The 51,908-nt window shown below is 37.7% G+C and overlaps 3 protein-coding genes and 1 long non-coding RNA gene across 6 annotated transcripts; 2 read left to right on the top strand and 2 right to left on the bottom strand.

The window, feature by feature from the left end:
• Positions 1–10,723: 10,723 nt before the first annotated feature.
• LOC141541284 (uncharacterized) lies at positions 10,724–12,840 on the bottom strand. The gene is made up of 3 exons (XR_012481728.1): positions 12,485–12,840; positions 11,992–12,067; positions 10,724–11,441 (listed from the first exon to the last, which is right to left on the bottom strand). It is a non-coding gene; the product is annotated as an uncharacterized LOC141541284 (long non-coding RNA).
• Positions 12,841–19,456: 6,616 nt separating this feature from the next.
• On the top strand, positions 19,457–22,628 carry POLR1H (RNA polymerase I subunit H). Its single transcript, XM_074264886.1, has 6 exons — positions 19,457–19,574; positions 19,720–19,864; positions 20,042–20,145; positions 20,894–21,003; positions 21,424–21,486; positions 21,979–22,628. Exons 2-5 carry the CDS (start codon positions 19,729–19,731, stop codon positions 21,446–21,448), a joined length of 375 nt encoding a protein of 124 aa, XP_074120987.1. The 5' UTR covers positions 19,457–19,574; positions 19,720–19,728; the 3' UTR covers positions 21,449–21,486; positions 21,979–22,628.
• A 2,986-nt stretch (positions 22,629–25,614) lies between these two features.
• Positions 25,615–28,646, top strand: PPP1R11 (protein phosphatase 1 regulatory inhibitor subunit 11). Of its 2 annotated transcripts, none has more exons than XM_074264885.1 (3): positions 25,615–25,888; positions 26,619–26,727; positions 27,328–28,646. In XM_074264885.1, the coding sequence occupies exons 1-3, from the start codon at positions 25,820–25,822 to the stop codon at positions 27,528–27,530; spliced, it is 381 nt and encodes a 126-aa protein (XP_074120986.1). In that variant the 5' UTR covers positions 25,615–25,819; the 3' UTR covers positions 27,531–28,646. The 2 variants fall into 2 exon arrangements, with proteins under 2 accessions (XP_074120986.1, XP_074120985.1); XM_074264884.1 differs by having other exon boundaries at positions 25,686–25,903.
• Positions 27,156–34,134, bottom strand: RNF39 (ring finger protein 39). 2 transcript variants are annotated; one of them, XM_074264883.1, is made up of 4 exons: positions 33,293–34,134; positions 31,311–31,333; positions 30,918–31,009; positions 27,156–29,942 (listed from the first exon to the last, which is right to left on the bottom strand). In XM_074264883.1, the coding sequence occupies exons 1-4, from the start codon at positions 33,692–33,694 to the stop codon at positions 29,368–29,370; spliced, it is 1,092 nt and encodes a 363-aa protein (XP_074120984.1). In that variant the 5' UTR covers positions 33,695–34,134; the 3' UTR covers positions 27,156–29,367. The 2 variants fall into 2 exon arrangements, with proteins under 2 accessions (XP_074120984.1, XP_074120983.1); XM_074264882.1 differs by having other exon boundaries at positions 30,918–31,024; positions 33,293–33,825.
• Positions 34,135–51,908: the final 17,774 nt, after the last annotated feature.

Here is a 51,908-nt window from a genome sequence, read left to right as displayed (position 1 = left end):
ACTCCATATCCCTTATCAGCCTGTGAAGTAGTTCCAGAAGATGTGATCTTTGACCGTTTGTCCTAAATGAATTTGGATTTTAAACTGCTTGAGAGGGGAATGATGATACCAAGCTTCTAGGAGAAATATAAGGCCTCCGGACCAATCTGTCAAGGATCCTAAAGTCTCCTGGCCTTAGGAATACTACAGTATAGTACCATAAACATTGCTGACTGCCAGATAACAATCTGTTGATCAGTGGTAATATGGTTTCTGAGAAAATGATGAGGTGCTTACCAAACTACTACTTCAACCCCACCTCTAAATCATAAAATTCAATATTGAGGGCCATACGAGACTGTTGTTGTCCTGCTTTCTAGAGCCTACTATACTTTCTAGAGGCTCTATGCTGGGGTGATTAAAATATACCAACTTAATGGAGGAGTAATGAGGCAAGACTCCCGAGTATGGTGAAAATATAGCATCCATTTATTCCAAGTTTTTACCCCCCTTATATATCCTCATACCCTTATATAACCAAAGCAACACTGTGCATGCACTAGGTATATACTGTGAAAGTAGGACCACATAAACAACTTGCTATTGTATGTAGATTACCACCTAGTATCACTCTGTTTCAATCACAACACAGGTTGTCACCACCCCCTGACTTCTCAGGAAGCAGAGTCCTTAGGGGAAATGGGGAGCCAAACCAGACATTATTAGCGGGTTCCCTCTGGGCTGAAAAGTTTTATACCTTACCCAGTGTTTTCCCACCGACTGTGACCCTCTACACTTCTCAGTTCTACCTCTAAGTGATAAAATTAAGAATATAATGACATGAAGAATTCTTCTTGCTCCTAGTTCTTTGCTAAATCCTTTTGAAATTTAGTCCACTTCAATTGGTATTACAATTAAGATAAACTTTGTCCCCTTTGACTAGGAGAGAGGGTCAAACCCGCAAGTTCTTTTGAGACACCTCGAAACACTGGTCTGCAATCAGCTTTTGGGAGCTCCTTTTGAACCTTAATGAGGCTCTATATTGGGTGACTACTAAAATGTATGGAATCATTAACTGCTCTGGCTATGAAGGAGATACTCATCTGCTTTTATCAATTTTAGGTTCAGCTCTGTAGTAATAAGATACCTAAAGTGCTATTCTTATTCTTTCTTTAAATGCTTAACTGATTTTTTTTTAATGATCGATGAACATCACTGTCTCTTCCCAATAATTATCCTCCACCTCACTCTTGAATAGATGCTTCCCTTTACACCAGAGGTTTTTAACTTGCTTTGTAGCATATACCTCTTTAGTGGTCAGTGAAGCCTTTGCAGAATGTTTACTGCCTACATTCATGACTGAAAAGATTGCTACATTTCAGCTAGAAGTTAGCGAAAATGAAGGTTCATCAACAGTAGGCTGGTCATGAAACAAAGAAAAATAAAAATAGCATTCAATCCTCTTCTTTCTACTGTGGCAGTGATTGATGGTAGTGGGAAAATAAACAGAAGATGCTAAAAAAAAACACACAGTGTGCAGGTGATGTGTTGGAAATTCAGCACACCAAATGATGAGATTGAAGAGAGCAATTAGCACCAAATATTGGACATTGGCACCAACAATGAAGTGAAGAATTCACAATGGCCATTCTCTTTGCCAAAAAGGACCTTTATTTAGAAGAGGTTACAGCCAAAATGAAGAAAAACAAAGAAATAAAATAGGCACCAGGAGAGGTAAACATGCAATAGATTTGAGACCTATAACAATTAACAATAGAAAAAACAAATTCCCTATTGGAACTCACAATTAACCAAGAGAAAGGAAATACTTCATGAAGTGGGAATATGCTATGAATTGGCAGACTAAATTCACAGAGGAGTTTACCACCTTAAAAGAGTATGTTACCTATAAAAAGAAGACAGACCATGAGGCATGGTGGGGGCTGAAAAGAAAGGCACCATTGAGGAATGGGGGAGGGGTGAGAAGAATGACACCAAAGCAGAATGTCATAGTGGGCTAACCTAAAAGGATTCAGCAAAGATGGTGTGGGCCACAGACAGATTTATAGGGAAAACAATATAGGGGTTTGACATGACTTGACTTTCTGATTAGCTACAGTAAAGTGAAGATTACCCATAACCTCCATAGGAGATGAGACTCTAAAGCTTAGCTGATCCTCATCTGTTATCCTTCCCTGCTTGCTGCTCAAGAAGTAATTTTATCAGTACTTCAGACTTTCTTTGACAACTCCATCTAGTATTGCAGATAAATGGAAGAAAGTAACTTCCTGATCATTAAAATGGGGGTGGTCTGGTAAGATTAGCTTAAAGAACCCAAACCATTCTACTAGAATTCCTTTCTTTCTTTGAGGATTAGCTCAGGCACAACCTGTTCTGAGAAGTCTTCCCATTAACCTCCTCCTTAAAGCAAACTTGTTGCTATTGAGCTATATGACTCTCCATATTTCCATGTGGTGTGGTCTTGGCAAAGACACTGGAGTGGTTTGCCATTATCTTCTTCAGCTCATTTTACAGATGAGGAACTGAGGCAAACTGTGTTAAGAGACTGTCATTCTTCAAATAGTCATGCTGTGACTGTCTTTTTTTCATAAACAATTCTTAGATTGTTTCTCCTGGATCTATTTTTCAAGTCAGTTGTTTTTCCAATGAGGTATTTTATATTTTCTTCTATTTTTTCTTTTCTTTCTTTTTTTTTTTTTTTTTTTTTTTTTTGGTTTTGTTTGACTGATTCTTGATGTCTCGTTGAGTCACTTTCATTTGTTCAATTCCAATTTTTAGTGAATTATTTTCTTCAATTAGTTTTTTTTATTCCCTTTTGCATTTGGCCAATTGAACTTTTAAATGAGTTGTTTTGTTCATTAGATTCTTTTTTTCCATTTCATCAATTCTACTTTTTTGGGAGTTGTTCTATTTCCATTTCACTAATTCTGTCTGTTTTCTTTTTCCATTTTGCCAAATCTATTTTTAAGGAGTGATTTTTTTAAGACAGTTTCTCTTCCTTTCCCAAAGTTCTCATTTTCTTTCCCCACTTTTCCTCTACCTCTCTTTTAAGATACTCTTTGAATTCATCCAAGATAGCCTTTTGAGATGGAGAGCAACTCATCAGCCTTTGAAGCTTCATCTAGATTTTGCCATTAGTGTCCTCAGAATTTGAGGTCTGTTTTTCCCTGTCTCTATAATAGCTACCCATGATCAAGGGTTTTTGTTTTGCATTTTTGCTCATTTTTAAAAGTTGAGGTCTGCTCTTAGGGCAAAGGGTAGATTGTCCCAAGCTTCCTCTTCAGGCAACAGTGGCTTCATGCTTCCCAGGGACAGTGCTGCCAACTTCCTTCCTGTTTTGGGTGGATGAAAAACAAAAAAATTGAAGAAAATGTAAAATACTTCACTGAAAAAACAACTGACCTGAAAAATAGATCCAGGAGAGACAATCTAAGAATTATTGGACTACCTGGAAACCATGATGAAAAAAAGAGCCTAGACATCATTTTTCAGGAAATCATCAAGGAAAACTGCCCTGATGTCCTAAAAACCAGAGGATAAAACAGTCATTGAAAGAATTCACCGATAACCTCCTGAAAGAAACCCCAAAAGGAAAATTCCAAGGAACATCATAGCTAAATTTCAGAATTATCAAATCAAGGAGAAAATATTGCAAGCAGCCAGAAACTTCAGCTGAAAGTTTAAAAAATCATAATAATTCAAATTCCTCAAGAAGAAGTTTAAGTGCAAGAAGAGACAGCAAAACCACACGAAGGAATCTCAACCTTGCTCTCTCAGACTGTAAGTCAACCATAAATTAAATAAGAAAGAATTTAAGGAAGTAAATAAATAGAATTCTAGAAAAGTTAGGTATTGCTAGACCTTTGGAGAAAACTGAATGGAGACAAAAAGGATTATGCTTTTTTTCTCAGCAGTACATGAAGCCTAAATAAAAACAGAACATGTATTAGGTCATAAATATCTCAAAATCAAATGCAAAGGGGCAAAAATAAATGCATTTTTTCAGATCATGATGCAATAAAAATTACATGCAATAAAAGCCCAGGCGAAAATTAACCAAAAATGAATTGGAAACTAAATAATTTGATCCTAAAGAATGAATGGGTGAAACAACAAATCATAGACACAATCAATAATTTCATCCAAGAAAATAACAATAATGAGACAACATAGCAAAATTTATGGAATACAGTCAAAGCAGTAGGGGAAATTTTATATCTCTAAATGCTTACTTGCATAAAATAGAGAAAAAGAAGAAGAATGAATTGGGGATGCAACCAAAAAAGCTAGAAAAAGAAATTTTAAATGCCCAATTAAATACCAAATTTGAAATTCTGAAAATAAAAGGAGAGAATAATAAAAATTGAAAGTAAGAAAATATTGAATTAATAAACAAAACTAAAGAGTTGGTTTTATTTTTTAAAAAAACCATAAAACTTTAATTAAATTGATTAGAAAAAGGAAAGAAGAAACTCAAATTGTTAGTATCAAAAATGAAGAGAACTCCACCAATGAAAAGGAAATTAGAGCAATAATTAAAAATTATTTTGCCAAACTATATGTCAAAAAATATTTACAAAAATATAGATTGTCCAATTTATAGAAGAGGAAATAAATTACGTAAACAGTCCCATTTCAGAAAAAGAAATTGAACAAGTTATTAATCAACTCCCTAAGAAAAAATCACTGGGGCTAGATGGATTTACATGTGAATTCTACCAAACATTTAAAGAAAAATTAATTCCAGTACTGTGCAAACTATTTGGAAAAATAGGTAAAGGAGTCCTACCCCAAATTCCTCTTATGACACAGATATGGTGCTGATACCTAAGCCAGGTAGGGTCAAAATGGAGAAAGAAAATTATAGACCAAATTCCCCAATGAATACTGATGCAAAAATTTTAAATAAAATATTTAGCAAAGAGATTACAGCAAATTATCCCCAGAATAATACACTGTGACCAAGTAGAATTTATACCAGAAACCAGGGCTGGTTCAAGATTAGGACAATTATTGACACAATTGGCTATATTAATAACCAAATTAACAAAAATTATGTGATTATCTCAATAAATGCCAAAAAAGCATTTGATAAAATCCAACACCCATTCCTATCAAAAACACTAGAGAGAATAGGAATAAATGCGAGTTTTCCTTAAAATAATTGGTAGCATCTATTTAAAACCATCAGCAAACATTGTATGTAATGGGGAACATTCCCGGTAAGATCAGGGGTAAAACAAATTGCCCACTATTCACCATTACAATTCAATATTGTATTAGAAATGTTAGCTTTGACAATAAGAGAAGAAAAAGAGATTAAAGGAATTAGAATAGGTAATGAAAAAAACAAATTATCATTCTTTGCAGATGATATGATGGTATATACTTAATAAGTATACACTTAGAGAATCCTATAGAATTAACTGAAAAACTACTAGAAACAATTCACAACTCTATCAAAGTTGTAGGATATAAAATAAATCCTCATAAATCATCAGCATTTTAATATATTATCAACAAAGTCCAACAGCAAGAGATACAAAGAGAAATTCCATTTAAGATACCAGTAGATAATAGAAAATATTTGGGAATCAACCTGAACTATATGACCACAATTACAAAACACTTTCCACACAAATAAAGTCATATCTAATCTCTTGGAAAAATATCAAGTGCTCATGGGTAAACTGAGCTAATATATTAAAAATGGCAATACCACCTCAATTAATGTACTTATTCAATGCCAATCAAATTCCCAAGAAATTATCCTAGAGAAAATAACAAAGTGCTGAAGAATTTCAAGGGAATTATAAAAAAAAATCTAAATGAAGGTGGTCTAGCTGTACCAGACCTAAAAAATTGACTACTGTCAATCAGTGGAATAGGTTAGGTTCACAATGTCTATATATGTCTATAAAGTCTATATATAGTCTATATAGTCAATGACTATAGTAATCTAGTGTTTTACAAAGCCAAAAGATCCCAGCTTTTGGGATAAGAACTCACTATTTGACAAAAACTACTAGGAAAATTGGAAATTAGTAACACCCTATATCCAAGATAAGATCATAATGGACTCACAATTTAGACTGGTATTATAAGTGGTATTATAAGAAATTCGAAGAACAAAAAATAGTCTACCTCTCAGATTTGTTGGGAAGGAAGGAATTTGTGGGCAAAGAAAAACTGAAGTACATTACTGAATGCAAAAATAGATAAGTTTTGATTATATTAAATTTAAAAGCTTTTGTATCAACAAAACCAATGCAGACAAGATTAAAAGGGAAGCAATAAACCTGGGGGGGAATTTTGCATTCAAGGGTTCTGATAAAGGGTTCATTTCTAAAATATACAATTGACTCAAATTTATAAGAATTCAACCTATTCTCCCATTGGTAATGGTGAAAGGATATGAACAGATAATTTTCAGATGAAGAGATTAAAACCATTTTTACTCATATGAAAAAGTGCTCAAAATCACTATTGATCTGAGAAATGCACATTAAGACAATTGTGAGGTACATCTCTCAGATTGGCTAAGGATGACAAGAAAAGTAATGACCAATGCTTGAGGAGATATTGAAAACTGGGACACATACATTGTTGGTGAAATTGTGAACTGATTCAACCATTCTGAAGAGTAATTTGGAAGTATGTCCAAAGGACTATCAAACTGTACACATTCTTTGATTCAGTTGTGTCTGCACTGGGCCTGTATCCCAAAAGGATTATAAAGGAAGGAAAGGGACCTACATGTGCAAAAATGTTTGTGGCAGCCCTTTTTCTAGTGGCAAGAAACCATCAGTTAGAGAATGGCTAAATAAGTTATGGTATATGAATGTTAAGGGATATTATTGTTCTATAAGAAATTATCTCAGCAGGATAATTTCAGAGACCTAAAGAGACTTACATGAACTGATGCTAAGTGAAGTGAGCATAACTAGGAGATCATTATACACAGCAACAGCAAGATTATACAATGATCAATTCTGATGGATTCTATTCAACAATGCAATGATTCAGGCCAATTCCAATGGTCTTGTGATGAAGAGAGCCATTTGCAGTCCAGAGAGAGGACTGTGGGGAGTGAGTGTGGATCACAACATAGTATTTACACTATTTTTTTTTTGTTGTTTGCTTGATTTTTGTTTTCTTTCTCATTTTTTCCTTTTTGATCTGATTTTTCTTCTGGAGCATGATAATTGTGGAAATGTGTATAGAAGAATTACACATGTTTACCATATATATATATATATATATATATATATATATATATATATATATATATATATATATATATGTACATATATGTATATATATGTGTGTATATATATATATGTGTATATATATATGTGTGTATATATATATATATATATATATATATATGAGTGGAGGGAAAGGAGGGGGAAAAATTGGAATACAAGGTTTTGCAATGGTGAATATTGAAAATTATCCATGCATATGTTTTGAAAATTTTAAAAGAAAAAAGTGGGAAGGAGGAAGGGGAAGCAAAAGGTGGGAGAAGATGGGAAGGTCCATGAGTGGGAGGAAGTTAAGTAACAGCAAGGGTTAGCAAGGATAAGAAAAAAGAGATAGACACAAACACTGCAAGGATCAGGAGTAAAATCTATTAGAAAAAAAAAGTAGGATTAGTCAATCTTAAATCAAAGTCAAATCTTAAAGATTCAGTCAAGAGAGAAGTCTACATTATGTCAGTGATACTAATATTGTTTTAGATAAATGTTTACAGATGGGTAAATGCATGTGTGTATATATATATATATATATATTTGTATATGTATATGTATGTATGTATAGATATATTTATATGTATGTATAGGTATATGTATATGTGTGTGTAAATGTATCTGTGCTTAACTGTGCCTGCTTAGGGGAGGTTGGGGGCATAAAAGGCGTGGAAAAAAATAAAGTTTAAAAACTATGCAGCAGAGAACAAAAGCACAACCTACAAGGAAGCAAAGAAAAGATGGACACTCATGAGTATAATTTCTTCTATTAATATATATGCTTTCTTGAAATGGAATTTTATTATCATATATTTTGAATCCTCCCTGATATTCTGCTGGGTACATGACAATGTTCTGTTTTGTTTTATTTTGTATTTTTCTGGGTTTTTTTTACTTATTTTATATTTAGTATAATAAACAAAATTTTTTAAAATTAAAAAAGATATATACAGGTTAATCTGGTATTTTTTAAATAATAACTTTTTATTTTCAAAATATATGCAAAGAAGGGCAACTAGATGATGCAGTGGATAGAGCACTACCCAGAAGTCAGGAAGACCTGCGTTCAAATCTGGTCTCAGACACTTAATACTTCCTAGCTGTGTGACCTTAGGCAAGTCACTTAACCCCAATTGCCTCAGAAATAAGAAAAAAAAATCACTCAAAATATAGCAAAGATAATTTTTAACATTCACCCTTGCAAAATCTTGTGTTCCAAATTTTTCTCCCTCCTTTCCCTCCACACCCCCCTATCCCCTATACAGCAAGAAATCCAAATATATGTTAAACATATGTAATTCTTCTATCCATATTCCTATATTTATCATGCTGCATAAGAAAAATCAGATCAAAAAGGGGAAAAATTAGAAAAAAAATAAAAGTAAGTACACAACAAAAGAAGGTGCAAATACTATGTTGAGATCCACATGCAAATCCCACAGTCCTCTTTCTAGATGCCTATGGCTCTCTCCATCACAAGTCTATTAGAATTGGCCTGAATCATCTCATTGTTGGTATCTTAAATGAACTAAATAACCAAATTAAAACATATGAAAACCAAAGGAGATAAAGCAAGAAACCTAGTTTTTAAAATGACCATTAAAAAGGCTAAATTATTATTAAATTAATTTGTTTTAAGAGAGAACAGCAAAATTACTAGTCATAGTCAATAAGCATTTATTATGTACCCACAGGCACTGTGCAAACCCTGTGGATACAATGAAATGCTTATAAGACAGTCCCTGCCCGTAAGGGTTACACAAGGAAAATTAAAAATGATATCTAAGGAAAAGGAAATAAAATTATTGATAATTTATGTAAAAGTACAACAAATTAGCAGATTATTCACTGTTTCCAGGAAGTCACTATATAAACTATTTTATTTAATATGGTAACCTTGCCATACTAGACTCTTTATTTGGTAAATAACATGTTTTAGGAGAAGAATTTTTGGTATCAAATATTGTACATATGTTCCAATGATGGAATTATGGAATGACCTTAGCTGACAAGCTAAATCCTAAAAATTATTTAGGACCCAAAAAGAGTTTGTTAGTTACAAGGAAAAAGATACCATGAGGCATGGTGGGGAGATGAAAGACATCATGAGACACTTGGAGGTCAGGGGGGAGAGGAAAGACATCACAAGGCAGAAATCCATGTCAGACTGACTCAAAAGGGATTTAGCAAAGATAGCATAAGTTGTAGACAGATTTATAGGAAAAATTTAATCGCAAAGATTTGATATAACCTGGGATTTCTGGCTGGACACAGCAAGGTAGACACAAGCAACCTCCTCAGAAGTTAGAACTATAAGATTAAACTGATCCCCAACAGTGCCCTTCCATGATTGCCTCAGGGAATAATTTTATAGTTTTCCTAATTATCCTGCCTCAGTTTCCCTGAATTGTTTTGTCTCAGTCTTAAATTATTCTGCCTCAATCCCCCTGGTTGCAACCCCCCTTCTCTGCTCATTAGAACTGAAATAATTAGGGCTGTGGAGATCTGACATTCCAGAAGATAAGGCTCCAGAATGTCGTATCTCAGCTACCTAATTGGCATTGTCTAAATCTAAGTTTCAGACTTCCTGGCTCTAGTTGGACACCTCCTAAGTCCTCCCAATTTGTTAGAATTTATGGTCCTATATCCCCAACCTGTCAGACCCAGATTGATGGTCCCTGTCTGGAGATTCCTGCTCACCAGAGTTTGTACTCTAACCCCCCTGCGTTTATCTATCTACCTGAGCTTAGAGATAGATAGATAGATAGATAGATAGATAGATAGATAGATAGATAGATAGATAGATAGATAATTGAGATCATTCACTGTTGGATGCTTGAGACATCAGCCCTGGAGGGCAACATGCCCCAGCACAATCTCTCTCTGAAATAAAATGTTAAAAACTCTCTGATCTCTATTTTTCCTCAGTTTCTCCAGCATTACACCTCAGGACCTCATCATAACTATAGAACAATTTTCAAATAACAATAAAAATAGATTTGATGAGGTGAGGGGGAGAGATCCCCTCTGGTGCAAGTGCAGTTCCTATGTGAAAGAATTCTCAAACTCGAAATCTGTGTGGCAAAAGAAGATTTTTATTGTTCACTAAGAAGGAAGCTTTCTTAGCAGTCAAAACTCCTGATTAAGAATTTGGCAGAGATGAATTAGCAAAATCATGACTATATGAGATAAGTCTTAGCCTAGGGCTGGGAGCTGTCTGGGCTAATCAGTAGAGGACTATCAGACAGAGATCTCCAATTGAATGAAATCACTTAACTGGGAATTTGCAGGCTTTTCCCAGCATCTGGGAACTCCCCCAAAAGGGTACAGTTTCTGGGCCCCCCAAAGATCTCAGTTTATGTCAGATTCATCTATGAAAGAGATTATAACCTGTGTCACAAAAATAATAAAATTTTAATAATGCTTCATTTTTTCTAAGTGACTCCTCAAAAGTGAAGGAACAGTCAAAAATGTTCTATGAATTTGTTTAATTTTTCTCACATCCTTTTTCTCTGATGATTCTTCCATAAGGATATCCACTTCAATTGGACTTGAATCTTGAGGCTGGAGAAGTGGATAAGCAGTGCTCCATTCAAATATTTTATGGTTCTTCTTCTTCATATGCTTTTGAAATGGTGGAGGATGACTTGGGATTCTTACAGAAAGTCTTTCCTTGGTCCTTTCCTCATTGAATTCTCTACCTCTAATCATTCGTTCTAGATGTTCTTTCATTTGCTGCTTCTGATCCCACTCTCTTATATGCTTTCTCAAGGATGGGGTCTTCTGGATGTCATTCTTTTTATTTCCAGGTAATAGAATTAGGGGAAAATGTGTTTTGCTTGGAGTTTGGGGCAATGATTTACATTTTATATCTTTACTATATCTGGCCTGTTCTGCTCTGTGTATATGACTCTTTATATGTTTTAACTCTCTCTTTGGTACTAAATAGTCCCATTCTTTAGTTTTTGAGTTTTTCTGGCTTTTTGGTATTGTTACTGGCTCTATTTGGGGCTTCTTAAATTCATTCTGTTCTTCCATCATTTCCATTATTCTTGTATAGTAGTAATTCTCTGCTTTAGCAAGTCGGTAATCAAAAGACATAGCCTTTTCTTTAGAAAGTGTTTCATGTTCCTCTTTATGTTTTTGAGCTAACAGATTTCTTGCTGCTGGAGTATGTAAACCACCTAAACTCTGTCAAAATGAAGTGAGAATTTTTGGTGGTTTTTTGTTTGTTTTTTGTTTTGTTTTGGTTTTTTACATTTTTCTATACAGTTATACACAAGCAAAACAGTAAAGGCTGTCTCAAAGAAAAGACATTGGGCTGGTTTTCTCTACATTTGGTAAAAAAAAAAAAAATAGCAGTTAGGTTTGGTCTACTTTCACTGCCAGGTTTATATAGCTGAAACTATTTTTTTTTATTTCAACCCAATATTTTGACCTCAATTCAAATTCTGTCTTAAAACACTTAACTAGCATTGACTGTGATCTTGGACAAGTCACTTTAACTTCTGCCTTAACCTAGAAAATGAGGATGATATAGCCTACCATCCCAGAGGGAGGATCATGAGGATCAAATGAGATAATATTTATAAAGCACTCTGCAAACATTTAAGTGCTATATAAATATTAATTTTTGTTTTACAATCTGCAAAATTAGTTGGGAAATTTTGCTAGCACAGAAATTTGCTAATTAAAAATACCATAGCTCTCCTATTACATAGTGCTATGCTAGTTAACTTACCACAATTTTTTTTTCTAGTGGGGATTGCTGACCTATGGCAATACGAGGGTCTTGGGTACTTTTTGCCCAGGACAATCTAAATGATGAAGAAGACAATAGTATTAAAACTTAGGAAACTTTCTAAAACTCAGATAATAAATTCTATCACAAAGTTGATCACATTCAATACCAAGAAATCAAATACTTATAATTGTTATTAAGAGTATTTTTCAACCAAGGGTTTTTCCCCTACACACTAATACTAATTATATATGTATATGTATAATAGAGATATTATATATAAAGAGATAATATATATGTATATATATATATGTATGTGTGTGTGTATACATAAAAACACACACATACATACACACATAGAAAAAAGAGAAAACCAATGTAGAAATACTGCCTTTTTTGAGATGGAGAATAAGTAAAATTTTACCACCACTATCCCTCCTTCCCCACCTCTGATTACTTCTGAAATAGAACAACAATCCAAAATTGTGCTTACTTCTCTTGAGGACTAAGCTTTACCCATTCTGAGTCTGGCAATATGTTGCTAGATTCTGGTAGTCCATTAGGCCATATTTCCACACTAGATCCATCACTCTTAGATATTTCTTTCTTTTCTGATGCAGTTTTAGTCTCTGGATATTTCAGTTCTTGCTCTTTTTGAAGCCTCTTGGCCAGTACCCTCTGAGCCTCAATTTGCAAATACAACATCTTTGTACTCCGAATCTTCTTCGTCCCAATCTATTTTCTAAAGTTTTAGTTACAAACCTCTCAATTTCCTAATCTTGCTTTCAATCATTTCTCCAGTACTCTAGTCCATAATACTCTGAATTATTTGCTGACATCTCATAGGATGAGAAATTCCTGTTAACATAGGTTTATTTATAGAGCAGGTTGAATGGCAACAAGAGAAGGTCACAAACATTGCTCTATGTCATCACCAGCTTAGTCTGGGATTATGTGAGTGCATGTTTAATACTTAAATAATTTAAATATGCCAAAATTGATATTTCTACTAGACATTTCCCATAGTAATGGAGCCACAACCCTAGTTCAAGTGATTACCTATTCTTCTTACCTGTTCTACTGCAATATAGTCTTCTAATTAGACTACATGCTTCAAGTCTGTCTCTATTCTAATCCATCCTTGACAGTGATTTTTCTAAAATGTAAGTTTGACAATGTCACCCATCCTGCCCCTTCCCCAATTCAATGAACATCAATAGTTTTCCATGACCTCAAGCATCAAATATAAGCTTAATTTGGCATTTAAAATCCTTCATAACCCGGCCTCTACCTAGCTTTCCAGATATGATACAATCATTACCTATAAGAGTGCTTTCTCTCTGACAATATGGGTTGTTATTTTTCCTTGAAAGAGAACAAAGGTGATCCCAAGAACTTGATGGAGGCTGGAGACATTCAAGCTGTGCTTCCCTTGCAGTAGCTTCTGCTATATGTGTTATAATGATGTGGTTTCCCAGTTATCCACCTATGTAAAATGAGGGGCCTTTCAGATTTGATGCATGTCCTAAAACTTGTGACTGTAGAATCACTACATTCTGCCCTGGTGACCAGACAAATTTTCACACAGAGATGAAGGGGTATTTGATCTATAGAAGCTAAAATGCCAGAATATCCTTGTTGAATATTTCTTCTATGATATAGCTAAATAAAGATCTTGTTAACTGATATTTTAATGAATTATGACTACTTCATTTCATTCCATCATGAGTTAGATCTAACACACTTCTTATACATTACTCCCCTCTACAACCTAGCTTATTTGTAATTCCTCGCATATTTAAGTTTTATCTCCCATCTGTTCAACTTTGTAGTGCCTGCCCTCCATGACCTTCATCTTAATGTCTCTTAATGACTTAGTGCCACCTTCTGCAGGAGGCCTTTCTTGGTCCCTTCACAGTTACTAGTACCTTCCCCCTAAATACTTCTCTTTCTAAGTGTATATATTGTCTCTCTCTTTAGAACATAAGCTCCTTGAGATCATAGACCATTTTTTGCATGTTCTTTGTACCCCTATGCTTAGCATGTGTCTGACATTTAATAACTGCTTACATGTTACATAAGCATTGCTGTTGTTTGATCATTTTTTCAGTCATGACTCTTTGTGACCTCATTTGGGATTTTCTTGGCAAAGATAAATAGTTTGCCATTTCCTTCTCCAGCTCATTTAACAGATAAGAAAAATGAGGCAAACAATTAAATGTCTTAAGGCCAGATTTGAACTCAGGAAGTTGAGTCTTCCTGATTTCAAGCCTAGTACCTCAGTACTTACTGTACCATCTAAGCCATTCCTTATATAATCATTAGGTAATTATTATTACATTTACATGGGCAGCATCAATCTTGTAGGTCCTTGGAGTTAACTTAGGAAGTAGGGAATTGTTACAATGTGAGATTCCATGAAAAGTTGGATACTACTGAAAAGTGACTAAACAACAAAATTTACACTTATAAAAACAAATTTATTTAATAAATGCTTGTTAATGGATCAATGGATTTGGTAAAGCCAGACTGAGTTCCACTAATACTGCACATAACCCAAGTTAGAATATCATAGATACTGTTCACTAAATCCTTAGTTAACCACAGAAACTTTCAAGAATAATGCTATCCATGGGGCAGCTAAGTGGTGCAATGGATAGAGCACCAGCCTTGAAGTCAGGAGGACCTGAGTTCAAATTTCACATCAGACATTTAACATTTTCTATTGTGTGACCTTGGACAAATCACTTAACCCCAATTGCCTCAGGCAAAAAAAAGAAAAGAAAAGAAAAGAATAATGCTAACCAAGAACTGGAAAATGAGTAGATGCCCATCAATTGGGGAATGGCTAAATAAGTTAATGGAATATTATTGTTCTATAAAAAATGATGAACAAGCTGATTTTAGAAAGGCCTGGAAAGATTTACATGAACTAATGTTGAGTGAAATAAGCAGAACCAAGAATACATTGTATACAATAACAGCAAGAATGTGCTATGATCCAACTATGAAAAACTTAGTTCTTCTCAATGACTCAGTGATTCAAAGCAATCCCAATAGACTTTGGATAGAAAATACCATCTGCATCTAGAAAAAGAACTAAGAAGACTGAATGTAAATCTGCACATGCTATGTTCACTTTTTTTTTCTCTTTTTTTAATCTCTCCCATTGTTTTTCCCTTTTTGCTCTGATTTTCTCTCCCAATATTATTGATAAAGCAATGTGTTAAATAAATATATATATAACAAAAAACTCTTAAGAAAAATCAACCAACATATTCATCACATGGCCAATGTATTCTTCATTGTGTACAAATTGTCCAACATTCTCCCAACTTAGAAGAGATAAATTTTATTTTTGATCTTCTGAAGCCAAAATAAATCCTGACAGTGGTCTGAAAACCTCTAGTGTTTAACTTTATTGCAATCATCATATTTGTTCCCTTTTCTTCACTTTCTTTTCTTTGGAACAGTTTGAAAAAAAACCTTCCCATGTTTCTCAGGAATTGATATATTTTTCATTTCTTAGTTTATATATATGAATTTATTTGGCCTTCTCCTCCAACTGATGCACATCACTTATTTACAATACTTTTATTCTCACAAAGAATGCTGCTATAAATATTTCTGATTGATTTGTGTGGAATACATGCTCAGTCCTATTTACCACTGGATCAAAAAAAAATTAATAAAAATTTTACACACACACACACACACACACACACACACACACACACACACACACAAAGAGTATACCTAAATCACCTCTCCTTCTCAATTTCTAATGAAAAGGAGTACCATATTTTCCCATAGAAATCCTCCTTACTTGTTTGTTATTTTCTCTATGAAAATTAAGGTTTGACAAAACTAATGCAGACAAGATTAAACGAGAAGCAATAAACTGGGAAAACATTTTTACATTCAAGGGTTCTGATAAAGGCCACATTTCTAAAATATATAGAAAATCGGCTCAAATTTATAAGAATTTAAGCCATTCTCCAATTGATAAGTGGTCAAAGGATATGAACAGGCAGTTTTCAGATGAAGAAATTGAAACCCTTTCTAGTCACATGAAAAAGTGCTCTAACTCATTATTGATCTAAGAAATGCAAATTAAGCCAATTCTGAGATACTACTACATACCTCTCAGATTGGCAAGATGACAAGAGAAGATAATGACAAATGTTTGAGGGGATGTGGGAAAACTAGGACACTGATACATTGTTGGTGGAATTATAAAGTAATCCGACCATTCTGGAGAGTAATTATGCCTCTCTGTGGAGAGAGAACTATGCCCAAAGAGTTATCAAACTGTGGTTACCCTTTAATACAACAAGTTTTGCTTATATCCCAAAGAGATATTACAGAAGGGAAAGGGACCCACATGTACAAAAATGTTTGTGGCAGCCCTTTTTGTAGTGTCAAGTAACTAAAAACTGAGTGGATGTGGGAAATGAATTTAAACTGTTATTTTTACCTTCTGAATCCAATTCTTCCTGTGCAACAAAAAATTCGGTTCTACACACATATATTGTATCTAGAATATACTGTAATATATTTAACATGTATAAGACTGCCTGCCATCTGGGGGAGGGGGTTGGGGGAGGAAGGAAAAAAATCTGAATAGAAGTAAGTGCAAGGGATAATGTTGTAAAAAATTACCCATGCATATGTACTGTCAAAAAAATGTTATAATTATAAAATAAAATTAAAATTAAAAAAAAACTGAGTGGATGCCCATTGGTTGGAGAATGGCTGAATAAGTTATGGCATAGAATATTATGGAATATTATTGCTCTGTAAGAAATGACCAGCAGGATGATTTCAGAGAGGTCTGGAGAGACTTACAGGAACTGATGCTGAGTGAAATGAGCAGAACCAGATCATTATACATTGCAACAGCAAGATTATACAATGATCAATTCTGATGGATATGGCTCTCTTCAACAATGAGATGATTCAGACCACTTCCAGTGATCTTGTGATGGAAGAGAGGACTGTGGGAATTGTATGGTTTACAACATAGCATTTTCACTCTTTTTGTTATTTGCTTGCATTTTTTTCTCATTTTTTTCCAGTTTGATTTGATTTTTCTTGTGCAGCAAGATAATTGTATAAATAACGTATGCATATATTGGATTTAAAATATATTTCTACCACATTTTAAAAAAAAAAGAAAATGAAGGCTTTGAGATGGGAGAAGAGATGAGTTCTGATAGATTAGAACTCTGATGAGTTCTAATAACTAGGTTCTGATCTGCTACTCTTAACAGAGTGAGTAATCTGAGATTGTCAGGGAGCCTCCTGGGAGACCAAGGAATAACAAGTTAAAGTCATCAACAAAGGTCTGGTAAAATGTGAATTACATCCTATCTAGTCCAACCAATTAAGGCATTGCTTCCATTTATCCAGTTTGCCCCTATATGTTCACCCCTTCCATCTACATTTTCTCAGTGAGGAAAAAACAAGTTCAGGACAAGCAAGTTCCATCTCTTTCAAACTTTCTCTTTCTGGAAAGCATCACTGATCTGGAACCTTCTAGATTCTCAATTTCTCTTGTTACTCAACCAAAATGAATCAGTTTGTAGAGACCAATTTATTATCAAATCTAACGACTTCATCTAACGTCCCTCAACCTTTTTGATCTCTTTTCATTTCTGTCTTTTCTCTTTTTTTTTATTTTATTTATAAATTTTTTGACAGTATATATGCATGAGTAATTTTTTTTATAACATTATCCCTTGTATTCATTTTTCCAGATTTTCCCCTCTCTCCCTCTACTCCCTCCCCCCCATGACAGGTAATCCCATACACTTTACATGTGTTATAGTATAACCTAGATACAATATATGTGTGTAAATACCATTTTCTTGTTGCACATTAAGTATTGGATTCTGAAGGTGTAAGTAACCTGAGTAGATAGACAATAGTGCTAACAATTTACATTCACTTCCCAGTGTTCCTTCTCTGGGTGTAGTTATTTCTGTCCATCATTGATCAACTAGAAGTGAGTTGGATTTATGTTGAAGATATCCACTTCCATCAGAATATATCTTCATACAGCATTGAAGTGTACAGCGATCTCCTGGTTCTGCTCGTTTCACTCAGCATCAGTTGATGTAAGTCTCTCCAAGCCTCTCTGCATTCCTCCTGTTGGTCATTTCTTACAGAACAATAATATTCCATTACGTTCATATACCACAATTTACCCAACCATTCTCCAATTGATAGACATCCATTCATCTTCCAGTTTCTGGCCACTACAAAAAGAGCTGCCACAAACATTTTGGCACATGCAGGTCCCTTTCCCCTCCTCAGTATTTCTTTGGGTCTGTCTTTTCTCTTGTGCCTCTCAGTTAAAACTATTGCCCATCCTTATATCCCAAAGAGATCTTAAAAAAGGGAAAGAGACCCACATGTGCAAGAATGTTTGTGGCAGCCCTCTTTGTAGTGGCCAGAAACTGGAAACTGAACGGATGCCCATCAATTGGAGAATGGCTGAATAAATTATGGTAGATGAATATTATGGAATATTATTGTTCTGTAAGAAATGACCAATAGGAAGATTTCAGAAAGGCCTGGAGAGACTTACATGAACTGATGATGAGTGAAATGAACAGGACAGAAGACCATTATATGTTTCAACAACAATACTACATGATGATCAATTCTGATGGGCGTGGCCCTCTCCAACAATGAGATGAACCAAATCAGTTCTAAGAGAGCAGTAATGAACTGAACCAGCTACACCCAGCGAAAGAACTCTGGGAGATGACTGAACCACTACATGGAATTCCCAATCCCTCTGTTTTTGTCCGCCTGCATTTTTTATTTCTTTCACAGGCTAATGGTGCACTATTTCAAAGTCCGATTCTTTTTGTACAGCAAAATAACTGTCTGGACATGTATACATATATTGTATTTAACTTATACTTTAACATATTGAACATGTATTGGTCAACCTGCCATCTGGAGGGGGAGGGAAGGAGGGGAAAAGTTTGAACAAAAGGTTTGGCAATTGTCAATGCTGTAAAATTACCCACGCGTATATCATGTAAATAAAAAGTCATAATAAAACTAAATAAAAAATAAAAACAAACAAACAAAAAAACTATTGCCTATCTTCTGCAGGATACTTTCCTCTCTCTAAATGGTTCTGACACCATCGCCCACTCTTCAGCCTAGGAAGGAAGGAGCGGCAAAAATAAAACTACATAAGCACAGCGTGCTCAGTTATGGCACCAATATGCATACCGTACGCAACTGGGACAAAGGCATCGGGGGCTTGCGGTCCTTAAAGTCACTAGGCTGAAGGGACTTCGGCTGGGGGAGAGGGGACTTGGGACAAGAAGAGGGGAAGGGAGAAATTTAAAAACCTAGAAAACAGCTGTGGGAAGAGAGCTTTAGCCGGACGTTTGATGTAACCGGGCTGCTGATGACGTCAAAATCTCGCGACGCGCCAAGACGAGGGAGTTCACGTGTTTTCTCTGTGACGTTATATACCATCTCCCCAAACAAACTCCTCGGGAGTGAGTCGCGTTTGCCGGAGTTAACGTGTTCTGCCGGTCCTCCCGAGGTTGCCGGTGCGTGTTGTTCTGGGGTCCTGGGGCGCAGAGTGATGAGTGCTCCGCCCCGGGAGCGTGCGGGAGGGCGTGGAGGGGCCGGGCACCAGCGAAAGGCGGCGGCGGGAGGGAGAGAATGCCCACATTTTAGCTCTCTTTCTCCCAGCGCTTCGCCATGGATCCCTCTCCAGCCTCTTCCAGTTTCCTTTCGGACTCGGATTTCTGCACCGAATGTGGCTCCGTCCTGCCTCTCCCGGGAATCTTGGACACAGTGACTTGCCCCAGATGCGGTTTCTCCATAGACGTGCGGGGTAAGAGCTCTCTGGAAAGGGCACGGGTTCTCCGTGTGGGGGTTGAGCGAGCATCCGGTATCTAGGGACAACTCCTGAATATGTCGGTAACAAGGGGTGGCCCTAGGGGCGAGGGCGTGAGAGCCCACCTTGGGCTAAGTAAGGAGCAGTCTTCTCTTCCCCCCCTTTCCTTTACAGAGTTCGAAGGGAAGGTGGTGGAGACCTCGATCGTGTTCCATAAATTGGGAACAACAGCTTTGACAGTATCCGAGGAAGAGGGGCCCGAGTTCCAGGGGCCAGTGGTGAGTTGAAGCCTTTTGTGTTCGATATATGGGTCCACGGGGATGGATGGAGCCAGCAAGTTCAATAAACATTTTTTTCTCCATACTGCATCATATCATTAAATATATTAAATATGTAAATATTAAGTAAAGGATTGCATTGTATATACTTTGAGACAAAGTGGATTAGTAAAGACTAAGTCTAATTCATGTAAAGTGTAGCCAGAAAATTTGAGAAGGTGGAGAGCAATAGCTAACCTGAAGAATAAGGAAAAGTCTCATAGAGGAGTTGTAAATCTGAGGTTGCCAGAGGTAGAAGGAATCTTAAGAAATTATCCAGTCTGGGTTCATCCAAAACAGATAAAATTGTGGCCTAGACAGACTGTGACTTGCCTAGGAACAAAGAGTTATGGAACTAGGTGGGTTGGGATTTTCTCATATCCAAATTCAGTGTTTTTTCTCTTGTTAACAATTGGGCCTTAAAGGAAGAGAGATTTCAACAGGTAGAAATGTGGTAGGAACACATTTTTTGAAGTGGGCAATAGCCTACAGTTAGGGTGTAAGTACAAGAGAATAAGATGAGATCAAGAAACAGCATCCATCTTGTCTGGTTGTAGAGCACAAGCAAGGGAATAGTTAAGGTAGAGATCAACTGTGGTAGGGAAACCTTAAAAGTTTGACTAAGAAGTTAGTATTAAATTCCATAGACACTAAGGGATCACTGAACAATTTTTGAGTAGAGCTATGTCCTAATCTACTAGTTTCTCAGATTGATAGGCGTTGTTCCAACTGTGGTCATGAGGGAATGGCATATCACACCAGGCAGATGCGCTCAGCTGATGAAGGACAGACTGTCTTTTATACCTGTACTAACTGCAGGTGAGCAAGGATTTCTTCTTTTTTTCTCCAACCCCTCTTTGCCCAAAGTGTTGTGATATGAATTTCACATATGGATCCAGTTAAAGCTTTCAGTGCCTAATATTGTATTGTGTTGTTGGCCTAGGATTCATAAAATTGTGAAATTTTGATCCTGATATTTAACTAGCTTTGTCAATCATGGATAAATCATTAAATTTGTCTGAGGTTTAGAGTCCTCCTTTTAATACTTCAGTGTCCTCATGACACTTTTAAATAAGAACACTATGATTATAAATAATCACATTCATTCTTCCCTCTACTGTTTCCATATGGCCCAAATTGAAGAGTCTTTTCTGAAAAAACATATTATGTGGGAACAATGTCTGACTGGCATGCAAGGAAGTACTTTGTATTTAATCTGACAAGCCCCATTCTCTTTAGGTTTCAAGAGAAAGAAGACTCTTGATCTCTACGCTATTGGATTCAGTTCCTTCTATTTGAAAGGTAGGTCCCTTGTTAAATGCTGAGGGTCTAGACTTATATCACATCCTAAATCTTTGTTGTGTGGTGTGATAGGGGGGATGGGGGGAGGTGTGTGTGATTAAATCTGTGTATATTCTGTAAATCTATTGTGTTTTCAATTCAAATTTTTGTGGTCAAGATCCTAGGAAAGGGAAGAGAAGGAGAGGAAGACAGTGCAAGGATGGTGGAGTTTCAATTTGAGTATTCTTCCAGTGATACAGAATGCAACCCATCCTTGCCCAGCCCATGGGATTCTTTTTTGCTTACTTTCATTAATTCTTTCATAGTGCCCTTACACTCTCTTGTTATTATGTGGATACTAGTAGAGCACACAAGCTATTTGTTCATTGATTGTCTCCCTGTGTTATAAATAATTTATTTCACTTTGGTCATACTCTTTTGATTTCATATTTTATAACACTTATCCTATGTAGTTTCTCATTTGTAATGTGTTTTAGCATTTTTTCTCCACAGAGGCCTGCTTCGATGGCACATGATATAGAAGTGACCTGCGTTCTGGAAGACTTTGGAATATATCTTCAGTTTCAGCCTCAGAGATTCTAAGTATATCACTGAAGAACTTAAGAGGATGGGCCTTTGTTTCTGAGAAAAGCTTGGGGAATTATTAAAAGAACTATGCAGTTTCCCAGAGGCAGTCCAATTCTTCCTGTTTTGCAATTTTAGATTTAGCTCATTATCCATTTTTAAGGTCCCCAGAAATATATGTACAGATGACAAGCTTTATCAGTTGTCTAAGGGTATCTCATAGCTTAGACAATTGGCATTCTTCTTCACAAAGTCCTACCTATTATGTTATTATTATATGAGGTAATCTTGGGTTCTTGAAAGTTCTGGTAGGTTCTGCTTAGCTAGAAAGGCTTTAGATACCATCCCAGAAACACCTCTGCTTCCTGAGGAGACTGGCCTAATTTCAAGAACATGAGACGTTTTGGTTATAGCTACCATAAATCATAAAACAGAAAAATATGAAATCAAAATGTGTAATATGAAATATGTAATAATGGCTTCTTTTTACATTGTCAGAGTGGAAAAGTGATGGAAAAGAGAAGAACTAAAATAAGAGATTTTTGTCTAATGACCAACAAGTAAATATATAACTAAAAGAATTGTATGGATCTTTACATTCATTTTAAATTAAACCAGAAGACAAACTAAAAATACAGTGCATTTGCTCTCCTAGGAAAAGTAAATAAAGGTGGTATATGGGGGCAGCTAAGTACGAAGTGGATAGAAGTCAGGAAAACATGAGTTCAAATCTGGTCTCAGACACTGAACACTTCCCAGCTATGTGACCTTGGGCAAGTCACTTAACTCCAATTGGCTCGGCAAAAAAAAAAAAAAAAAAGATACATGAAGGCAACATGAAACACATCTTTGGGACATTTGGTCAACTAGTATTGAAGTACTATCAGTTCGCATGGATATCATCATCTACTACATGCCAGACATTTAGCTAGATGCTGGAGATACAAAGACCAAAAAATGACCCAATTAGTCCCTGCCTTCTATGGAAGTTTACATTCTATCATATGTGAAGAGGGATTGTTAAAAAGACTTCCTTGTAGGAGAAAAGATTTTAGTTATGACTTTTAAAATAGCCAATTATACAGGAAGACCATTTTAGGAATTTTGTCAGAATTCCTGGCTCCAAGAAATGAAGTATTTTGTTCATGGAACAGCAAGGAGAATGGTGTTACAAGATCAAAGAATAAGCTGTAAGAAGACTGAAAAAAATAGGAAAGAGACTGGGTTATAAAGGATTTTAAAACCAAATAGAGTTTATTGAGTATATAAGAGTAACATAGTTGGATATAACACTTTAGGTAGGGCTTGGAATACAGAGAAAGCAGGCAGATCCACCAACAGGTTAGTCCAATGAGGTGATGACTTTAGGAGTGACAGTATCAAAGGAGAGACAACAGCATATTTGAAAAGTGTTACAATGATGAAACTGACAAGGCTTGGCAACAGATTGGATATGGGAGCACAAAATCTTGCCAAGGCAGCTGCATCAGTTGAAAACTAGGTACAACCTCCCACTGTTTGAGTTCTGTTAAACTCATACATAATTTTGTATGGCCCATGAATGATACTATAAATATCTAAAAGGTACTTGGGAGAAAATATTTTCCCACCCCTGGTTTAAGGGGTTTTGTTTTGGACATGACATTTAGTTTCAGATTTCTGAAAGGCATCTGAGATTAGACATCAGAAGTCTGCAGAGAGGTTGGGGCAGATAGGTAGATTTAGGTGAATGGAACCTCAAAACTAGGGATTACAAAAAATAAAGGACAGGAAAGGGTAACTTCATTAACAATAATTCAACAGAAATGACAGCAGGATTCAACCAAACACCATAAACAAAAATAGGAAAGGTTAGGAGAGGAAGAAATTCTGTTTTTTTAGACATTTTAGAACTAAATTTGTGATACATAAAATCTATGGAAGTTAATACGAGACAGCAGATGTCTCGAGACAGCTTTACATCATTCCATACATAAAAGGATGGAAACATGTCAGGAAAACCAAAGGAGGAGAGAGTGCTCAGTTAAAGAGTGTCAGTGTTATACTTAAAAAGATGACTGAGAAAAAGTCATTGAATTTGAAAATTAAAATGTAAGAAACCTCTAGAGACAAGCAATTTAAAATGATTGTTGGGTTCAGAAGCCAGATCGTAAAAGCCTAAATGGATCAAGTATAGAAAGTGGAGAAAATGTAGATAGCTTTTTCTTTCTGGGAGTTTTGTAAAATGAGGAATATAGAGAGTGTCCCCAAAGTCTAAATGCAGTTTTAAGCTATTATATATCTTTTGGGACATCCTGTATATATAATTGAGAGCAGGGATGGAGCCAGTACATAGGTTGAGATTTGAGTAAAATAATAAGTTTTGAGACAGATCAAGGGCACAGATTTAAGGAGATGGACCTTAATGAGGAGGACCATCTCTTCCTCTGATACTCTAGTATTACTCCTGTAATTAGAATAATCCATTACTGTAGTAAGAATATAGAAAGGTACAAGGAGAAACCAGAGTGATAATGAGATGGGAGGTGAACTTGGAGGAAAAAAGTGAATCAATGAATGACTTAGGTTTTATTAGTAAAACCCAGTTAAGTTGCTTTGTGGGGAGGGGAGGGGAGAAGAATGGGTTAAGGTTAATCTTAAGGAAAGAATGTTTGAAAGAAACCATGTAGGGAACATGATTGGGGGAGGGGAGGGAAGTGGAGTGAGAGAGGGAGGAATCTTGGGAAAGAATAAAACATTTTCAACTCAGCAATTAGAAGATTAAATATCCGTAGTGTGGCATCTTTTGTTGCTCGCAGCAAGTAAATAAGTAGTATAAATAAGAAGTAAATAACTCGAGACCGAAGAGTAGAAAGTGGCAAAAAAAAAAAAAAAAAAAAAAAAAAAAAGTTACTAGGAAATTGCTTTTTCTCCAGGACTTGTTGCTGAGGGTGAGGAGGAAATACTGAGAATAGGGAGTACACAAAATAAATGTTGATCATTGTAATCATTGGTATTTTTTTCAGGTCTTTAGGCACTTCAACAAATTACATGAGGAAGGAAGGAAGGAAGGAAGGAAGGAAGGAAGGAAGGAAGGAAGGAAGGAAGGAAGGAAGGAAGGAAGGAAGGAAGGAAGGGAAGGGAAGGAAAGGAAAGGAAAGGAAAGGAAAGGAAAGAGGGAGGGAGGGAAGGAGGGAAGGAAGGATACAGCATCTCTTGCAGGTAGCTGTTAGAACCCAGACAACAAACACCTCCGTTTCTGGCGCTAGCCACAGTTTCCTCCAGCCTCAGTCCTGCCACGGAAGAGGATACATTGTTTTGACCGGAGTACCTAAGGCTTCGCCACACCCCCGGCGTAGTGGCAGGTTGGAGAGCAGCTAGCTCGCGTGCAAAGGGCCTCTCTTGGTAGGCTTGGGCATCGCCCTCACAGTTGCCAGTTACGTTGCCTCCTACGTCCAAAGGGTGCCCCCAAGCGTTCATAGGCTCTGGCTCAAGTAGCTTTGACTCCGATTAGGACGGAAATAGTTCTGAAGCGCCTGCGCCTTTAACCGTTTGCGATTGGTAGTGGGGCAAACCTGGTGCGGAGGAACGTCATACCCGGAAGCCAGGTGCCGGAAGTGGGGGTGGGCTGCTTGTCCTCAGGGGGCGGGGAAGTCGAGGCCAAAAAGGAGAAACAACTCGACCCTGACTCCCACTTCCCCCGACACCGGAGGTGTATACTCCCCGGGAGAGCCAGGGAAGAGAAGAGAACGCCTCCCCCGACATCGCTCTCCCCCTCTCAGCCTCCGCCATGGCCGAGACCACGGCTGGACTGAGCGAGACTGTCACCGAGACATCGGTTACCGTGACAACCGAACCCGTGAGGAGGACTGGGGTGTGGAGAACCTAGCGTAGACTGGGAGAGAATGACGGAGGAGAGGGAGGAAAAGGATGCGGGAAGAGAGGGGAGAGAAACAGGATGCCGGTTGGGGCCGGGCGAGGATGGAGAAGAAAGGCAGTGCTGCAGATTGGGTGGCCTCGGAAAGGAGTCAACAGCGGTGGGGAGCCCGAGAAATATTGGACGGGGTGTCAATCAGTAGATGAGCTGTTTGGCAGGGTCTTAAAGAGAGATCTGGAAGATATGATGGGTTTAGGAGGTAGATGGAAAAGAAAGCCGAGAAACATGATTGGGGATGGCAGGCAAGAGGTCAGGGATGGCCAAGACCTAGCTTAAGGGTATCCCCTCCCTCCCCATTTCCATTTCATTTCCATTCATTAGTTGGAAATGTAAAGGTAGAGGGATGGAGAGGTAAGCCGTGAGGAGTCGGCAGGATTCTGCAGGAAACTTAAAATGGCATGGGAGCTTGGAAAAATGACTTTTAAATTGAGGATAATGATTAGCAGAAGAGCAGGAAATGTAAGGAAGATAGTAACTGTTTTTTCTACACCTCTGAGAGCTAGAGATTATCCCTCCAAGAAATAATTTCCCATTAGACTGAGAGACCCTGAGTGTACTGGTGTACTTGTTTCCTAACTATCTAGTACATACATTACAGTGTTTCTGGTAGGAACTTCATCATTCCTTTCTGTCCTCCCCCACACCTCTCTAGGAAAACCGTAGCCTAACTATTAAACTTCGGAAACGGAAGCCAGACAAGAAGGTGGAATGGTCAAGTGATACTGTGGACAATGAGCATTTGGGACGCCGTTCATCAAAATGTGAGTAGCCGCCTCCCTACAGATTCTTTACAGTACTTTCAGCCTGCCCCCAAAGCAGTAAAACTACCAAACCCAAACATTGCCCTCCCCGCCCCCTTATGTATGTTCCAGATTCTTATTCAGTGGTTCTGTGATGTTAAAGCAAGTGAATACAGAGATCCTTAGAGGAAATGAAGGAGAGGGGATTTGAGTAGGGTATTTTGGGAGGTTGGGTGATAGAAGAGAATCAGATGCTTTGAGGGAGAGCTAGGTGATAGGAGTTTGTAGGCCTGAATTTTAGGAGAGAAATGAAAACCTCAAAGAATTTTATCTTGCAGGGAGAGAAGAGATTCCTAGTAGAAGTAAATCCTTCCATTCAGTTCCTGAGAATTCATTGTCTTCTAACTCCCATGTTCCCCCATCCATCTGCAAAAGTCAACCAAGTCTACTTTTTCACCAAAATTTCATTTATTGCCACAGGCTCTCATAAATAATCCAAGATCACAGAATATGTTAAATATGGTTAATTATACAGTGAAAGGAAATATTCCAAAAAGAATGGAGTAAGGGAGAAGATTGAGTTGAAGAGCTGAATGCTTTCTTTTCCCTACTTTTTTCTAGGTTGCTGTATCTATGAAAAGCCTCGGGCTTTTGGTGAGAGCTCTACAGAGAGTGATGATGAAGATGATGAAGGCTGTGGTCACACTCACTGTGTTCGGGGCCACCAAAAGGGACAACGTCGTGCTACCACTGGCCAACCCCCAACTACTCTTTCCCACCTCCCTAACCCCTCCCAACCCCCACCTGGGCCCATGCAGCACTGAGCTTCATTCTTCTTCTGTTGCCCCTCCATTTATCTGGACCTGAATGTGTCTGTGTCACTACTTGGGGATTAAACCCGTGGTTTGACCCCTCCCACCCCCCCTTTCCTATCCCTCACCTCACCTTGCCTCTCCTCTACCTGCTGAAGGATATGGGGGGAGGAAGGTAGGTAAAAATCCCGGAGTCCTGACTTTGCTGCTATAACAGAACCCAGGCTTCTAGGCTCATTCCACCCTTGAGGGACCCAGGCATCTAGCTCCCTCATTCTCATTCCTCTTTTTTCATCCCTGTATTTGGGGACCCAGGCATCTTTTATCCTAGTCTCCAGCCCCATTCTTATCCAGCCCTCTGTTCTCACTGCCAAATTCCCTTCCCTGGAATTCAAATCTTCCCAACCCACAATCCCCTGTTCTCTGAATCTAGCACACTAGAAGGTGGACTTCATTATAACCCCAGCTTTCACTGCCAGGCCTCTATCCCATTCAAGACCCAAGTGTCCACTTCCCCCTTAGTGGCCAGTTGCCCTGCTGCCAAGCTGTACTCTAATCCTGGTTTAAAGCACCTACTCCAAAGTATTATACAATCCTAATTCTTCATCAGCTGGAAAGAGATTCAGGTTATATCCTTAAATCTCATCAGTAAGCTGGAAAATGGCTGCCCCTTCCAGAGAGGCTGACAGCAGAGAATTCCCACTCCCTTTCCCTTTCTTAACTATTCCTTTCCAAAAATGTTCTCAGAAGGGATTGAAGGGAGAAGGATTTCCCTGTCCTTTCTAGGACTTTTGGCAAAGAAAGCTGAAATTTTTGTTGTCTGAGTTTGATTCCCTCAGTTTTCTGGTTTTCCCATTGCAGAGGTTGGATCTAATATGACTTTGAGGGGAACCTAGGAAGGAATGAAGAGGGATCTAAGAGGTTGGTATTCCTTCCAATTCCTTTTCTGTTCCCAAATAAGCCTAGAAGAGCATCACCAACTTAATAGGCCCCTCCACAAAATTCCTGGGAATGAGTCATCCACTGTCTCCTACATTCTCCATTTATCTACAAAGGTCAACCAACTCCACCTCTTCACTGAGATTTCATTTATTGCCATAGGCTCTCAAAATAAATAACCCAATGTCACAGAATGTGTTAAATATGGGGCCAATTAAAGAGGGAGTATTTTAGTGGGCTGTGTGGAGCCCCCCAAAGTGGGGAGAGGTAGTACCATTTTTCCTATCCTGAATGGGAGGTGGGAAAAAGTAGGGAGGGTTTGCATAGCATCAAGCCAGAGAAAAGGGCAGCTCTCAGTAAAGAGCTTTTCCCCCAAATGGACAAGATCAGAGAGATACCTGGATGGAGATTTTACAGTTTGCTGCAAGGTAGAAATTATTCATCAGGAAGAGTCCAAGAAATGTTGGGAAGAACCATACCTTTTATACTTATTTTCTAGGAAGGGAAATGGAAGAAACTTCTGACAAATATTAGGGAATTGCTGAGAAGGCAGTTTCTCCAACAGGGTGAGGCTTGAGGGAAGCAAATAATAATTGAGCAAAGGAATATTCATGACTTGAGAAATTGTGGGTGGGGTTATAGTGGGCTGGAGATGTAGGAAGATAGGTTTGTAAATTTATTTAGAAAGCACTTTTCCCATACGAATACGGCATGTTTGACTTATAGAAAGGGAAGTTTTTGGAAGAAATGGGTCTCAAATTTCTACATCCAGGTATTTAGGCTGGATCTGAAATTAACTGGGAGGGAATGGGAAATTCTTGGGAGTAGGTGAGGCAAGTCAGGAGAGCTAGAGTTTCCCAAGTAGTTACTTGAGCTCGAAATCCCTTAGTAAAAATGCAGGGTGGAGTGTTCAGCCATCAGCTGGCACTATGCGGAGTGGGGTCCGGGGGTCCCCGGTGCAAAGCAACGGGAAGACACGCTCCCCAAGGGTTCCAGATGCCTGAAAAGCGAAAAGCAGGTCAAGAGACCGACCGTCATAGAAAGCTACTCGGCCTCTTTCCCAATCCAAGTCCACGCGAATTCTCCGGGGTGGAGGCCTTCCACCTCCCAGGGGCGTAGGTTCGGGGGCTGTCAGAGCCCATAACCTGCCTCCTCGGCCTTCCACAGCCCACACAGCCCCCGCGGGGCATAAGCCTACTCGGCCCTTTCGCCGCACAGATTCTCCAGCAGCACCAACGGCATAATGGCTCCCTTTGTCATCTTCACCAGAGGATTCCCCGAAAGAAGTTTCACTGGCAGTTTCCACTTCCCAGCAATGCCGTCCACCTCTGAAGCCTTGCGCACCTAGCACAGCGGGGAGCTGGTCGAAGCGGGCTGGTCCGTCCAGTGGCACAGGTGTCCCAGGTGGAGCTAGACAAACACTTCGACCATCAGGAGATACAAGGAGGTGACGGTGTGCAGTACTAGGGTCCAGAGTTAAGTCCGCTGGGTGGTGTATTGGGAAACAAGGGAAGAAGAATTAAAAGAATTTTTAAGATTTAAGAGATCACATTAACTACCATCATTTGACATGAAGTGGGGAAGCAGCCTAGACCCCCTTGGTCCGCTTACTCCAAATCTAATGCGCTTTTCCAATTCCCAGTGTAAAAGGGACCTATTGGAGAAAAGTAGAAATGAAGGGTGGGGAATTCCAAAATAAGAGAAAAAAGATTTGAAGGGATAACATGAGTTTAGTAAAGTTGGGAATGGCAAATGAGAGGTGGGAGTGGAGGCTAGCCAGAGAAGAGCTAAAGAACTGAGGGAATATTGGAGATGAAAATCAATGTTCTAGGGCAGATAGAGATAATAGATAGTGGCAAGAGGAAAAGGTGTGGGGCCTGAGTACCGTGTTTGGAGTTTGAGCATGGGGACAGAATTAAGAGCCAAGAATAGAAGGTCGAGTTGGAAATGAGTGGCTGTGGAGAAGATGGGCGGAGATACTCAGAAAAGGGTGGAGGAAATAGCGTCAACTAAATCTGGGTGGGGCTGAGGGAGGCGGGTCAGCAGGACAGTGTAGGTGGAAACCTCGTGAAAGTGATTGACAGGAAACCTAAGGTAGAAGAGTTGGGAGGGAAGAAAACCGGAAGTGAGTTGTGGGGAGGAATCTAAAGTATCTTGAGAAACCAGCCAACCCACCCTCTGAAACATGAATGACAGAAGTGAAGAATCTTTTTCTCTGGATATCTCCAACAAGGAAAATATCTGGCCAAAATACAAGCGTGGCTTTCCTTGGTGGCAGAGGGATGCTACCCAAGAAGGTAAAATAGTGGTGTAGGAGGAGAGGGAGTGAGAATCTAAGAATATGGGGGGAAAGGAGAGAGACTCAGGTAGAAAAGCAACTAGGTGAGACATCAGCAAAGACTTCCTGACAGCAATCTCCCCAGTCTGTTTATAGTCTTCCTCTTTCCATTTCCCATTCACCTGTGAGTCTGTGGAGCATGTTTTTGACCACAGGATAATCATCTGGGATGTCCTCATCTGATTCCTCTGGTTTGGACTTTGTGGCATCAAGTCTGAGAAAGATGTAGCTATTACAGACATGCACATAAAAACTTCATTAACCTTCATCTTGAAGACCTGCTAGTAATTGAGAAGATACAACACACACATATAACATGTGTGGACTCCTTACAATTGATTCCTATGGGGAAAGGAGAAGTGGAAGTGGGAAGGAAGATTATCCTAGGTGAAGCTAAGCAATTAATTGCTGCTGTTATATCAAGATAAAATTGGAGAAGTATTTTTAACGTATTATTTGATTTCAGAAGTAGAGATTCTTAGTAAAGAAAAAGGAACATCCAGGATTGAACTCACCTTCTCCATGTCTTCCTCACATCCTAGGGATGGATAAAAGAGAAAATAGAAGTGAGCCCTAGGCTTTGATGCAATAGAAGACCTATTTAATCCAGGACCTATTTAATCCTTCAAGTCCTACACTCATTTCCTCCTTTGAAAGAACCTTTTTTCTAGGGCAAGTGCTCTTAACCTTTTCCTTTCAACCTAGGAATTCCTTCCTAGAAAAAAAAAAAAAAAAAAAAAAAAAAAAACTGTTTTTAATTGAATAATACACTAAATTTCAGTTAGAGGTTAGTACAAATTAAAGATGTATTTTTATGCACTCTTTAAAAGCTATCCAGTCTGTGAACCTAGGTTAAAAAAAAAATGTTCTAGAGATTTCCCATTCTATTCCTCACAGGCATTCTCCCTCTTAGTACTCCCCAGCATAGTATGGAAGAAGGTTTGAATTCCATCTCTGCCACTACCTATGTAATTTTGGGCAAGTCTTTAACAGCTCTAGGATGAAGTTTCATTTGTAAAATAAAAGAGTTGGTTTAGATGACTTCCAAATTCTAAAGGTACAACATCCTCCTCAATATGTCTGTTTCCCCACCACTTATCAAAACTCTTTAACATTTTCATTTCCTTCATCCTACCCTAGCTAAGGCTTTTCCTTTATTCTTAGATCCTTCATCATATCATGCCCATATCCTCCAGAACTTATATCTTCCACAAACACCCCCCAAAGAAGCTTATAATGCCTCTTTGCTTTCAAAAGAACATTTTTTTTCATGCTCCATTATTCCCCTACCTCCACCACTGCCCCTCACTCCCATTCCTTTCCCAGGCTCTCTAATAAAAGTTGTTTGTCCTCTCCTCATAAAACCCTAATAGAGTTTATTAGCCTCTCCAAACTTTGGGACTCCCCAACAGCCTGGAGAGCCATTTAGACCTGGGGTGTGGGCCCCAACAGAGCCTGAGACTGACACCTAGGTTCTTCAGAAAACTAAAAAATAGACAGATGGCGCCCTAAGGTCCCTCGGTCAGGGGTCTCTGGCTGTTGGCAAGGGTGTGGACCAGTCTTGGCTGGAGCCAAAGAGGAGGCAATTAGCCTTGTTATGTTAATTGCCACAAGACTAATTAGGTCTCTCTGAGCTTCAAAGGGCGGAAGTGGCTAGGGCAGCAAGAAATTCTAGACACCTCTGTGTTCCAGGAAGGGAAGAGAAGGCCAAGGGCCAGGTTACCTGGGTCCTCAAAGGGAACAAGAGGCCTGGGACCAGATATCCTGGATTCAAGGCAAAAACCAAAGAACTCATACGCCAGATTCCTGTGCTCTCCTCCTGGGTTTCACTATCTCTTACCCAATTCCCTCCCCCAACACTACCTAAGTCTCTGGGAGGGACAGATCAACAATAACTAGACTTCAAATTCCAACCTGGGGTTACAATCCCAAGCACACTCTCATGGGTGCTAGCTGTTTTCAAGAAATCCTGTAGTTCATACAAGAGTCTTAACTCCTTGCTTTCCCCCATTCCCCCAAATCCCTTCTCAGAGCTATCTTAAAACCCCCTACCTCTCATTTTCCACCTCAACTTTCTTCTACCAAGTCCCACTTATTCTCAAGCCCCAAGTGTTGGTTCCAGCACTTTTAAATTACTTTCTGACCTTTTTCTCCATTTAAGGGCCCAGACATTCAACTGTCACTTATTCCAGGTGTATTGTTGAAGTTTACCTTTCTTTCCCTTCCCCAAAATCATCCTCTCCTCAAATTCGACTCCACCCCTCCCTCTCATCTCAAACTTTCAAAACACCAAAATGTGTTCCAAAACGTCCTTACAGCCTGTCTCTTTTCCAACCCCATTATTCCCCCAGATTTCCCTTTGAAGCCAAGTACATCAACCTACTCCCCTCCTCCCGCCCTGAGATCCAGTCATACATACAACCTTCCAGTATCCAATTCCCTTTACCTGAATCTTAGTCCCTACCTTCTGCCCAACTTGCCGGGGACAAGTCCTTACCTCTCCGTGCGGATCCTGACAGCCCATAGTAGGGATGCGTCCCCCACGGCGTCTCCCTGTCCGAGCTCCGGGCTCTGCCAGCTTCTCTCTTAGCCCGCGACTAATCCGCACCTCCACTGCTAGGCGCACGTTCGACCGAAGGCTGCGGCGAGGGCACGAGAGACCGCAGCAGGGGCATATGATATTGGTATCACCCGACCCTGGAGGGGTGTCCCAGCGGCTAGCCAAGCACGCGCGACAGAAACTGTGCTCGCACGCTAGAATCACGGGGTCCTGAAAGGGCCCCCTACACAGAGGGCAAGTAGACAGTTGTTCCAAACGCTCCACCAGCCCGGGACCGAACTCCGAAATCTCCGTGGGGAGAAGAGGCAAGGATCCACCTGATGTTCTTTCGACCTCCATAGTGGATTTCCCTAAGCTTTCGATTTCTCCCCACCCCACCGCAATACTAGATCTGTCTTATTTCTCCTCCTCTAAATCCTTAATTTCTCAGCTTTTTCCTGCCGTTCTGGATCTCCTATAGTCTTCCTTTCTCTCTGAAAGCCTCAGTTTTTGTCTCTTCGCGTCACCCCGGCTCTGCACAGGCTTTATAGAGAGGGAGGAGGCCCCTGCGGGAGGTAAACAACAAGCCGTGACCTTGCGCAAGAGCCCATCTGGTTCTCCCGCTTCCCAAAAGAAAAGGGAGGAGAAGAGAGGACACCTGAGTCCCGAGAGCAAAAGATAAAAACACTAAGGGGCACTATGTAGCTAGAGCAGAGCCAAGTAACCCTGGACTTCTTTGGTCTTCCACCACACACTGGTCTTCTTGCTTGTGCCTTCTTCCCACGGCTAACATCTGCCCAATGAAAGGTGGGCAAAGTGCCCAGATGCACTCTTGGCGTTTGCATCTTCAAGGCATGAATCATTCCAGGTGTCTGGCACTCCTTCAAGTGGGGACTGAAGGTGGGGACTGTTCAGTAGACTGGTTTCTGGAAGAGGCCAGAGGATTTGTGTGCCTCATTCTGTTTCTGGTTGTCTAATACATATGTGTAGCTCTAAATCCCAGCTTTGTATTTCCATTTTCCCCATCTTCGCTGGCCTCAAAGACAGTCTGGTTCATGAATAAGAGGGGGAGGAGGTCGTGTGTGCCAGCTTCATCTTTGCCATCTTAGGGTTCTCTCTCAGCAGTTCACTTTTTAAAAAAATTTTACTGTCAAAATTCCCATTGCTTCATGAATTGCCCTTTAACTCTTAATCTTCACCTTTCCAAACCCTGCCCATCATTCAACATTGCTCAGGTTTCTTATCCTCCATTAAGCCTTCTCTGATCCATCCAAATAAACTCTCATGGCACTGTGCTTATATTGTCTTAGATATTTATGTTCCCATTTACTATAATTATCTCTGTGCTATGAACAAGACTTAAATCCCTACAAGTCCATATGTTTCATATAGGCAAGGAATGTTTTACTCATCCTTTAAACATCCACAGCTCTAACACTGTCCCAAGTACTGAATACTCAATAAATTTTGAATGACTTTTTTATTTCTTCCCCCATTTCAAAGGCTCATTGGATTTAGAATAAAAGAGATCTTTGAGATCCAATCTCTTCATTTTGCAGGTCACAGATTTCTAGAAGAGTTATAAAGACCCCTAAAGATCATTTAAAATAATTCATTTTATGAAAGAGGAAGGTAAATCCCAGAGAATTTAAGTGACTTAATCAGCATCAAAAAACAGTAAATGGAAGATTCAGGAATCAATTCCATGTGTTCTGACTATAACTTCGAGGTTATTGTCAGTTGTACCAATAGGACTCCTGTGTCCAAACCCAAACTCCTGTGTCCAGTGATGTTCCACTCCTCTTTTCTCTTCTAGTCACTTCTTTTGTGGCTATTCATAGCATAGACCTAGAACTCCAAGGCTACAAAGGCTATCTAGTCCAGTTCCTTCATTTTGTTGTTTAGTCATAATTTGTGTGTGTGTGTGTGTGTGTGTGTGTGTGTGTGTGTGTGTGTGTGTGATCTCATTTGGGGTTTTGTTTTTGGCAATGATACGGATTGGTCTACCATTTACAGATAAGGAACCTGAGGCATATGGAAGTAAAGTGTCTATCCCAGGGTCTCCCAGTTAGCAAGTAACAGAGGTGGTATCATTGCCTGGCAGATCTAGGATCTTCCAAAACAGCTAAGAAAAAATTCCCAAGCCAAAACAGAAACCTGTGATCATAGATTTAGGACTGGAATGAAACTTAAAAATCATCTTGCTTAATCTTTTCCTTTCAAAGATGAAAAATCTCAAACTGAGAGAGATTAAATCATTTGTCTACCATCACACTGATAGTAACAGAATCAAGATTTGAATATAGATTCTCCAATTCCAAATTGAGCACTAGAGTCTTACCAGGATCCTTTTTACTTTGGCCTCCAGGGAAGACTTCACTAATCACTCTATGGAAGGAAGTTCATGAACTTCCATGAATTGAATTAAATTTCACCAATCCAGATCCCCCTCTGTCTAGATGCAATAGAATTCTAGTATGTGGTCTCTCAGATCAAACATTTAGCTTTCTACCAAGTTTCTGGTCTTTGAAACTGTCTCCATTTCTCCCTTTTTACATTTCTACTTGTCTTTTTACTCTTTCATTCTATCTTCGTTTATGTTTTGATGTTACTTTTCTTCTCATTTCTCTACCTTTATCTCCATCCACTTGGGTGCTCTTCTGCCTCTCTCCTTTTGTTTTTTTCTGGCTCTGCTAACGTCTCTCCCTTTCCCCGTCTGCCCTCATGCTATCTCTCCATTTCTTTGCTTCTCCTGTGAGGCCCCTCTTTCTAGTTACCCAGTAGTATTTATAAATAAATAAGCACAAAGTTGCATGCAATTGTGATTAAGGACAGCTATACACTTAATACATACACACATATATTCAGTTATAGATAACACTGACAAAATATGTTTTGTTAGCTTCAGTTAACTACTTAGAGATATTCATGGACAGAGAATTATACAAATAAAATGCACAGAGAGAAACACTGTCATTACTTTTAATGTCAATAAGGATAACAATGCAACAACAACACTAAACCTTTCTTGAGTTCCAACACTTTTATTAGACACCATTGCAGGCACAGGCCTGGGAAAGGGAGGGACCACACATATCAGGAAGATTCCAAGTAGTGGTAGACACATAAATACAGATACCATATTAAAAACACATACTTATCAAGACCTATAAGCAAATGCTGTAGGAATTATGTTTGTCCTTGAATTTTATAGAAATACAAATTTAAGTATATCTAAAGAAATTTATTTTAGAAGGGATAAATTAATAACCATTTTCTCTCATCTCTTTCTTAGTCCTCTGTTTCTGTGTCACTTCTTCTGTCTGTCTCTTTCTGTCTCTGTCTACCCATGTCTTGGTCTTTTTTTCTCTTTTATATTTTTCTTCTCCTTTACTATAATTCTCTTTATTCCTCCTTTTTCCTCTTCATTTATTCATTCTTCTATTTAACTAAAACTCCCTTCCCAAAGTTTTTTCAGGAATGAGAGTATATATGTGTCTGCTTAAGAGTCATGATGAAACCACGTAATTAATTCCATCATCTTGCATTTGCCATTTCCAATTAACATTGTTTCTTGATTGATATAGGCAAGGATAAGAGACCTTGTTTCCTGACACATGGTCATTGCTTCTAAAAAGAGAGACATTTTCCAATACCAGGTGGTTGATGGCCATTGTGTAAAAGGGTATCTATTATAATACCCAGGAGTGTTCCAAATTCACTCTGATGGTTTCATATGCAACTTAGTATCCTGATTTATTATTAAACATGTATGGAGATTTATGGATCTACTCAATCAAAATTAGTTCTATTTTTCCTAATTCATCACACTAGTGAAATTCATTTCTTTTTAATTTGTTGTATTTCAGTGGTTACTTATTATCCTTAGCATAATGGAATTAGCCATCCATGGAGGCAGACACCTATGCTCAAATTCTTTGTAGAATTTACTCTTGTATAGAATAGATAAGCATCGCATAATAATTATAGCACAATTCATAATAAACATACTTAAAATGGCTCTCAAACTAGGCTGCCAACTCAATTCCCACACAAACCTTTCTTTTCATCCTAGCTTTCTCATTGCTCTATAAAGCACCACACTTCTCCCAGTCACCCAAGGCAAGGAACTTCAGTGCCGTTTTTTACTCCTCTCATTTATCTCACAAATCCAATTTGTTGCCAATTCTTTCTATCTTCATAACATCTCCCATGTATATCCTATTCTCTCCTCTTACACAATCATCACCTAACTTTAGGAAGTCTCATTTCAAGTCTCTTCCCTATTCCAATCCAGCCAGTTAGCTGCCCCAAATGAAGGCTTAACCATGTCACTCAGTAAGCTCCAATGGTTCTCTATTACTTCTGAGAATCAAATATAAGATGCTCTGTTTGACATTTAAAATCCTTCACAATCTGACTCCTTCCTCCCTTTCCAGTCTTCTCAGACTTTACTTCCCTTTAGTTTCATTGGCCCATTCAATGTTCCTCACATTAGGCATTGTACCTCCTGATGCTATATCTTTTTCAATATCTGTATCCTCCATATCTGGTATGTATTCCCTTCTAAACTCTGGTTCCTAGCTTCCTTGGGTTCCTCTAAGACTCGTTTCAAATCCTATCTACTGCAAGAGGCCCTTTTTTCAGTCCTCCCCCCCAACACATCTCCAGCACTAGAATCTTGCCTCTGAGATGACCTATTTATATAATATATATCTTGCATGTATTTGTTTTCATATTGTCTACCCCATTAGAATGTGAGCTTTCAAAAAGTGTGGACCGTGTTTTACTTTTCTTTGTTCTTCAGTCCTTCGAATAGTGCCTAGTTAAGTAAATATTTATAGCCTGATTGACTGACATAAAATCCAGGAATTCTAGAAAATATGTACTTAGATTTTGTTTTATTCCATTACATTTAATTCCTTTGGGGCAGGGAGTTATGGTCACTCAGTGCTCAGTACATTAGATGAAGAAATACTTTCAAAAGACTCTAAATTTGATCTTCACATCATAAGGAATTGATTAAAAATCTAAGTCAATTTAGGAGCTTGGTTCATCCTGAGACATGCTCTCTTTCAAGTCATTCTCAGAAACCTTTGACCTTTTCCATCTCTATGTAATAGGGTAAATAGATTCAGCAGCCATCCTAGTAAAATGTCCTCAAATTTCTTTCCTTTCTGATCTTGAGTGTGACAACTTTTTCATCTAGGTGAATCTCTCTTACCATCTCCATTCGCTATTCAAATACATTTCTAAGTAATTGAAAGTGGGGAGCAAAGTGAAAGGGACTAGATCTGTAAAGTCTTACCTACAAATGAAGGCAGCTTGAAAGGATGATGTTTAAGATCCCTTCCAAATCTAAAACTGTGCTTCTGTGTAATGAGAATACTGAAGAGAACTAACCATAATATAGTTGAATAACCAAGCAGAGAGAAATCACCCTCCCTTTCTAATCCCTTTTCTCTTTTAAATCCCCCCTTTGCTTATTCCTCACCTTTCCCACCTTCCCAACCTGAAGCCACTTCCTTCTCAATCTCTCTCAACATCAATCATTTCTGTGACACTTTCCTCGATCCTTCAAACCAGTCAACAAATTTTACTGAGCCTATAAAAGGTATAGGTAGGCATTTAGGAGTCTGATTACAGGACAATCAATTTTCTCATCATCAAGTAGCCTGATAAGAGTGACAAAGTATAGACATATGTCAGAGCTGAAATCTATGATTACCAAATTATGAAGGTGCACTGAGTAACATGGAGACACAGAAATAGAGAGAGAGAGAGCTGGCACAAAGTTTTCCAAGAAGGAGTTCCTGGCATGGAAACCATGCCTTCCTCATTAGTCATACCTTCCAGCTGGCCCTCCTCTGCTCCCCATGTTTTTGATAACTACTGCCTTCTGCCTCCTTCATATGTTTAATATACACTACATCTAAAACCCTTTGGAGACCCTAATTCTTAACTTGTCCTTGTTCATTCAATAATTACACCAAATGCAAGAGCCTAGTAACTGACATAAAACAATTCTTTCAATTCAACATTAATTCAACTCAATTGAAAAATTGTTAGTCTACTACCTATCCCAGAAGACTAAATAGAGAATACAGAGAAGTGTGACATCATCTCTGCTTTCAAGTAACTTACAATATTTAAGATGAAATATAGAAGAAAATGAAAGAATAAGGTGATCTGATTTATTGCTCAATTTCTCTTTTCTGACTGTCCTTAGCTCTACAGTTCATCCTCATAGAGTCATGTTCCCTTCCTATTTCTTATTTGTAGCAGGGTGCAATGGAAAAAGCAGATTTGTGTTCAAATTCTGGATCTGTGTGATCTTAAATGAATCAATAAAGAGGCTGAATTAAATCAGTTCTACAATCCCCTCCAGGTCTAATTCTTTGATCCTATGATTCTCACTCCCTCTACCTTCCCCCAACATCTTTTTCCTTTTTAACTTCCTTTAATGGGGATTCCCTTTATCTTGATTTTGCCAAATCCCTTCCTACACAGTGGGATAAAAATTAAACAGTATTCTGAGAAAGTTGGTCTGCCTGCTTCCTTTGCTTTAACTTTTTCGAAACTGAGTGATACTTGGTTACAAGAAACTGTTTTATGTATAAGTTATGGTATATGAATGTTATTGGAATATTATTTTGTAAGAAATAACTAGCAGCATTATTTCAGAGCGATCTGGAGACACTTACATGAACTGATGCTAAGAGAAATGAGCAGAACCAGGAGATCATTATACATGGCAACAACAAGATTATATAATGATCAGTTCTGATGGATGTGGCTCTCTTCAACAATGAGATGATTCAAACCAATTTGAAAACATCTAATTGTTTTTTGTCTCTTTGTCTCTTTTTTCTTTCTGGTTTGATTTGATTTTGCTTGTGCAGCAAGATAATTGTATAAATATATATGCATATATTGGACTTAACACATATTTCCACCATGTTTAACATATATTGGACTACTTGCTATCTATAGGGGAGGGTGTGGGGGGGAGGAGGGAAAAATTGGAACACAAGGTTTTTGCAAGGGCTAACGTGGAAGAATCATTCACACATATGTTTTGAAAAATAAAAAGCTTTAATAAAAAAAAAAAAACCTGTTCTGTCTTTGGAAAGAGTTTCTGTTTCTGTCTGTCCTTTTGTTTGGATCCCTGTCTTTTTTGTCATAATAACTGTCTCTTAAGTTGATAAAGACTTTTAAAAAATATCTTTTTTGGTTAACTTTTTTTCATCTTCAGTTCTTAATTCTTTCCTTCTACCCTCTCCTTTATGCACTGAGAAGTCAAAAGATACAATAAACATTATACATATGAAGTCATGCAAAACATTTCCATATTAGTTTAATATAAACTTATGTTTAATATAGTTTAATATTAGTTTAATATAGACTTAATGAGAAAAACAAAACAAAGCAGAGATATGGAAAGATGTCAAATCACACAAAGAAAAGAGAGGGATCCATAAAGCAATATAAGGCAAGAAATATATGGATAATATGCTCTGAGTAACTTGAAGACAGCAGGCTTAAGTGTAAGAGCAAGTAAGATAATGTTTATAAAGTATTTTGTTAGCTGTAAAGTTCTATATAAATGTCAGCTGTTATTATTAGTGGAAAAAGTTTTGTATTTGATGTCATAGAATATAGATTCAAAGCCTAACTTTTCCATTTATTCCAATTGTGATTTCATGCAAGTTACTTTTCTGTTCTGGACCTCAGTTTTATTATCTGTAAAATAAGAGATCTCTGAGGTACTAAACTTTCAACTCTAAGTCTTATAATCCGAGGAAGACCCTAAAGTAAAGAATTCCACATCTGCTATGGGTAGAAAAACAGGAAGGAGGCATAGAATTCCTTGTCCTCTGACCAAATTAACTTCTTCAACCAGACTTCATAGAAAACAGACTTAAAATTCTTCACCAATCCTGGTTGCCCCCATTCCAGACAAACATTCATTTCTTCTCTAAACTGTGACACCCAGAAATTAACACAATATTTCAGTTATAATTTGATGAAACAAAAGAAATCTTGCCTCTCTATTCATGGATTCCAGACTTCTCTTAATACATCCCAAGATTCTAGTAACTTTTTTGGCTGCCATCACACATTAAGCTTGCAATCTACTAAGAACAATAACAACAAAAATCAGATCTTTTCTCAGAAAACTTCTGTTTAATCATTTTTGAACTTATGATGATGATTTGAATCCTAATGTAAAAGTTTACAAAAATCCCTAAATGAATTTCATCTTCTTAAATTAAACACAGTATTCTAGGCTGTCAAGATATCCTCATTACCATCCAGGATCTTTTTGGCTTCTATCAGCTTTTGGTTAGTCATCTAAAAATTTGCTAATCATTTATAGCTAAACCTTTATTCAAGTCACTGAAGCATTCCTTTGGAGATCTTTTGTCTAACTTACATCAAACCATTAATTCATCGTTATACATAATCTTTCAACCAGTTCTGCATCCAGTTAATTGTTCTTGTATCATCAAATCATTGTATGACATACTTTACCTAATGCTAATGTCTAGATAAACTATGTCCACAGCATACTTCTGATCTAGTCATTTAATAATCCTCTTATAAAGAGAACTAGAAATTAGTCTAACATACCTTGTTCTTAATGAAGCTAAAGTGGCTCATTGTTAATCCCAATTTCCTTTTCTAAATCTTTAATAAACATCTATTTAATAATCTGTTCTAAAGTTTCCCCAGGAATAGGAAGTAATTGAGAGAAGGAAGGTACTGGAATCAAGAGAGTTAGAGAAGGTAGAATTTTAGTTTGAACTTAAAGGAAACTAGAAAAATCAGTGGTTGAAGTAAAGGAAGGAGAGGATTCCACTGAAGCAAAGAGTATACATGGGGGAGTGGAGTTTAAGAATACTGGAAAGGGATGGGAGAGAGGGATTAAGGAGTCAGAGCTCATTAGGTCACCTCCACTGGTTCTTTCAGAAAAAAGGATATAGTTCACTGGGGCCTGGTGACTTGAATTCACAAAGGTCAATTAAATGGTTGGGTTTTTTTTTTTCAGTCTCCTTATGTAAATTGAATATAAACTCCCCGTTAGCCTTTCTTTCTTGTTATTTACAATGCAAAGGTCATTCTTCTTGATAGAGAAAACAAGCAAAATAATAATGGCTAACATTTACTTATTGCTATAAGATTTATTGCTATACATAAAGTTGCCACATTTGATCCTCATAACAATACTGTGAAGTAGATGTTATTCCCATCATATAGATAGATTGAAGTTGAGTGGTGAATTGTCCAGGGTCAGGATTTGAAGTAGGATTCAAGTTCAGAGTTCTGTGCATTGAGCCAGATCTGCCTTCTAACAAAAATCATAATCCCTTTAAGGAAAAATCCTATCCTCTTTTTTTTTTTTTTTTGATCTTCCCCTTTTCACCAATTTGATTTGAAAAAATAAAAAACCAAAACCAACTAACCAAAACAAAAAACCCTAGGCACTTGTTCTTAGTTTAGTTCAATTGAGTTTTGTCTTTCATTTTATTACTGTGCCATATTTTGTATATATTTTTAATTGTGTTTTATTTTCTCAATTGTCTCTTAAGATAATTCCATTTTTCCTCTCCTTTGGAATTTTTTTCCTTTGTAAAATATTCAGAATTTTATTTTTTAAAATTTCCAATTCTTTCTCAATTGACTTTCTCTGTAGAATTTTTGTCTATGGTTCCTACCTATCGTTTCTCTGAAACCTTTGAAATTTGTTCTCTCTAAACCTTGGAGGCATGTCAAACTGTGATTTTCCTAATCTTTTCTATCACAAGTTCTAGAAGGAAATCATCAGTTCCCCCAAGGTTTCTCAGCAATGATTTCTTTCTGCTGTTGAATAACAAATCCAGAATTAAATTTCCCTTGTTGATTTCTCCATCTTTTGAAGAAACATTAACATTAAGACAAATCAATATCTATCAGATGCTATGTTATAACATGTTGCCTCTGTCTCTCTCTAATATGAATATTCTGTCCACTTAGCACTTACACTGCTCAGTATAAATCAATATGATGAGGTTAGTTGTTAGGATTTTTACAAGGTGCTAAGTCGCTGGAATGAATAGAGACAATTGATTTGATCCTACAACAAATAATGGTTTCCTAGTGATGAAATGATTGGTGTATACTCAGTGTGGAGCATATAAGCAAGAAACTCTCAGGGCCAAGCATACAGAAGCCCACAATCACACTCTTGGAGGCAGAGTCAAGATTTCATTCCCACATCTACCTTCATGCTGGCTGGAGACTTTGGATTCAGAGGGAGCTAGAGACTGAAGCTGGAAGAGACAAAGAACTAGAGGTAAGATCCGAAAGGCTTCCAAAAACTAGCGGAGCCCCAAGTGAAGGAGATAAGATTTTGGAGAGAGACAGAAAGGATCTGGACTTTAACTGCTGGCTGCATTTTGGAGATTATTGAACTGAACTGAAACTAAGGCTGCCTCCAGAAGCTCCCCAAGAAACCTGCCCCCAAGAAAACGATTGACAATTTAGAGAAAAGACAATTTTACAATTAGTGACAGTCAGAGAGTTGTTAAAATCCCATTTTGGTAGGCTCACAGGTTCTTCATAAACCCAAAATATTAATTGACCAAAAAAATGAAAGTTTATGTTGGATAGATAGCCAGTTTTGTTAAGAGACTGACTTCTTTAGTGACAAAGTTCTATTAGGGAAATGGAGGCTGACTCTGAGAAGAAAATGCCTTCTCCACGGGCAGGGTCCTAGCAAGCTTCTCTGGACCTTCTGCAAAGAATGAGTTCAGAAATCGCCCGTTAAAAGAAGTCTTGAGGCTCAGGTTTGGGTTAAAAAGGAAGCCAAAGTTTCCAGGCCTAGATGGTTATTGGTATCCCACCCAGTTCTCCAATTGGAATTCAAAGGATCTGGCATCCTCAAAATATAAAAAGGGTGCTTTTTGGCCAAGATTTCTAATTGAATAACAACACTTAACTTATCTGGGGGGATATGCCTTCCCCAGGAGGCCCTGAGATCAAAAAGGAACACAGTTTCAGAGTGATAATTTTAAAGGGAACACAGCTTCCCTCTCCCTTCAAATACTTTGTCATTTCTATTGTGCAGTACATCTTGTGTGGATGTCATTAATTAATCTCCATAGTCCACATAGAATACATATAATGGATTGATAAAATCAAGTTCCTGACCCTACAAAGCTGATGACCAAACTTAGTACTCTGATAATAGTAAGCATTATACATGTTTTACAGTTTGCAAAGCACAATTTAAATAATAATAATAATAATGAACATCTATATACAACTTACTATGTGTGCCTGGCACTGTGCTAAGCATTTTACAATTATTATCTCATTTTATCCTCTTTCTGGGAGGTAGATGCTATTATTATCCCCATTTTATGGATAAGAAAACAAAGGCAGAGAGCAATTAAATGACTTGCCAGGGTCACAAGCTAGTATATGTCTGAGGTCAAATTTGAACTCAGATCTTTATCTCTTCAAGTCATTGTACCACCTAATTTCCCCATGTAACCCAGGCTAAGTTGCTGCTGACCCCTTTCTTTCACCCTTACCTTTTAACTATAAAAAATATAAAGTGAGGCAAAGTGTGGTAAAGAGAGAGTTGTTGAGGTCTCAGCCAAACCTTCAGTTAGCCTTCCTATCATAATGTTCTCCCTTCTCATCTTCACTTCCTAGTTTTCCTGGCTTTCTTTAAGGCCTAGCTTAAAATCCTACCACCTACAGAAAACCTTTAATTTTAGTCTTTTCCTTCGTTGACTATTTCCAGTTTTTCCTGTATATGTCTTATTTGTACAGTTATTTACATCTTGTTTCCCGCTTTAAACTCTAAACATTTGGAAACAGAATGTCTTTTTCTGTCTTCGGTCAGCGTTTAGCAAAATTTTGCAGCACATATAGACAGTTTGAATGTTTACCGACTGACAACTCAGATAAAGAATGGAATAGAATAGAATAAAAGCAAAGGAAGAAATATGGAATAACTGAAAGAAGAGTTAGAGTCAGAGAGGAAAAGATAAAGACAAAAAGGCCAAGAGAGAGACAGAGTTATCAAGAATAATCATGAGAGACAGAAAGTGAACTACAGATTGAATGGTGAGTGAAACAGCCAGAGAGCATCTAAATAAGGCCATGATGGTATCATATGATCCCAACTTTCTTAGAGACTAATTTGCCCCTCCTTCCCTTCCTTACTCTTCTCTGGTGACTTGTCCCTCAAATATTGATGGTATGCTGCTGGCATTCAGCTTGACAATTAGTCCTGGCAGCTTCTCCTTCTAACACCCACTGGAGCCACATAGTTCCTCTTTGCCACACATCCCTACCCTATCCTGTCCTGCATCTCTTGAGAGAATAACAGAGACATCTGAGTAGTGCCATGGAGTTTATAGGTTCTCTGAACCAAGACTCTCCCCACCCAAAGTGTGGTATCTCTTACCTTTTTTATCTAATGATCTCTAAGTACTTTTGTAAGCATCATTGAAACTAAGGCTGAGGGAGAGGCATCCACACCTCTCCCCTGATCTAGCTCTTCTTTTCAAATCTAAGGCAAGAAGGGCATATATAGGGAAGATGGTTAAGAGTGTAATTTGGGAGGTGATAGAGAATAAAGTAGCCACCAAAACTTTTGATAAAGGTTGTGAGGAAGTAATGAATATAAAGGATTTACACCTGCCATTGTCCTCCCCACTCCCCCCCCCCACTTCCAGCCACATACACAATGAACAATAAAATAAAACCCAGTATATACAGTCCAGCAATACAGACTCTCATATTTTAAGTTCATCACCTCTCTGAGAGGAGATGAATCTTCCCTAAGAAAGTATTTTATCTTCAATATTTTAGAATCATGGTTTAATCATTGTATTGATCAGGGTCAATAAAGACTTTCAAAAGTAAATTAGATTTTTAAAAGATGTATTCAGAAGCAAGGGCAGGTAGAAAGATTAATGTGAGTATGGCACAGTCTTTTAAAAATGATTTAAGGAGAGATATTTTAATATATGTTATGGTTCAACCATTCTGGAAAGAAATTTGAAAGTTTACTCAGAAAGTGACTAGGACACTCAGTGAAGAAGGGAGGATACAAAGCACTCACAGGTATTGAAAGAGGACCCAGAAGAAGGTAGAGACCTGCACCAAATTTGTGAAGAAGAGGAATGAACAATAGCACAATTATAGAATTATAAAACTGTAATTTACCTTAGAGATCATCTAGTTCAACTTCATAATTTTACAGATGAGGAAATCAAAGCAAAGATTATAAATGCATATAAAAATAAAAAATTTTAAAGTAAAATCTTAATTAGAGTTTTCCAAATTGGGTTTTTCAGACAAATTCCATTGCTTTATCCTCAGTAGTATTGTATTTTTTTGTGCCTTCAGAATTTAATTCTTGAAAATTTCCTACAACTTAGCAGCAGAATAATACACTATAACCAAGTAGGATTTATAATAGGAATGCAGGGTTAGTTCAGTATCAAGAAAACTATTACCATAATTGACCATATCAATAACAAATTTAACAGAAATCATATGATAATCTCAATAGATGCAGAAAAAGCTTTTGACAAAATACAGCATCCCTTCATATTAAAAACATTAGAGAATATAAAAATAAAGCATTATCTATCTAAAACCATCAGCAAGCATTATTTGTAATGGAGAGAAACATTTCCAATCCGAGATGAAACAAAGTTGCCCATTATCATCACTATTATTCAAAATTGTACTTGAAATGTTGGCATTAGCAATAAGAAAAGAAAAAGAAATTAAAGGAATTAGAATAGGCAATAATCTTTGCAGATGATATGATGATATACTTAGAGAATCCTAGAGAATCATCCAAAAACCTACTTGAAAAAATTAATAATTTAACAAAGTTGAAGGATATAAAATAAACCCACATAAATAGTAAGCATTTCTATATATTAGTGACAAAGCAAGAAGAAATAGAAAGAAAAATTCCATTCAGAATAACTGGAGACAAATATTTGAATCTCAACCTGCCAAGACAAATGGAACTATATGAACATAATTATAAAACACTTCTCACACAAATAAAGTCATATCTAAACAATTGGAAAAATATCACTTGCTCATGGGTAGCCCAAGCTAATATAATAAAAATGACAATTCTGCCTAAATTGGTTTACTTCTTCAATGCTATATCAAACAAAATGTCAAAAAAAATATTTTATAGAGGCAGAAAAAATAACAAAATTCATGTGGAAGAACAAAATATCAAGAATTTCAAGAGAATTAATGAAAAAAATACAAAGTACAGTAGCCTAGCAGTACCAGACCTAAAACTATATTATAAAGCAGTAGTCATCAAAACCATTTGATACTGGCCAAGAAATAGAGTGCTAGATGAGTGGAATAGGTTAGATACACATGACACAATAATCGATGACTAGAGTAATCTAGTATGATCAGGGTCATAAAGAATTTCAAAACCCCAAAACTCCAGCTTCTAGGATAAGAACTTACTATTTCACAAAAATGGCTGAAAAAAACTAGAAAACATGTAAGAAATCCAACATAGATCTACATCTCACACCCCATACCAAAATAAGGTCAAAATGGGTACGTGATTTGGGCATAAAGGGTGATACTGTAAGCATATTAGGAGACCAAGAGATACTTTACCTCTGATCTTTGGAGAAAGGAGAAATTTATGAGCAAAAAAGGAACTAGAGAACATTATGAATTGCAAAATTGACTACTTTGATTACATTGAATTAAAAAGGTTTTGCACACACACCAAAAAAACACCACAAATAAAATTAAAAGGAAGTATAAAGCTGGGGGAAAATTTTTAGAGCCAGTGTTTCTGATAAAGGCCTCATTGCTGTCAAATTTATGAAAATAAATATGAAAATAAAAGTCATTCTCCAATTGATAAATGATCAAGGATATGAACGGACAATTTTCTTGATGAAATTAAAAATTTCTATAATCATTAAAAAATGCTCTAAATCACTATTGATTAAACAAGTACAGATTAAAACAACTCTGAAGTACCCCATATCTTCAAGTTGGCTAAAATGACAGGAGAAGATAATGATAAATGTTGGAGGAGATGTGGGAAAACAGAGACATTAATACATTGATTATAGAGTTGTGAAATGATCCAATCATTCTGGAGAACAATTTGGAACGACGCCCAAAGGGTTATCAAACTCTGCATAATTTTTTTAAATTTTTTTTTTTTTTTTTGCTAAGGCAATTGGAGTTAAGTGACTTGCCCAAGGTCATACAGCTAGGAAGTGTTAAATGTCTGAGTTCAGATTTGAACTCAGGTCCTCCTGACTTCAGAGCTGGTGCTCCATTCACTGCGACACCTAGCCGCCCCAGTGTATAACCTTTGATCCAGCAGTTCCATCACCAGGTCTGTATCCCAAGAAAATCATAAAGAAGGGAAAGGGGCCCACATAAGCAAAAATGTCTGTAGCAGCTCTTTTTGTAGTGACAAATAATTGGAAAATTGATACCCATCAACTGAGGAATGACTAAATAAGTTATGATATATGAAAGTAATGGAATATTATTGTTCTATAAAAAATGATGAACAAGCTGATTTTAGAAAGGCCTGGAAAGATTTACATAAACTGATCTTGAGTGAAACAAATGGAACCAGGAATATGTTATACACAGTAATAGCAAGTTTGTGCAATAATCAACTATGAAAGACTTCTTCTCAGTGGTTCAATGATCCAAGGCAATTTCAGTAAACTGGATAGAAAACATTATTGGCATTCAGAGAGAGAACTATGGAGACTGAATGTAAATCAACACACGCTATGTTCATTTTTTTTCTTTTTCTTGTTTCTTTTTTCTCTTGTGGTTTTCTGCTTTTGTTCTGATTTTTCTCTCCCAACATGATTTATAAATAAATATGTATTTTTTAAAATTAATGTACATATATAACTAGAAAAAATGAATTTTCCTATCCCTCCTTAGCTGATTTCTACTGAATATTAGTCCATTACATACTATTCATTCTTACTTTTTGAAATATGTTCTTCCCAAATCTGAATGGATGTCAGCTTATGTCCAATTTTTCTCTGTCTACCAAAATTCTAGGAAGGGTCACTTTTCTTCCTTTTCATCCCCAGCAACCAGTGCCTACCTGTAAGTGAGAATTTGAATAGATTTTTTCCTCCTCTGCTTTTGGCTTTTATCAAATTATAGGAGTTTTCAAGGAGCTAAATAAAAGTAAGAGAAAACCACAAAGAAACTAGAAACCAAGGACAGATTTTTTAAGCGTTCAGTGGAGCTGAAAGTAAAGTGAAAGTGTGTTGACTGGAGACAATAAAGTCTTTAGAAAGCAGTGGATTTAGAATAAAATGGGGGAGGCTGTGTAGAAGCAGTAGGGGTGAGGAAGCACAGGGAGGGGGAGACATAGTTTTAAAGAAAAATTGAATGATGAAAAGAGGAAGTGAAAGAGTAAGCAAACAAAGCTCAACCTCTCTGGGAATTGTTCCGGTTAAGATACCTTAATTCTTTGCACATCCTGTTGACATTTTGAAATGAGTCACTGAATCCCAGAAACTGTAGGCAAGAGTGATGTCACAGCCTGGAGTGGTAGGCACCCCTAGTCAAAGAGGTCTTGAAGTTCAGGGAGTCCAACCTGTCTGGCCCTACTCATCCTAGGAGCAGGAGCCACTTTAAGTATACCAAAACAAATAAAAATTGGGATATAATAGATATCCTCCAGGGCACAAGGGGCATGGATGGGAGTCACCGTTGAAACAACAATATAAGATGGAGAAGACAAACATAAATACTATTTACCAGGAAAACAAACTCCTAAATTTCTCCCCCAAGGGACTTTAAAATCTATTAAGACACTGAAGCTAAGGAAAATTATAGCTTGAGTCCAACTCTAAAGGTAACCTTAGCCTTTCCAGGAGCCCCACCACAATTTAACCAATGTATACACATCTCCAGAATCCTGGGAAGTCTTTAGTTAAATGAGTTGAATCAACTAGAGTTCAGGATTCAACAAACATTAAATGCCTAGTATATTCAGGGCATTGAAGTAGTTTCTGGGGAGGAGACAAATATGAAAATGAAATTTGTCCTTTAAGAAGCTTGGAATATAATATGGGAATATGAGTACACAGGATGTGTATAACTAAATAGAATGCAAGATGAAATATGGACGGAAAAAAAAAAGGAGGAAATACAAGGGAAATGGGAACATTTGAGGAAGGAAAGCAGTTCAGAGATAGGTTGCAGGTCACTCCTATCTTCCAGCTTTTGATTCTTATTCTGATAATGCTAGGTGTGTGATGTGATGTGGAGGTTACCATCAAAAGTTAGGGTTCAGTAGATTTATTTAGGATAATGGGGAAAGAATATGAAAGACAAGTTTGTCAGTGGAACTCACAATAACCTAGTAGAAAGAGAGCACCCATGAGGTTGGGTTTAGCTGGTAAGCTAAGTCCTGAAAGGGACTTAGCACTCTAAAAGAGCTAGCTATAAGAAGAAGTGGGTTTGGGAAGCACAGTAGAATTAGGGGAGATACCATGAGACATGGGGGAAGGGGATGAGGAAAGACACCATGAAGAAGAGTGCCATGATGGACTGACCCAAAAGAAGCTATCTCATGGCCCATAAGTTGATTTTATAGGGAAATTTTAGCCTCAGGGACATGACTGGGATTTCTGACAAGGCATGGCAAGGTGAAACTGCTGGAAACCTCTACAAAGGGTGGGTCTCAGGAGTTTGACATGACTTCAAACTGGACCATCTCCCCAGAGGGTGGGACCATGGAACAAGACTTATCTCTATCTCTATCAGAGCCTTCTCCCTGCCTGCCTCAGGGATTAATTTTTATCAATTCCTCTGCTAACCATATCTAACACTGAAGACCTCATCAGTGTGAGTCTGAACAAACTATTTACTTGGAGCTTATGCTACCTTACAAACTAATTCACTGGGTTTTGATGGGGAATGTATTTTGTAAACATTAATGTGCTATCTAGATATGAGCTTTTTCTATTGTCTGCCTTTTACAATCATTCCACCTCACAAGTAGTTAGGTGTCAAGGAAATCCTAGGATTTCCATATTTGGATCTATTATGGAGGAAGTTACAGAGGTATATAGGGAGCTTCAAAGGATTTCACATATAAGTCCAGGACCAGAAGACCTGGGTACCAAAAAAATGCCTTGGATGAGAACTTTTGAAATGGGAAGAGCTATGCCCCACCTTTGGGTTTCAGAATGGAGAGTGGGAGTGAAAGGGAGGTGCATGTCTGTACATGACCCTATTCATAACTCTAACCCCTAAATGCATACTCTAACCCTATCCCTAAAGCTAAACCTAAATCTAAACCTAAAATCCTCTTTAAAAATATCACTTTTATTGTCTCCTTTTAGAGAGGCCAGAAAGTCTTCATTTCTCCTAGTTCCTCAATTTCCAAAGCTTGAAAGTCATCTGTCTTCTCTTAATAATCTATACCTCAGATTCTTCCCTCCATTTCATTTCCCTCCATCTCATTTCCCCTTTCTCTGACAATTACATCCTCTATGCCCTT

Source organism: Sminthopsis crassicaudata, chromosome 4 (assembly GCF_048593235.1).
Source record: "Sminthopsis crassicaudata isolate SCR6 chromosome 4, ASM4859323v1, whole genome shotgun sequence".
Taxonomy (NCBI): Eukaryota; Metazoa; Chordata; class Mammalia; order Dasyuromorphia; family Dasyuridae; genus Sminthopsis; species Sminthopsis crassicaudata.
The sequence above is the reverse complement of the archived record's forward strand: the minus strand, read 5'-3'. Positions and strand labels throughout refer to the sequence as shown.

Excerpts from the sequence above, each read along its gene's own strand:
- POLR1H (XM_074264886.1), top strand. The coding sequence starts at position 19,729 with ATGGATCCCTCTCCAGCCTCTTCCAGTTTCCTTTCGGACTCGGATTTC. Across the intron at positions 20,146-20,893 it reads CCGAGTTCCAGGGGCCAGTG|ATTGATAGGCGTTGTTCCAA; the intron begins GTGAGTTGAAGC and ends CTAGTTTCTCAG. Across the intron at positions 21,004-21,423 it reads TATACCTGTACTAACTGCAG|GTTTCAAGAGAAAGAAGACT; the intron begins GTGAGCAAGGAT and ends CATTCTCTTTAG.
- PPP1R11 (XM_074264884.1), top strand. The coding sequence starts at position 25,820 with ATGGCCGAGACCACGGCTGGACTGAGCGAGACTGTCACCGAGACATCG. Across the intron at positions 25,904-26,618 it reads AACCCGTGAGGAGGACTGGG|GAAAACCGTAGCCTAACTAT; the intron begins GTGTGGAGAACC and ends ACACCTCTCTAG. Across the intron at positions 26,728-27,327 it reads GGGACGCCGTTCATCAAAAT|GTTGCTGTATCTATGAAAAG; the intron begins GTGAGTAGCCGC and ends ACTTTTTTCTAG.
- RNF39 (XM_074264882.1), bottom strand. The coding sequence starts at position 33,694 with ATGGAGGTCGAAAGAACATCAGGTGGATCCTTGCCTCTTCTCCCCACG. Across the intron at positions 31,334-33,292 it reads GTCAGGATCCGCACGGAGAG|GATGTGAGGAAGACATGGAG; the intron begins GTAAGGACTTGT and ends ATCCATCCCTAG. Across the intron at positions 29,943-30,917 it reads CATGCTCCACAGACTCACAG|CGGACTTAACTCTGGACCCT; the intron begins GTGAATGGGAAA and ends TACACCACCCAG.